The sequence below is a fragment of the Salmo salar genome, chromosome ssa01 (genome assembly GCF_905237065.1).
Source record: "Salmo salar chromosome ssa01, Ssal_v3.1, whole genome shotgun sequence".
In the NCBI taxonomy this organism is placed as follows: domain Eukaryota; kingdom Metazoa; phylum Chordata; class Actinopteri; order Salmoniformes; family Salmonidae; genus Salmo; species Salmo salar.
The window spans coordinates 84,289,131-84,361,219 of NC_059442.1; the positions used below are offsets into that span (position 1 = coordinate 84,289,131).

General features: G+C 42.2%; 3 protein-coding genes and 1 pseudogene across 16 annotated transcripts in view; all 4 read right to left on the reverse strand.

The window, feature by feature from the left end:
- Positions 1-2,511: 2,511 nt before the first annotated feature.
- exoc7 (exocyst complex component 7) lies at positions 2,512-20,325 on the reverse strand. 14 transcript variants are annotated; one of them, XM_014211510.2, is made up of 22 exons: positions 20,060-20,325; positions 19,625-19,690; positions 19,224-19,408; positions 18,658-18,763; positions 18,223-18,445; positions 15,109-15,276; positions 13,875-13,886; positions 9,775-9,867; positions 9,060-9,128; positions 8,408-8,553; positions 7,742-7,894; positions 7,481-7,579; positions 7,218-7,280; positions 7,019-7,085; positions 6,133-6,171; positions 5,556-5,615; positions 4,862-4,982; positions 4,433-4,528; positions 4,212-4,275; positions 3,564-3,605; positions 3,232-3,365; positions 2,512-2,995 (listed from the first exon to the last, which is right to left on the reverse strand). In XM_014211510.2, exons 1-22 carry the CDS (start codon positions 20,117-20,119, stop codon positions 2,893-2,895), a joined length of 2,169 nt encoding a protein of 722 aa, XP_014066985.1. In that variant the 5' UTR covers positions 20,120-20,325; the 3' UTR covers positions 2,512-2,892. The 14 variants fall into 14 exon arrangements, with proteins under 14 accessions (XP_014066985.1, XP_014066992.1, XP_014067031.1 ...); XM_014211517.2 differs by lacking the exon at positions 13,875-13,886; XM_014211556.2 differs by lacking the exon at positions 9,775-9,867 and having other exon boundaries at positions 20,060-20,324.
- A 5,793-nt stretch (positions 20,326-26,118) lies between these two features.
- Positions 26,119-27,943, reverse strand: LOC106611502 (Golgi apparatus membrane protein TVP23 homolog B-like; annotated as a pseudogene).
- A 14,463-nt stretch (positions 27,944-42,406) lies between these two features.
- On the reverse strand, positions 42,407-55,028 carry LOC106611867 (tripartite motif-containing protein 16-like protein). The gene is made up of 7 exons (XM_014212487.2): positions 54,016-55,028; positions 49,624-49,719; positions 45,499-45,579; positions 45,163-45,315; positions 44,253-44,424; positions 43,383-43,478; positions 42,407-43,191 (listed from the first exon to the last, which is right to left on the reverse strand). The coding sequence occupies exons 1-7, from the start codon at positions 54,829-54,831 to the stop codon at positions 42,551-42,553; spliced, it is 2,055 nt and encodes a 684-aa protein (XP_014067962.1). The 5' UTR covers positions 54,832-55,028; the 3' UTR covers positions 42,407-42,550.
- Positions 55,029-67,986: 12,958 nt separating this feature from the next.
- The window catches only part of LOC106611860 (fatty acid desaturase 6), a 24,791-nt gene continuing 20,688 nt past the window's right edge, over positions 67,987-72,089 (reverse strand). Inside the window, exon 6 of the mRNA XM_014212475.2 lies at positions 67,987-68,692. Within this exon, the coding sequence (XP_014067950.1) occupies positions 68,543-68,692 (150 nt within the window). The 3' untranslated portion in view covers positions 67,987-68,542. The remainder of the gene's footprint in view (positions 68,693-72,089) is intronic.

The window sequence follows — 72,089 nt, forward strand, 5'->3', positions numbered from 1 at the left end:
AGTACAGAGAGGTCCTTGATGAAAACATGCTCTAGAGTGCTCAGGACCTCAGACTGGGGCGAAGGTTTACCTTCCAACAGGACAACGACCCTAAGCACACAGCCAAGACAACGCAGGAGTGGCTTTGGAAATTAGAGGTTGACCGATTCTGATTTTTCAACGCCGATACCGATTATTGGAGGGCCAAAAAAAGCTGAATGTTTTATTTTTTTATTTATTTGTAATAATGACAATTACAACAATACTGAATGAACACTTATATTAACTTAATATAATACATCAATAAAATCAATTTAGCCTCAAATAAATAATGAAACATGTTCAATTTGGTTTAAATAATGTAAAAACAAAGTGTTGGACAAGAAAGTAAAAGTGCAATAGGTGCCATGTAAAAAAGCTATTGTTTAAGTTCCTTGCTCAGAACATGAGAACATATGAAAGCTGGTGGTTCCTTTTAACATGAGTCTTCAATAGTCCCAGGTAAGAAGTTTTAGGTTGTAGTTATTATAGGACTATTTCTCTCTATACCATTTGCATTTCATATACCTTTGACTATTGGATGTTCTAATAGGTACTTTAGTATTGACAGCCTGATCTCGGGAGTTGATAGGCTTGAAGTAATAAACAGCGCAATGCTTGAGGCACAGCGAAGAGCTGCTGGCAAACGCAGTAAAGTGCTTTTTGAGTGAATGCTTACGAGCTTGCTGCTGCCTACCACCGCTCAGTCAGACTGCTCTATCAAATTATAGACTTAATTATAATATAATAACACAGAAATACAAGCCTTAGGTCATTAATATGGTCAAATTCGGAAACTATCATTTCGAAAACAAAACTTTTATTCTTTCAGTGAAATACGGAACCGTTCCGTATTTTATCTAACGGTGGCATCCATAAGTCTAAATATTGCTGTTACATTGCACAACCTTCAATGTTATGTCATAATTATGTAAAATTCTGGCAAATTAATTACAGTCTTTGTTAGGAAGAAATGGTCTTCACACAGTTCGCAACGAGCCAGGCGGCCCAAACTGCTGCATACTCTTGCGTTCTGCTTGCACAGAACGCAAGAGAAGTGACACAATTTCCCTAGTTAAAAGAAATTCATGTTAGCAGACAATATTAACTAAATATGCAGGTTTTAAAATATATACTTGTGTATTGATTTTAAGAAAGGCATTGATGTTTATGGTTAGGTACACATTGGTTCAACAACAGTGCTTTTTTCGCAAATACGCTTGTTAAATCCCCCGTTTGGCGAAGTAGGCTGTGATTCAATGATAAATGAACAGGCACCGCATCGATTATATGCAACGCAGGACAAGCTAGATAAACTAGTAATATCATCAACCATGTGTAGCTAACTAGTGATTATGTTAAGATCGATTGTTTTTTTTATAAGATAAGTTTAATGCTAGCTAGCACCTTGCTGCACTCGCGTAACAGGTAGTCAGCCTGCCACGCAGTCTCCTCGTGGAGTGCAATGTAATCGGCCATAATCAGTGTCCAAAAATGCAGATTACCGATTATTATGAAACCTTGAAATCGGCCCTAATTAATCGGCCATTCCGATTAATCGGTCAACCTCTAGTCTGAATACTTCCCGAATGCACTGTATATCCAACCTCTCTCTGTTCTATCATTCATTAGGGAATCTATTAGACCTTGGCCTCTTGAACTGTCCATTGATATCGCCTACTCAGCTGTCACAAACTCCTCAAGAACTGACAGAAAAAAAATTAACAAGCCCTTTTCCCACTAACACTGACTTTGCTGATAAATTCTTTGCTGAGGGAAATGTACTTGATACGATTGTGTTGTGTTCTCTTACCTAGCTATCTTAAGATGAATGCACTAATTGTATGTCGCTCTGAATATATGACTAAAATGTAAATAGAAACACTTGCAAACAATGCTGGGTATTAGTATTAATGTAGAGGAGCTGAATAATAAGGCCAAGTGTCCAACAATAGTCCTACTCCTCTACCTTCCTATTGTTTCTACATTTCCAGCAATAATCCTACTACTCTACCTTCCTATTGCATCTCTCTCTCCAATGCCCATCTCCAAGGTCCTCTACAACTGATGTGTCTGTCGACTCAAATCCAAACATTAGCTAACTCTCGACATTATTAGTATTTTGATGATTTCAGGATTTAGTGTGGTCGGAAGGTAGTATCTTATAAAATGTACAGATCCGGCCACACAATCCTTGTCATGAATTATTGCTGTATTCATCCAATCTTAACATCTATTCTAGATTAAGCTAATACCTTGAAACAAATGGTTTCAAAGATGAAACTAATAGTTTCACCAGAATAACCATAATTTGGAATAAATGACAATGGGACAACAATAATTGACAACTGGTAATTCTATTCTATTAACATCTGATAACATTTAAATTAGATTAGTTGTTAGTACATAACACACTGACTGGACAATTATATGTAGCTACTGTTCTATTATGCAATTGCATTACCCACCACCAACAAAACAATAACAGCATCATCGCAAATCACAGACTTTGCTTTATTAGATTCAGATGCTCATTGATTGGAGAACAAGTAAATTACATATAAATACATTACTATATAAAAAAAGAGCATAAAGTATGAGACACCCATATGGCAATGGGTGTCTCAGGGGAGGCAGGAACTCTGGGGTTTATTCAGTAAAACTTTCCAAATGTTGCAGATATAAATAGAATGAATAGAGGTGACACAATTCCCTATTTTATCTGACAATCATATCTGTTCTACACAATGCATTTCTATGTGAACGTTACATCCTCCTGAACAGGCCCTAGGCGTAGGGGACCCAAGAGGTTGAGCTGAGTGTTATGAGGGTTGGGGGTATGGTTACTTTGCGGGTGTGGTCAATGGGCGTGGCTTAGGCTGAGGTATCAAAAAGCCTCTCGATCATCTCCTCCACCTGCTCTGGACGATACTTGTGGTATTTCTCAGGATTTTTGGTGAACGAAATGTTGGCGTATCTATGAAGGAATTCAACATTCATGAGTAACAATGTTTTGTGTAAACTTACAGCCGTCCTTCCTAACTGAGCTGCGTAGAGAAAGGAAACCCTTTTAGCGAGGTTCTGACTAACAGAAGATGACCCCAGAAAATAAATGCATTTCCTACAAGTTACAATGGTTACCATCCTTTACAATATGTGAGAGAGAGGAGGAATAACACCGATGTCACAGTAGTGGTGGTGCTTAAGACTCACCTCTGTAGGAAGGCCCTGTAGGCCTCCGACACCACTCTCCTCTGGGCGTGGCGGATGGCGTCTCTCTGCTCCTTGTCTGGGATGGCCCACACCTTCTGGATCTTACACAGCTCCTCCAGACCATCGTTGAATCCCTACAGAGAGCAAGGGATCAGTCCATAAGCATACGTTTAAACCATACGTTCATGGAGCTAGAGATTAAATTGAAGACATTTTAACTGATATGTTGGCACATTTAAAAAGTATCCAATTCATCACTCTTGAATCCTCAGTATATCCTTGGTAGGGATTGAATGTGTTTTGTGTTACCTGCATGCTGTTGGTTATCTTACCTTAAACTTGTCTTTGATCACCTGACGCTCTTTGTCTTTCAGCTGATGAGAGGGAACATATGGAAGGCCATTTACTTCACATGTACAGATAAAATAGCAAATGTGCACAGCAAGCTAATTATCGCAAACAAGGCTGTATGCTTTGTATATACACCGAGTGTACATCCTTCCTAATATTGAGTTGTCTTCAAAACAGCTTCAATTCGTCGGGGCATGGATTCTACAAGGTGTCAAAAGCATTCCACAGGAATGCTGGCCCATGTTGACTCCAATGCTTCCCAGAGTTGTGTCAAGTTGGCTGGATGTCCTTTGGGTGGTGGACCATTCTTGATACACATGGGAAACGGTTGAGCGTGGAAAAACCCAGCAGTGTTTCAGTTCTTGAAACAAACCGGTGTGCCTGGCAGCTACTACCATACCCCTGTGAATGGCACACATACACAATCCATGTCTCAATTGTTTTAAGGCTTAAAAATCATTCTTTAGCCTCTATCCTCCCCTTCATCTACACTGATCGAAGTGGATTTAACAAGTAACATCAATAAGGGCAATCGTAGCTTTCACCTGGATTCAGTCTATCATGGAAAGAGCAGCTGTTCATGTTTTGTACACTCAGTGTACATACGCATATCAAGTAAACAGTCTCACCTTGGTTCCTGGTTGGAAGGCAGGCATGTTCCGGTCCGTAATATGCTCTGTGACCTTGTACCAGCTAAAGAAAAGCAAGACAAACAACAGAACAGCATGTTATCTAAGATCACAGGAGATAGTTAACGTAGTGCAGGTACTAGCTAGTGATTCAGAAACATGCTGTAGCTACATCTAAATGAGAGCGTACCCAGATGCCCTTCAGCCCATTATGTATTTACCTGCGCTGGTATATCTGTATCTGCTGTTCTATCAGCTCTCTGTATGAACTCTCAGCCTTCTTCTGAGTCACTGTCACCAACTGGATCAGTTCAGACCTGAGGGAGGGACGGACACACACATGGACACACACACACACACACACACACACGGACACACAGGGTAATATGGTTAAAATAACATGTGACTTTGACTAAGTATATTCTTGCTTTATGGTATATCAATTCTCTGCCTGAGCATTTGCGTTAGAAAAGGTGTTTGGCTCCGTGGCAAAGTGTTTGTTGATTAATGTTTACTGTAGGCTATATATATGTTTGAGTAGCTGATATCAATAGGGGTACTAGTAGTTTCGAAATATATCAATTGAAATGGTTTGTGTGTGAGGTCGTGCTGGCACGTTGGTGGGATAATAAGGGGATATCGGGGCCTACTTCTCCAGGGACTTGAGGATGTAGTTGTAGTTGTTGTGGAGGAAGATGGCACTCAGAGCAGAGTCCTCGTACACCTTGGATTTACTGAGAAGATTCAGCTGCAAGTTCCCCAACACTTTACCTGAGAGAGAAGAAAACCAGATTCAGAATCAGCACCAAGGACATTCGTAAACTGTGCTTGGTTGGTTCCAACTGTTTGCACATTTTAAATAATCTAGTTATGGAGATATAAGATATATAGGATCAACTTTATTGTCATTGAGGGGACGTTTGTGTTGGAGAAAAGTTAAATAATGTGACCAAAACATTTCAAAGCGCTGTCCTTTATATAGCTACTGTACAAATTGATTACATACAGCATGTTTCTTTACTTAAAGGTAGACTCAGCGAGACGACGTAGACGCAATGTAAACAGCAGCAGTTCATTTCGCAACAACTATGAGCATTGAAGGGTGAAGGTTAAACTTCTCCGCTGTTTTGGTCCTGTAGCAACCACCCTGTAACAGCGTGACGCGAACCTTTGCACATGCGGAGATACTCTGTGTGACAGCAAAATCTTGCATCGCATTAATCGCAATATCAGCATTGCTGCTCGTGGCAACGTTAAAACGCTGAGTCTACCTTTAATTAAGCTCTTGATTTTCTTTATAACATGCAACGTTTTAACATGCACATCTTCACTTCCTAAACTTACATATGTAGGTGCTGAGAAGTCTCCTACTGAACTCAGAGCTGCTGGCTGACGAACTGGTCTCTGCAGATTGTAAAACAGTGTTAACATAAGATCTATCTATAACCGTTGAGTTACATAATCCACTGTGTCACTGCTAATCCCTCAACTGGGATATAATATCATATCATCTCCCATGATCTCTTTTGGGATTTCAATTATAGTCATTTTTCTTCCTGTTCAAATAACTTAATTCATTAGAGGCGAAAGCTCAATTAAAATTGAAATGTAAAATATATGGGAGAGTGTGACTTGCTGGAAAAACGCAATTTCCATAATACTGTAAGCACCTCAGTAGCATGATCCATGTTCCACAGTCTTCACAATCATATAAGGATGCAATACTACTACCCATACTTACTATCGATGTATTTCTGTTAATGGCTTTTGTGTAACATTACTCATCCATTAACTAAATCCTAAACAACATGTTGATAAAAACCTGAGACCATTCATAAAGTCAGAAACGTATTAATGGCTCTGTCCTTTCCTACTCCTCTGGTAGTGAAGCACCTGTGAAACCTGTCTTGTGTTGGCTTACCTCGGGGGTCTAAAGGGATATTGTACGTGTCCCCCAGTACTTTAGGGCAGAGGCAAGGCAAAAAAGAGAGAGACAGAAAAGATGAGAGAAGCAAAGTGCAAAAGGTTAGAAAAGATATGTTAGTGCAGAGTAAGCAAAGTACTGTTAACAGCCAGACAGCGATAGGTAGAGTATGGTGGTTTATGGGAAAGGGGCATGGGGTGAGGGTATAGGGTCACGGTACCAGGATGCAGGAGGGACAAACCCGGACAGTGGGGGCCCCTTTTCATCCTTATTGCTAGTATGATTGGTCTTGTTATGACGGTCCATATCTTACCCTCTCAAAGGGTTCAAATGCTGATATGTGTGGCCATTGAGGTTAGAAATGGTTACCCAGATAGTCCCTAGAAAGGGAACAGCCTGTCCATAGTACAGTATATGGAGTGTTTAGGGGCTCCCTCTAGAGGCAGAGAAAGGCAGTGCAGCAGCGATGGCGAGGAAGAGGTGAAGAAGAGATGAGTTCAAGTCAGCAACACATTAGAGGAAGTTACAGACACAGGGAGAGGAAGAAGGACCAGAAAGAACTCTGGAAGAGAGAAATGCTGATGTGACGTAACTGGAGATAAGGAGGACGTCTAGTTTCTATTACATATATCAGTTGGTGGATACATGGGGACTTCTCCGACAAAGATGGGATGGTCTACTACTACCGTTTCAGAACAGACAAACAATGGACAGACAGAAGCTGGTGGACACTAACAGCAGACCTGGAGCCCATCCCAAATGGCACCCTATTCCCTATATAGTGCGCTACTTTTGAACAGAGCCATATGGGCCCTGGTAAAAAGTAGTGGACCTTATAGGGAATAGGGTGCCTGGACAGGACAGTCCACTCAGCCCTCCCTACCTTGAGAGGCCAGCATAGCTCCGGCTGTCTCCTGGAAGTCCAGCAGCTGCTGAAGGAACAGGATGGCCTGGGGAAGAGAGAGAGACCAGGGTGAGGAATAATGTAAGGGATGATGGTATGTGACATGGAGAGGCTAACAGCAACATATGCCACTATATAAACTCCAGACTGTATGTCAAGAGGGAGGGTGTTGGTTTACATTGCTGGTGAGCTCATGGACAGTTCCATCCTTAGGCATGTTGTACTCCTTGTCAGGGTCATTCTGTCATAGAAAAGAGAGAGAGACAAATTTGTCTTCAATATTTTTTCTCTTACAAGAACACTAGGAGATGCTGGTCCTAATAAAATGTCCATACATATTATACTGTAAATAGTTTATGAATAGTTTGTTAATGGGTTCAAGCTGTGCATAATATGGTTGAAAGAACTAAGGAGTAATCGGTGGAGGGTAGTTGCTCTTACCTTGATGCTGTCTGCAAACTCCTCCAGGGCTTTGGCTCCGATAGTCTCCATGGACGTGATGAGGGTAGGAAGCTTGTTCTTGGTACTGGCAGCTGTGCCCTGTAGATACATACCATGAAGGGAAAAGGGAAATTAGATCATAATACAATTTAATTCAAAAAGCTTTTTTTCTCCAATGTAAAATTGGCTTTGGCATTACATTTCAGATTGTTTATTGTTAATTCATACATCTGCTTAAGTGAGGCCTGTAGGTTACATTACCTGGAGCGTGGAGTCAAAGTCTGGCTTGGTCTGTTTCAGGTGCCTGAGGATGGGGAAGATGGTGAGGACAGCAGAGTAGTCGTGTCTCATGATGGCCCGGCGTGCTGCCGCTACTATGTTGTCTCCCTCCAGCATCAGGTTGTCCAGGGCTTCCTAAGACACAGGAGATCAGACACAGAAACACGAGGAGTCAGCTTCACTGTACATATATCAGAGCCGGTACCTCACGCCTCTGTCAACATTCCTATTTTACTACTTTTTCTTATATATTTCTTTACATTTTTGATCATGTGTATTGTACAGTTGAGGAGAGCTTGCAAGTAAGTATTTCACCGTTCCATTTACACCCTGTATCCTGTGCATGAGACCAATAAACTTTGATTTGACAACATTCTCTTTGAAAACAATCTTGTTATTTGCACAGACACAGTAAACTCAGGAGACCATAAATCATGTTATATTAGTCTTCTTCTGGGTAAGAAATTCCTATTGTTTGCCTGTCTTTGGTTGAGACCTGACCATACAGTGAACTATGATATTACTGTCCACATCTGACATGAAAAAAAGAGGCAACCGAAATGATAAAGGTCTGTGGTTTGGCTGTCTGAGGCCTGACCTATATGAGGGAGTCATAAAGGCCTGTGGTTTGCCTGTCTGAGGCCTGACCTGTATGAGGGAGTCAAAGGTCTTCTTCTGGTGGTGTTCAGGGATGATCTCTGTGAGCAGGGCATATTCACTCTGGGCCAGCTTCACAAAGGCACTGATGCAGTGGATGTAAGAGTCGATCTCTATGTCCAGGACATCATCCTTCCCTGAGGGGCACACGGTGAGGTCAGTTAGGGGACAGGGTGGAGAGGAGATTTGGTGGACCAGGGGCATTGGGCAGGTTGCAATAATACCAACAATCCTGACTGAGAATTATGACTGTTTAGATATGTGTATTTACAGCATGCTTACTTGATGTGCTACTTCCATGAATGGTGTTTTTTCCCGCAAGGGAGATAAATATTGGGCATGTATTTGTTAAAAATTATATTCACTGTATTTCAAAAGCAAAATGGAGAATGCCAGTAGGGGAGAATTTACTTCACATTGATATAATGACAGTATATTAGCTGAAAGGAACCACTGACTACTATTTGATGAGGTTTTTTAAACAATAATAGCTAACTTTTTAATTGTCAGCACATATCCACTGGCTTCCATAGCGGTCAATGGATGTGTGCTGAACCTGGTATCACATCCTACGGGCTTGAATACTGGTGGGTGTCTTGTTCCCCATACTGGACATTTTGGAGCAAACTTCCCCCTTACTCACCTGCTGCTGCCCCATGCTTGTCGGTCAGGGCGTCTGACTGGTGTTTGACCCGCTGGTCATGATCGTGACCTGATGGGTGGGGGGAGGGGGGGGTATAGTGATGGAACCAGGCTCACTCCTATAGGCCGAGTGGTAAGCCTGGGACTCACCTAGAAACATATACTGACCACCAAGCACCCAGCGGGGAAAGCAGAGAACACCCTTGTTGGGGGGCAGGGTGAGGTCAGGGGGACCAGTGGGTTTGTGCGTTTGTTTGACCTGTGTCTGAGATAGTTAGTGGATGTTATAGCTTTTACAGGAGCCAAATTTACATGACTTTGAAAGCCAGAAGTCACACCAGTTCAGACCTGCTGCAGTTCTAACACGTTTTAAGTGTTGTAAGTAAACTTCTATTACCAAATAGTACATTTCAATGTGGTATATTTCAGGCTAGCTAAAAAGGAGTTATAACATTCACCTTACACTGAAGATGAAACATTTGAATTACAACTATATTTTGTATTCATTAAACAGCATAACTTAAATTATTTGCAGCGTCTAACAGCCAGTGACTCTGTAGAGGTTCCTGTGTGTCTGTTGTTTAACAAAAACAACAAGTTAACCTGGACAAGAGCAACAGACCAGTAACCCCAGTACACTGGTATAGTGATAGAGAGAGAGAGAGAGAGAGAGAGAGAGACACCGAAGACAAGACAACAAAGCCAGGGTGCGTTACCTTCCAAAGGAGTGAGGTTAGAGCCCCCCTTTTTCCCATCCAGACCATGCTGAGAGTACTGTTTGAGAAGGTTCTGAGCCTTGCGAATGGTCCCTGCTCCCATAGAGTGACACACAGACACAATCCAGGGGTCCACAGAGAAGAAAAGAAGATAGAGAAACGAAGTAGGAACGGGGGAAGAGAGATGAGAGGAAGAGAGCTAGGAAGTGTGATGAAGATACACCAACACCACATCCCTTCACCACCACCAATCATGAGTGAGAAGAGATGGGGGGCAATGGGAACCGTGGCCTCGCACCGCTACTACACAACACAGAAATACAACTACAAGGTAGAACTACAGCACAGCTAGATAAACACACTATGACGGGTGCGCCGAAGCACACTCCACCAGCAATGTCACAAAAAGAAAATGTAAAGGTTAGGTTCATTATACAAACACAAACAAAACAGCCATCAGAATTAACAATACATTCATTTCAGCATTGTTATTATGGACATTCACTCACACTACTACTGTTATAACATTAACGTAGCATTGGTAGGTAAAAGTGTTACATGGTTATATGTTTTACATCTTATAGATGTGTAGATTCATACAAAAGCCTGAGTTAATGCAAACAAATAGAGAGCAAGTAAAACAGTACACGATTACGACTTGGGTTTTTGTGTTAGTAAGCATGTGATGCATTATTAGTAATATCAATGAAGTGGGAGACAGAATAGAAATAATGATGCAGAAATATATCTATGTAGAAATGTCTGAAACAATCCTTATTCCTCAACCTATGCTTTGCCTATGATGTTTTCAATTCTAGCAACATAAGCTATTACTGAGCAAATGTTTTGATCAATTATAATAGAATTGAATATACAGTGAGGGAAAAAAGTATTTGATCCCCTGCTGATTTTGTACGTTTGCCCACTGACAAAGAAATGATCAGTCTATAATTTTAATGGTAGGTTTATTTGAACAATGAGAGACAGAATAACAACAACAAAAATCCTGAAAAACGCGTGTCAAAAATGTTATAAATTCATTTGCATTTTAATGAGGGAAATAAGTATTTGACCCCCTCTCAATCAGAAAGATTTCTGGCTCCCAGGTGTCTTTTATACAGGTAACGAGCTGAGATTAGGAGCACACTCTTAACCTGTTAGGGCTAGGGGGCAGTATTTTCACGGCTGGATAAAAAAATGTACCCGATTTAATCTGGTTACTAATCCTACCCAGTAACTAGAATATGCATATACTTATTATATATGGATAGAAAACACTCTAAAGTTTCTAAAACTGTTTGAATGGTGTCTGTGAGTATAACAGAACTCATTTGGCAGGCAAAACCCTGCTCAGATTATTGCAAAGTGTGATTTCCCAGTAAGGTTATTTTTAAATCTGGCAAGTTGATTGCGTTCAAGAGATGTAAATATATAATTCTTTAAATGACAATATAATATTTTACCAATGTTTTCTAATTTTAATTATTTAATTTGTGTTGCTGACTTGACTGCCGGTTATTGGAGGGAAACGATTTCCTCAACATCAATGCCATAGTAAAACGCTGTTTTTGGATATAAATATGAACTTGATAGAACTAAAAATGCATGCATTGTCTAACATAATGTCCTAGGAGTGTCATCTGATGGAGATTGTAAAAGGTTAGTGCATCATTTTAGCTGGTTTTATGGTTTTGGTGACCCTGTCTTTGAATTGACAAAACATTACACACAACTCTTGTAAATGTACTGTCCTAACATACTCTAAATGTATGCTTTCGCCGTAAAACCTTTTTGAAATCGTAAAACGTGGTTAGATTAAGGAGATGTTTATCTTTCAAAGGGTGTAAAATAGTTGTATGTTTGAAAAATTTGAATTTTGACATTTATTTGGATTCAAATTTGCCGCTCTTGAAATGCACCTGCTGTTGATGGAGTGCACCACGGGTGGGACGCTTGCGTCCCACCTAGCCCATAGAGGTTAAAGGGAGTGCTCCTAATCTCAAGTTTGTTACCTGTATAAAAGACACCTGTCCACAGAAGCAATCAATCAGATTCCAAACTCTTCACCATGGCCAAGACCAAAGAGCTCTCCAAGGATGTCAGGGACAAGATTGTAGACCTACACAAGGCTGGAATGAGCTACAAGACCATCGCCAAGCAGCTTGGTGAGAAGGTGACAACAGTTGGTGCGATTATTCGCAAATGGAAGAAACACAAAAGAACTGTCAATCTCCCTCGGCCTTGGGCTCCATGCAAGATCTCACCTCGTGGAGTTGCAATGATCATGAGAACGGTGAGGAATCAGCCCAGAACTACACGGAAGGATTTTATCAATGATCTCAAGGCAGCTGGGACCATAGTCACCAGGAAGACAATTGGTAACACACTACGCCGTGAAGGACTGAAATCCTGCAGCGCCCGCAAGGTCCCCCTGCTCAAGAAAGCACATATACATGCCTGTCTGAAGTTTGCCAATGAACATCTGAATGATTCAGAGGACAACTGGGTGAAAGTGTTGTGGTCAGATGAGACCAAAATGGAGCTCTTTGGCATCAACTCAACTCGCCGTGTTTGGAGGAGGAGGAATGCTGCCTATGACCCCAGAACACCATCCCCATTGTCAAACATGGAGGTGGAAACATTATGCTTTGGGGGTATTTTTCTGCTAAGGGGACAGGACAACTTCACCGCATGAAAGGACTGGGCCATGTACCGTCAAATCTTGGGTGAGAACCTCCTTCCCTCAGGCAGGGCATTGAAAATGGGTCGAGGAAGGGTATTCCAGCATGACAACGACCCAAAACACACGGCCAAGGCAACAAAGGAGTGGCTCAAGAAGAAGCACATTAAGGTCCTGGAGTGTCCTAGCCAGTCTCCAGACCTTAATCCCATAGAAAATCTGTGGAGGGAGCTGAAGGTTCAAGTTGCCAAACGTCAGCCTCGAAACCTTAATGACTTGGAGAAGATCTGCAAAGAGGAGTGGGACAAAATCCCTCCTGAGATGTGTGCAAACCTGGTGGCCAACTACAAGAAACGTCTGACCTCTGTGATTGCCAACAAGGGTTTTTCCACCAAGTACTAAGTCATGTTGTGCAGAGGGGTCAAATACTTATTTCCCTCATTAAAATGCAATTCAATTTATATATGCCTTCCCTGTGGCTCAGTTGGTAGAGCATGGTGTTTGCAACGTCAGCATGGTGTGTGCAACGCCAGGGTTGTGGGTTCGATTCCCACGGGGGGCCAGTACAAAAAATGCATGAAATGAAATGTATGAAATGTATGCATTCACTACTGTAAGTCGCTCTGGATAAGAGCGTCTGCTAAATGACTAAAATGTAAATGTAAAATGATAACATTTTTGACATGCGTTTTTCTGTTTTTTATTGTTGTTATTCTGTCTCTCACTGTTGAAATAAACCTACCACTAAAATTATAGACTGATCATTTCTTTGTCAGTGGGCAACGTACAAAATCAGCAGGGGATTAAATACTTTTTTCCCTCACTGTAAGCCATGTAGCAAATGCATTGTTATAGCATAGGAGCATTTAGTTATCGAATCTTGCAGGCCATGTGGTTAAATTACTTCTAAATCAAGCGGTATAAATATGTTCATGTTCTGTATTTCGCTGATTTTGATGGAGAAAATGTTATCTTTTCAGGACGGTCAATATAAACCATCTATAAACTACCTTAAAATACTTTATAACTTTTTATATTGGTTGCAGAGCAGTCACAATACACACAAAACCCAAACACTTCTGGCAAACACCAAAGAAACTGCAAAACTGGGAGGTCAAAATAAAGACATGCAAGATGCTTCTGTCAAGTCTGCCTCTTCCTCCTGTATCCAACTACATCAAGAAACCCCACTGGAGGTGACCAACTAACCTAAGTGACAAAAACAACAAACTATCAATCACGCTGAATAGGGGAGCGGTAGCATAACTCTTTCCACGTCAGATGGCATGTTTCTAGTTCACGGTGTTCTGGTCACTGACTACGGCACCCTCGTTTGTGGTGAAATGTGGCGTCCAGTTAACAGAAGCAAGCGATGGTAACGAGACGATAGAGAGAGACACACTAAAGCTTTTCTCTTTACCTGGGATGTAGACTGTCATCACCATCATCATCATCACAATACACATGAGGATTATAAAACAAGAGGAAAGCAGAGGGGTTAGTTGGGGTCATGACAAGGAGAAGGCAAAATCACAGGAACATATAGCCTACGTCCCAAATGGCACCCTATTCCTTACATACAGTAGTGCACTACTTTTGACCAGGGACCTATGGACCCTGGGCAAAAGCAGTGTACTATATAGGGAATAGGGTTCCATTTGGGATGTAATCATAGAAGGGGTGGTGAGGGACACTGTCGTCCATTAATAAGGCTGATGATGCTAGAGAAGCTCGGTAGTCGTGACGACAATGATGAATCATGCTCTCAGTGATTTGGAGGACACTTGAAACAGAACAGAATTACGCAAGAGGGGGAACTATAACCAATCATCTGATTCAGAATGTTCAGACCAGAGGGACATTCTTAAGTGTGTGAGCCGTCTGAAATTGTATTACAGTGTATGATAATAGATTATCTTGATATCTACACTGAGTGTACAAAACATTAGGAACACATTCCTAATATTGAGTTGCACTCCCTTTTGCCCTCAGAACAGCCTCAATTCGTTGTGGCATGGACTCTACAATGTATCAAAAGCGTTCCACAGGGATGCTGGCCCACGTTGACTCCATTGCTTCCCACAGTTGTGTCAAGTTGGCTAGATGACCTTTGGGTGGTGGACCATTCTTTAAATACACGGGAAACTGTTAAAGGAGAGAAAAACCCAGCAACGCTGCAGTTCTTGACACACTAAACCAGCGCCTGGAAACTACTTCCATACCCTGTTCAAAAGGCACTTCAATATTTTGTCTTGCCCATTCACCCTCTGAATGGCACACACACATTCCATGTCTCAATTGTCTCAAGGCTTAAAACTCCTTATTTCACCTGTCTCCCCTCCCCCATCTACACTTACTATGGTGGATTTAACAGGTGACATCAATAAGGGACCATAGCTTTCACCTGGATTCACCTGGTCAGTCTCATGGAAAGAGCAGGTGTTCAAAATGTTTTGTACACTCAGAGTGTATATTCCTGTTTGGTGACTGTGATGAAGTAATGCATTCTGTGAATTTGTGGTAGATATGAACCTGTTTGTGGTGGGTATGATTTTAGCATACGGATGAGTGTGATAGTGACACTATAGCTATAGTTGAATCGTCATGGAGCCACAGCAGAGTGTAACGTTACCAGGCCGCATCAGGGCACTGACCTGGTCTCTTGGGTGCCTTCTTAGTGGGCGTGTCCTTGCGTTTGGTCTGCACGGCGGGCGAGTAGAGGATGCCAGAAGAGGCAGAACTCTTCCGGAAGTGGTCTTTCAGACCCTTGATGGAGCGGTCCAACTGATTGGAGCGGATCTGGAAGTACACGTTCATAAAGTCTGCAGAGCAGAGAGGAGATGTGGTCAAGAGGAGAGGACAACTATCATACATAAATATGGTTATGAAATCTACAGCTATGTTAGGAGCAGGTTTTGAGTACAACTGTTGAACATAATCATGAAGTCTGCAGAGGTAGAGAAGAAGTGGTTTGGACGACAACCACCATAAAACCCATAATTATGGAACTGACAAGGGTGTGGTAGGTTCTGAGTACACCAATGCAAGGAAAAGGTTTTCAACTGATCATGTAGTGTGCTGAAGGGTATCCTTGGGACGTCCTAACTCTGACCTCACCCCATTGAAGTTGAAAACGGTTAGGGTTAAGATAGGTGTATGGTTAGGTTTATGGTAGGGGTGTCCCAAGGATCCCGGATAGCACTAACCCTGAGAGAAGGGGCAGCTAGTCTGTTTCTGCCACTTACGGTTCCTGAGGGTGAGATGGGTTGATGCTGGTAGGGATCTCATCTGACCCTATCCACCGTCCTGCTACTGCTCTTCCTGCTGGCTGACCGAATCCTCATCCTCCTCATTGACACTGGCTTCATCTGAGTGACCTGCACTGCAATCTCCTATTGCCCTGTTATCTCTCCTCAACACGTAATCCACATAACATCTACATAATAGTATTAAGTCTACACGTAGTGGAGCAGCTTGAGAGTTTCAAGTTCTTTGGTGTCCACATCACCAACAAACTGACATGGTCCAAGCACACCAAGACAGTACTGAAGAGGGCACGACAAAACCTATTCCCACTCAGGAGACTGAAAAGATTTGTCATGGGTCCTCAAAAGGTTCTACAGCTGCACCATCGAGAGGATCCTGATTGGTTGCATCACTGCCTGGTATGGCAAATGCTCAGCCTCCGACCGCAAGGCACTACAGAGGGTAGTGCGTACGGCCCAGTACATCACTGGGGCCAAGCTTCCTGCCATCCAGGACCTCTATACCAGGCGGTGTCAGAGGAAGGCCCTAAAAATTGTCAAAGACTCCAGCCACCCTAGTCATAGTCTGTTCTCTCTGCTGCTGCATGGCAAGCGGTAACGGAGAACCAAGTCTAGGTCCAAGAGGCTTCTAAACAGCTTCTACCCCAAAGCCATAAGACTCCTGAATAATCAAATCAAATGGCTACCCAGACTATTTGCATTGCCCCCCCCCCCCATAAATGTGTCATGACGTTGGCCTGTGGGTAAGGTTTATGACCCCCCCCCCATAAATACCTTTTACCACTTCCCCTCTCTGAATCTACTGAAGGACTTGAATAGCCTGTGTTAAATATAGAGAGTCTGGGAACATCAAACAAATGGGGAAAGGTACCAAATATTTTGTTCATAAAACCAGTTGGAAATATGCTTGGGAACGTAATGAGTATGTATGTCAGTTCGGTTGTCATCTGAGACATTATGACTGATGACAGGACGACATAAACTGTATCTGAGAAAGTATACACCCTCTAGTTATCAGAGTCACATGGAATTGTTATGCAATTGAAATGTTTGATATTGAAAATGTTTGTTAGGAGATGAAATGTAATTTTAGCTTCCGAATGAGAGATTTGGGTTTTCATAAGGAAAGTGCCCTGCTCGATCAGTGGCCCAACCCTTTGAAGAGACAGGGGTTATAAACGATGAAACACCTCCCTCCCCCTCTCCACTATATAATCCTTTGACGAAAAGATAACCAGTTGGTTCCAGTACAGGAGGTCTGCAGCCTCTACGTTAGAAGGACACACATGTCAAGTACAGAACTAAGCCAACCTCGGCGTGAGCTCTGGTATGAACTGGTATGAACTTTGAGCTTATTCACTACAGAAGTGCTACTTCCTAGCCGTTGAGTTAGCAGCGGCCGCTGCTAACGTGGGTTAGGAAAGGACGGACGACGGATCCAGTCTAACAACCAGACGAAGATACCACCACGTATCCAATGGACCACCATTGACATTCTTCCGAAAACAGGGAGATCTGTTGGCCAACCCGGCCAGCATCTACGACCAATCTACCGAAGCGCAGCTCAGAGTAAATATTTATTGCATTTTCCTTTTCCAAATGGGCGGTAATTTAGAATGCATAAGATAATGTATTTACGATAGCATAGCTGCTGTTTCTGTGTTCCTAAATCTTCCCGCTCTTTCATTCAAGCCCAACCCCCTTTCATACAGGTTCCGTCCACCAGGACGTTTTCTGTATGACATCATTGTATTCTGTGTATTTGTAATTCTGTGTGATTAGTTAGGTATTTAGTAAATAAATAATTAAACCCAATTTTGTATTGCTGATTCAACTTGTTAGCCAGGGTTCGTGAAGATAGCCAAGAATTTACAACTTTCATTATGAGACTGAAAATAAGACAAGGGTTAATATTGACTGCTATCGAGGTAAAATATTACAAAGTATTTTAAGAGTTTATTCGGAAGATAACAGCTCTATAAACGTTCTTCCGTGGTGCCCCGACTTTCTGGTTAATTACATTTACATGATTAGCTTAATCAGGTAATATTAATTACAGAGAAATAATTTTATAAGTTAGCATGTCATATCACTTAATCCAGCATAGCCAAAGACACGACACATGACTCTGTACCGGAACCCCCTGTATATAGCCTCGCTATTGTTATTTTACTGCTGCACTTTCATTATTTGTTACTTTTATTTCTTTCGGTATTTTTCTTAAAACTGCATTATTGGTTCAGGCCTTGTAAGTAAGCATTTCACTGTAAGGTCACCTGTTGTATTCGGCGCATGTGACAAATAAAATTTGATTTATGTACTATAAAAGAGAATCAGCATCCTTTGAAAAGAAACCGATGAAACGGACATCAATGGAAGAGTGAGTGCATTTCATGTACAGTACAAGTACCCTGGTTGAGTCCATACTCCAAGGGACTACGCTAAAGGAGAAATGACTGGGGACAGAGTTCAGTGACAATGTATAAAGTGTGGGTGATCTACCCTGGTTGCGTCCGTACTCCACCAGCCAACCAGAGATACAGATGATATCCTGTAGCACGGCCTCAGGGAGGTGTTCTAGAGTCACCTCCTCCTGAACCTCCAGCTCCTCATCTACAGTGATGGCATCCAGGATCAAGATGGGAGGAACAGGCTTACTGTAGCGGGTCAGCAGACCACGGAACTCAGCCTCCAGCAGCTCCTTACCCTTCTCAAACCGTGCTTTCTGTAGATAGCAAAAAGTACAGTGAGGTAAGTATTTAATGTTGAGAATGTATGGTTATTGATAACAGGATGTGAGGAATGAGATTAGAGGGAGTGAGAGAGAGAGACAGAGACAGGGGATGAGAGAGGGGGATGAAAGAGAGAAAGAAGAGAGAAAGAGAGAGAGCAAGAAAACAACAGCGAGTGAAAGAGACCGATATTTGAGTACTGTACCACTGTATTGAGCTCAGGGCTATCTGGGTTGTTGTCCTGAAAGTACTCAACAGCTTTCTGGATCTTGGCAATGCAGGCCAGGTACTCATCTAGTCTGCCCGTTGGCCTGGAACATAGAAACATAGCACCAGGTATCAGCTTTGGTCTGTTATCCCAAGCTAAGACATTTTGCCCGGACTGTTAGCTAGTAGTTAATAGCTAGTAGTTAACAGCACTGCTTACAGTACTCTCTACTCCAACACAGGAAGCAATAGGACAGCAATAGGACAGTGCTGAATAAAATATGATGACTGTCATATCATGGAATATTAAATCCAAGGATAATAGGATAATAGTTAAGTAGAGCGAGATAATGCAAAAATAGCCTTGCGCCGACTTTTGGGTCAAAACGTTACACTCAATGAAACTGTGTGAACATTTTATTTATTTTAATTAACCTTTATTTAACAGTGTGCATCTATCTAAATAGATGCCAGTCTCTCTCTCTCTCTCTCTCTCTCTCTCTCTGTCTGTCTGTCTGTCTGTCTGTCTGTCTGTCTGTCCCCGGAGCCCTGTCTGACTCTCACCCCTCTCTGATGATCTTGTCGGTGTCCTTGGCTACATGGTAATAACTGATGACATGGTCCATGCAGGACAGGGTCTTATCCACATTCTCCTGAAGCCTCTGTAGGTTCTCTGTCTGCTTGTGTACTGGGATGATGGAGTTCTCCAGCTGCATCAGACGACTCTCAAACGATGACAAGATGGACACCTGCATGGGAGCAGTGGTGGGTTGCAGAAAGAGTCAGCAGTAAAATAACAGTTTATGTGGAATTACTAGGCCTAGGTTTCAAGTGTACAGTACAGATTATGAAAATGTCAGAAAATAGTTGTCTGGAAAGGAACCATTGACTTTTGTATTCACCAACTATATGAAATATATTTCTAGGAGTATTGAGTGGGAAAAGAGTGTCAACCTGCAACATACCATTCCTTTAGTCAGCTGATCACTCTTCTCCATATTCTCTCGGATGAAGGACAGGGTTTCCTGTTCCTGTTACTCATAGAGGGAACGAACGAATTATGACAACAGCGGCCCGAGAGGCAGGATAGTGACAGGAATGTCTACAATAAAGCCTAGCTTGGTTATGTTGGAACATCTGCTTATCAACCATTCCTAGTGTAACGTTAAAGGTCTGAGAACGCTGATCACAGAGAAACGCCTCTGTGTGGCTGTGTTACGACAGGTCAAGTCTGGTATGACTGTGTAGTGTACACTTGTAAACTCATTTGAACAAATTACACTTATAACATCCATAGAGAGGACAACATGTAGTGGCCAAAGTCAAATGTCTCTTAGCTAGTAAATAATGCTAGTTAGCTAGCTAGAGATTTCCTTCCCTTCCCATTTCCTGAAACGGACCTGCTTTAGTTTCTCCTCTATCTCCCTCTTCCTCGCGGACGCATCCTCGGTCGGAATCATCCTGGGTGTTTTTGGCAAACGTAGATACAGAAGAAAGGCCACCAATATTGAAAATATAATAGCAAAAGCTATTCAACAAAATAATAACAATGACCCCCAGATTCTCATCAGCTGGGGCGGGGCAATCAAAACTGGATCGCTTCCGTATCCGTCTTCTTCACATCAGTCATGAACAGCGGCCATCTTTGTTGTGAAAGAAAACGTTGCAATAATGTTCCACAAGGTGTCGCTGTCGATCCTAACATTTGTTGCGCACTGAACCTAATTTATGACCAACATGCACGACTGACGTAAGTAGTCTTATGAGTTACTTTAAAATATTGATTCAATTATGCCACATCATTTAATTTAATGAAAATATCTTCTCATCAACTTCCCATAAGTAAAACTATAAAACAGAGAGGTGTAATCAAATCATATTTTATTTGTCACATGCGCCGAATACAACAGGTGTAAATCTTACCAGTAATGTTTACTTACAAGCCCTTAACCAACAATGCAGTTAAGAAAAAAGAGTTGAGAAAATATTTACTAAATAAACTAAATTAAAAATAAAATAAATAAGTAACACAATAAAATAATGAGATTTCAGATTCCTAAAAGTTTAGTAATGCACTTCATGAAGTAAATCCAGAATAACTCAAAAACACACAGCTCATTTTGGAAATGTTATAAATGTACACTGCTCAAAAAAATAAAGGGAACACTTAAACAACACAATGTAACTCCAAGTCAATCACACTTCTGTGAAATCAAACTGTCCACTTAGGAAGCAACACTGATTGACAATAAAAGTCACATGCTGTTGCGCAAATGGAATAGACAACAGGTGGAAATTATAGGCAATTAGCAAGACACCCCCAATAAAGGAGTGGTTCTGCAGGTGGGGACCACAGAACACTTTTCAATTCCTATGCTTCCTGGCTGATGTTTTGGTCACTTTTGAATGCTGGCGGTGCTTTCACTCTAGTGGTAGCATGAGACGGAGTCTACCACCCACACAAGTGGCTCAGGTAGTGCAGCTCATCCATGATGGCACATCAATGCGAGCTGTGGCAAGAAGGTTTGCTGTGTCTGTCAGCGTAGTGTCCAGAGCATGGAGGCGCTACCAGGAGACAGGCCAGTACATCAGGAGATGTGGAGGAGGTCGTAGGAGGGCAACAACCCAGCAACAGGACCGCTACCTCCGCCTTTGTGTAAGGAGGAGCAGGAGGAGCACTGCCAGAGCCCTGCAAAATGACCTCCAGCAGGCCACAAATGTGCATGTGTCTGCTCAAACGGTCAGAAACAGACTCCATGAGGGTGGTATGAGGGCCCGACGTCCACAGGTGGGGGTTGTGCTTACAGCCCAACACCGTGCAGGACGTTTGGCATTTGCCAGAGAACACCAAGATTGGCAAATTCGCCACTGGCGCCCTGTGCTCTTCACAGATGAAAGCAGGTTCACTCTGAGCACATGACAGACGTGACAGAGTCTGGAGACGCCGTGGAGAACGTTCTGCTGCCTGCAACATCCTCCAGCATGACCGGTTTGGCAGTGGGTCAGTCATGGTGTGGGGTGGCATTTCTTTGGGGGGCCGCACAGCCCTCCATGTGCTCGCCAGAGGTAGCCTGACTTCCATTAGGTACCGAGATGAGATCTTCAGACCCCTTGTGAGACCATATGCTGGTGCGGTTGGCCCTGGGTTCCTCCTAATGCAAGACAATGCTAGACCTCATGTGGCTGGAGTTTGTCAGCAGTTCCTGCAAGAGGAAGGCATTGATGCTATGGACTGGCCCGCCCGTTCCCCAGACCTGAATCCAATTGAGCACATCTGGGACATCATGTCTCGCTCCATCCACCAATGCCACGTTGCACCACAGACTGTCCAGGAGTTGGCGGATGCTTTAGTCCAGGTCTGGGAGGAGATCCCTCAGGAGACCATCCGCCACCTCATCAGGAGCATGCCCAGGCGTTTTGGGTAGGTCATACAGGCACGTGGAGGCCACACACACTACTGAGCCTCATTTTGACTTGTTTTAAGGACATTACATCAAAGTTGGATCAGCCTGTAGTGTGGTTTTCCACTTTAATTTTGAGTGTGACTCCAAATCCAGACCTCCATGGGTTGATAAATTGGATTTCCATTGATTATTTTTGTGTGATTTTGTTGTCAGCACATTCAACTATGTAAAGAAAAAAGTATTTAATAAGATTATTTATTTCATTCAGATCTAGGATGTGTTGTTTAAGTGTTCCCTTTATTTCTTTGAGCAGTATATTTGCCCAAAAATATGCCTCACATTTTTTTTACATAAATATACTATTTACACATGAACTTGATCTTCTATATTGCTTTACAACCATCAGATTTATACAGGCAACATGATTGTACAATACAAGTCAGAAACAACAATTCACTGTATTGTATAAAGTCTATGGATAATGTGCAAAACAACAAATTAAACAGATAAGGCTTTGAGTCAGTATAGCTACAGTGGAAAAGCACAGACTTATCTAGAAATGATCCTTTTTCTTACTTGAAATGGTATCATAATGTGAAAACTCTTCAAAGGTAAGCAATGTCACAAAATGTTCCTAATTTGCATTAGTTTCTAGTAAAACTCTAGGTATACTGTAGCATTCAAAATAATGCAAACATAAGTTCAAATCTGAGAGCAGTCACCCTCTATGACTCTTCTTGTTTAGTCATTGCCTGTCAGAGAGAACACACAAAACAAAAACACAACATTCGATACGCACACAAAATCCTTATTTAAATAAATGCAGACAATTCTTGTCCATTTCAGGAAGGCCTACACATTGCATCCCAATTTTCCATCCTTCTCCCGAAGTATGTCAGGGAGCCTTCAAGTGCACACTTCTGGAAATGGATGGAGAATCAGGACTTTATTATTTTTTTTATTTAATTTTATTTCACCTTTATTTAACCAGGTAGGCTAGTTGAGAACAAGTTCTCATTTGCATCTGCGACCTGGCCAAGATAAAGCAAAGCAGTTCGACACATACAACAACACAGAGTTACACATGGAATAAACAAACATACAATCAATAATACAGTAGAAAAATCTATATACAGCATGTGCAAATTACGTAGGATAAGAGAGGTAAGGCAATAAATAGGCCATGGTGGCGAAGTATTAAAAAATTTTTTTTTATAAAATGTATGCACTCTACTGTAAGTCGCTCTGGATAAGAGCGTCTGCTAAATGACTAAATTGTAAATGTAAAAATGAAGTAATTACAATATAGTAATTAAACACTGGAATGGTAGGATGTGCAGAAGATGAATGTGCAAGTAGAGATACTGGGGTGCAAAGGAGCAAGATAAATAAATAAATGAATACAGTAGGGGGATGAGGTAGGTTGGATGGGCTAATTTACAGATGAGCTATGTACAGGAGCAGTGATCTGTGAGCTGCTCTGACAGCTGGTGCTTAAAGCTAGTGAGGGAGATATGAGTCTCCAGCTTTAGCTATTTTTGCAGTTCGTTCCAGTCATTGGCAGCAGAGAACTGGAGACTCAAAGGAAGAAATGGCTTTGGGGGTGACCAGTGAGATATACTTGCTGGAGCGCGTGCTACGGGTGGGTGCTGCTATGGTGACCAGTGAGCTGAGATAAGGCGGGGCTTTACCTAGCAGAGACTTGTAGATGACCTGGAGCAAGTGGCTTTGGCGACGAGTATGAAGCGAGGACCAGCCAACGTGACAAAATGGATGGCACTGTGATAGACTTTTTCCAATTTGTTGAGTAGAGTGTTAGAGGCTGTTTTGTAAATGAAATCGCCGAAGTCGAGGATCGGTAGGATGGTCAGTTTTACGAGGGTATGTTTGGCAGCATGAGTGAAGGAGGCTTTGTTGCGAAATAGGAAGCCAATTCTAGATTTCATTTTGAATTGGAGATGTTTAATGTGAGTCTGGAAGGAAAGTTTACAGTCTAACCAGACACCTAGGTTTTTGTAGTTGTTCACATATTCTAAGTCAGAACCGTCCAGAGTAGTGATGCTGGACAGGCGGGCAGGTGCGGGCAGCGATCGGTTGAAGAGCATGCATTTGGTTTTACTTGCATTTAAGAGCAGTTGGGGGCCACGGAAGGAGAGTTGTATGGCATTGAAGCTCATCTGGAGGTTAGTTAACACAGTGTCGAAAGAAGGGCCAGAGGTATACAGAATGGTGTCGTCTGCGTAGAGGTGAATCAAAGAATCACCAGCAGCAAGAGCGACATCATTGATGTACACAGAGAAGAGAGTCGGCCCGAGAATTGAACCCTGTGGCACCCCCATAGAGACTGCCAGAGGTCCGGACAACAGGCCCTCCAATTTGACCCACTGAACTCTATCAGAGAAGTAGTTGGTTAACCAGGAGAGCAGTCATTTGAGAAACCAAGGCTGTTGAGTCTGCCAATAAGAATGTTGTGGTTGACGGAGTCGAAAGCCTTAGCCAGGTCGACGAATACGGCTGCACAGTAATGTCTCTTATGGCGGTTATGATATCGTTTAGGACCTTGAGTGTGGCTGAGGTCCACCCATGACCAGCTCTGAAACCAGATTGCATAGCGGAGAAGGAATGGTATGATTCGAAATGGTCGGTAATGTCATAGACGTCGATGAACGGTGACCAAAATGCTGTGGGTATAGTGCTCATCTTTCTACTTTATTTGAAAGAACACTCAAAACAAAATAAACAGATGACGAAACAGTTCCATAAGGCACACAGGCTATACAGAAAATAACCACCCACAAAGACACAGGAAAAACAGGCTGCCTAAGTATGGCTTCCAATCAGAGACAACGAAAGACACCTGTCCCTGATTGGAAGCCATACCTGGCCACACATAGAAAAAGAAACATAGAAATAGAAAACTAGAACCAAAATCCCCTAGAACTAAAAAAAACCAAAACACACAAAACAAACACCCCCTGCCACGCCCTGACCATACTACAATTACAAATGACCCCTTTACTGGTCAGGACGTGACAGGTAATCTGTTTGTTAACTTGGCTTTCGAAGACCTTAGAAAGGCAGGGTAGAATAGATAGAGGTCTGTAGCAGTTTGGGTCTACAGTGTCTCCCCCTTTGAAGAGGGGGATGACCGCGGCAGCTTTCCAATCTATGGGAATCTCAGACGATACGAAAGAGAGGTTGAACAGGCTAGTAATATGGGGTTGCAACAATTTTGGCAGATCATTTTAGAAAGAGAGGGTCCAGATTGTCTAGCCCGGCTGATTTGTAGGGGTCCAGATTTTGCAGCTCTTTCAGAACATCAGCTATCTGGATTTTGGTGAAGGAGAAGTGGAGGAGGTTTGGGTGAGTTGCTGTGGGGAGCGCAGGGCTGTTGACCGGTGTAGGGGTAGCCAGCTGGAAAGCATGGCCAGCCGTAGAAAAATGCTTATTGAAATTCTGAATTATAGTGGATTTATCAGTGGTAACAGTGTTTCCTAGCCTCAGTGCAGTGGGCAGCTGGGAGGAGGTGCTCTTATTCTCCATGGACTTTACAGTGTCCCAGAACATTTTTGAGTTTATACTACAGAATGCAAATTTCTGCTTGAAAAAAGCTAGCCTTAGCTTTCCTAACTGCCTGTGTATATTTGTTCCTAACTTCCCTGAAAAGTTGCATATCACCGGGGCTGTTCGATGCTAATGCAGAACGCCACAGGATGTTTTTTGTGCTGGTCAAGGGCAGTCAGGTCTGGAGAGAACCAAGGGCTATATCTGTTCCTGGTTCTACATTTTTTGAATGGGGCATGCTTATTTAAGATGGTGAGGAAGGCACTTTTAAAGAACAACCAGGCATCCTCTACTGACGGGATGAGGTCAATATCCTTCCAGAATACCAGGGCCAGGTCGATTAGAAAGGCCTGCTCGCTGAAGTGTTTTAGGGAGCGTTTGACAGTGATGAGAGGTGGTCGTTTGACCGCAGACCCATTACGGATACAGGCAATGAGGCAGTGAACACTGAGCTCTTGGTTGAAAACAGCAGAGGTGTATTTGGAGGGCAAGTTGGTTAGTATTATATCTATGAGGGTGCCCGTGTTTACATATTTGGGGTTGTACCTGGTGGGTTCATTGATAATTTGTGTGAGATTGAGGGCATCAAGCTTAGATTGTAGGATGGCCAGGGTGTTAAGCATGTCACAGTTGTCAGACTATGCATTCAAAAAGTTACCCATCCAGAATAGTTAGTAGCCATGTTCTTCAAACTGGTCCTACCACCCACTTTACCGCGAACATATCCAACAGGTTACCCCCCTGTAGCATCCCGCCCATGATGACCATGGTCTGGGTGGAGGAGAGAGGTACGAGATTATAAGAACTGGGCCTTTATGGCTGACATCGGAGCAACATCCTCATAGTGAGAGAGCGCTGGCAAAGCTAACAATTAACTAGCCCACTTCATCTTGAAAGAGATGATGGTGTTGATGAGTAATGTGAGTAGTGACGCCTTACACAGTATGTCTGACAATGAAGCAATCTCCACAAATTGAGAGAGCACTGGCAAAGCTAAGAACTAACAATTAACTCAAGCTGTGTTGACACCCATGTGATATTCACTTTAAAATATAATGGACTAGATTTGACTAACCAGCCATTTGATCTTGAAGGAGAAGAGTGTGCTGAAGACAAAGAAGACCCAGATGACTGGACACATGACCAGGCCCAACCAGAAGATCCTCGACTTGGATCTGACACCAGCTGCTTCGAATTCCCCCGAGGCTGATAGGAAAGAGAGGACATTCTCACATCTGTGGATGCCAACTAGCTTGTTGACCAAGTAAGTATTTGGCAATACAAAGTGCTGGGTAAATTCTAGAATTGAGGGTTATAATGCTTTGAGTGTATCCAAAAAAAGACCACATGTACATACAGTAATAGGCTTTGTTTTGACATCAAAATCCAGAGTCGATACAGGTTCTATAGAACTAGGTTTTACCCCTACAGAAGAAGGTATTTCAGTGGAGGTCAGTTAGTTACTATCTACCCCGAAAGGACTGGGATGTGTATGACCTACCGCTCTGGACTCAAACAACCCAGTGGCTTTTTCTATCGTCCATCCAGCTGGTTCCACCACCTCAGACCCACCATCAACCGCCCAGTGATGTTCTGAAATATGGTAGAGGAGTCAATACATCATTAGGCTACTTAGTTAAACAAAAGAGACAGAGGGTTGACAATATTTACACATGTTATATTGATATTTTATTGGTCTTCTATTGCGGTTCTATTGGGGTTTTATTACTATTCTATTACTATTCTATTGCTATTTTGTTCTACAGTATTACTGTTTAGGGCCTACCTTAATGGTCCAGAAGTCAGCTGACAGGAAGAGGATGACGGTGACCATGCAGACAATGAAGCTACTGCTGAGTAGCTCACAGAGTAGGTACACCAAGATAGCACTCTGAGGAACATGTGGAAGGAGGAGGCCATTGGATGCCTATAAAATATGATATGAATGGGTCTGTGGCTTGTATTAAGGCCAGTTCAGTTTTCTGGCTGAGCCACTGAGTGCAATGCTGAACCAAATTAATTGATTTTAGTCTTCTTTGACTGCATCAAACAGGGAGACGTCATCATCATTGTTGTCATCCTACAAACATAGGGAAGAAAAAATTAATGGAAACATTCAGAAAACATGTAATGTATGTCGATGTACTTACCTAGAGTGCCTGTGCTGTTACTAATTACCACAGGTACTTGCACTTGACCCATGGCATCTGATAAACATTGTTCTTTTACCCGCATCCCTGCCTCATTGTGCTAATATACTGCTCAAAAAAATAAAGGGAACACTTAAACAACACATCCTAGATCTGAATGAAATAAATAATCTTATTAAATACTTTTTTCTTTACATAGTTGAATGTGCTGACAACAAAATCACACAAAAATAATCAATGGAAATCCAATTTATCAACCCATGGCGGTCTGGATTTGGAGTCACACTCAAAATTAAAGTGGAAAACCACACTACAGGCTGATCCAACTTTGATGTAATGTCCTTAAAACAAGTCAAAATGAGGCTCAGTAGTGTGTGTGGCCTCCACGTGCCTGTATGACCTCCCTACAACACCTGGGCATGCTCCTGATGAGGTGGCGTATGGTCTCCTGAGGGATCTCCTCCCAGACCTGGACTAAAGCATCCGCCAACTCCTGGACAGTCTGTGGTGCAACGTGGCATTGGTGGATGGAGCGAGACATGATGTCCCAAATGTGCTCAATTGGATTCAGGTCTGGGGAACGGGCGGGCCAGTCCATAGCATCAATGCCTTCCTCTTGCAGGAACTGCTGACACACTCCAGCCACATGAGGTCTAGCATTGTCTTGCATTAGGAGGAACCCAGGGCCAACCGCACCAGCAATTGGTCTCACAAGGGGTCTGAGGATCTCATCTCGGTACCTAATGGCAGTCAGGCTACCTCTGGCGAGCACATGGAGGGCTGTGCGGCCCCCAAAGAAATGCCACCCCACACCATGACTGACCCACCGCCAAACCGGTCATGCTGGAGGATGTTGCAGGCAGCAGAACGTTCTCCACGGCATCTCCAGACTCTGTCACGTCTGTCACGTGCTCAGTGTGAACCTGCTTTCATCTGTGAAGAGCACAGGGCGCCAGTGGCGAATTTGCCAATCTTGGTGTTCTCTGGCAAATGCCAAACGTCCTGCACGGTGTTGGGCTGTAAGCACAACCCCCACCTGTGGACGTAGGGCCCTCATACCACCCTCATGGAGTCTGTTTCAGACCGTTTGAGCAGACACATGTACATTTGTGGCCTGCTGGAGGTCATTTTGCAGGGCTCTGGCAGTGCTTCTCCTGCTCCTCCTTGGACAAAGGCGGAGGTAGCGGTCCTGCTGCTGGGTTGTTGCCCTCCTACGGCCTCCTCCACGTCTCCTCATGTACTGGCCTGTCTCCTGGTAGCGCCTCCATGCTCTGGACACTACGCTGACAGACACTGCAAACCTTCTTGCCACAGCTCGCATTGATGTGCCATCCTGGATGAGCTGCACTACCTGAGCCACTTGTGTGGGTTGTAGACTCAGTTTCATGCTACCACTAGAGTGAAAGCACCGCCAGCATTCAAAAGTGACCAAAACATCAGCCAGGAAGCATAGGAACTGAGAAGTGGTCTGTGGTCCCTACCTGCAGAACCACTCCTTTATTGGTGGTGTCTTGCTAATTGCCTATAATTTCCACCTGTTGTCTATTCCATTTGCACAACAGCATGTGAAATTTATTGTCAATTAGTGTTGCTTCCTAAGTGGACAGTTTGATTTCACAGAAGTGTGATTGACTTGGAGTTACATTGGGTTGTTTAAGTGTTCCCTTTATTTTTTTGAGCAGTGTATATTACAATTACTCCAGACGTGTAAATGCTTTAATCTGCATATCTCATCCACTGATATTACAGTAACATCCGTTAGCCAGCTAGCTCGCTAGACATCCAACTTTTGTAAAAGAATGTTTACCCCTTTTTCTCCACAATTGGTAGTTACAGTCCTGTCCCATCGCTGCAACTCCCGTATGGACTCGGGAGAGGCGAAGGTCGAGAGTCGTGCGTCCTCCGAAACACAACCCAGCCAACCCGCACTGCTTCTTGACACAACGCCCACTTAACCCAGAAGCCAGCCGCACCAATGTGTCAATGGAAACACCATACACCTGGCGACCATGTCAGCGTGCATTGCGCCTGGCCCGCCACAGGAGTTGCTAGTGCGCAATGGAACAGGAACATCCCTGCCGGCCAAACCCTCCCCTAACCCGGACGATGCTGGGCCAATTGTGCGCCGCCCCATGGGTCTCCCGGTTGCGGCCGGCTGCAACAGAGCCTGGATTGAACCAGGTTCTCTAGTGGCACAGCTAGCACTGCGATAAAGTTCCTTAGACCACTGCGCCATTCAGGAGGCTAGACATCAAACTTACCTAGCTACCTACCAGTGTGTGCTAGCCACTAACCTCTTTAGCTAGATATTTATGTTTTAGTGTTAATGATTTGTTAGATGACTATTGTCATAAAATAACACATTTGTTAAATAGGCCTAACATCTAAACAAAACCTTCGTCTTCTATAAGTTTATTTGCGAATCACAACCAACTGACAGGTGCGTACAGATCCACCAACTGTACTGGAGTGTGAGGCAGGTCACGACTTTTGGTACCAGTCTGTCACGCCCTGGCCATAGAGAGGGTTTTGTTCTCTATTTGGGTTAGGCCAGGGTGTGACTGGGGTGGGCGTTCTATGTTCCTTTTTCTATGTTTTTGTATTTCTTTGTTTTGGGCCGAGTATGGTTCCTAATCAGAGGCAGCTGTCTATCGTTGTCTCTGATTAGGAATCATACTTAGGCAGCCTTTTCCCACCTGTGCTTTGTGGGATCTTGTGTTTGTGTAGCTGCCTGTGAGCAGCCCAGAATGTCACGCTTCGGTTTCGTCTGTATTGTTTTGGTGAGTTTCATATTTATTAAACATGTGGAACTCTAAGTACGCTGCGCCTTGGTCTACTCCTTTAGACGGTCGTGACACAGTCAAAAGTTTGTACACACCTACTCATTCAAGGGTTTTTCTTTGTAAATAACACATATGGAATAATGTAGTAACCAAAAAAGTGTTAAACAAATTCAAATATATTTTAGAATCTTCAAAGAAGCCACCGTTTGCCTTGATGACAGCTTTGCACACAGTTGGCATTCTCTCAACCAGCTTCACCTGGAATGCTTTTCCAACAGACTTTCAGCACGCATATAGGGAAGGACATTCAGCAAGCACAGCACTTAAAAAAATGACTGATGATTGGCAAAGAGAAATTAATGATAAAAAGATTGTGGGGGCTGTTGTGTTAGACTTCATTGTGGATTTTGACATTATCGATCATAGTCTGATGGAAAAATGTATGTGTTATGGCTTTACAGCCCCTGCTATATTGTGGATAAAGAGTTAACTGTGGACCCTGTGCAACTGGGTCCTGGACTTTCTGACGGGCTGCCCCCAGGTGGTGAAGGTAGGAAACAACACCTCCACTTCGCTGATCCTCAAGACAGGGGCCCCACAAGGGTACATTCTCAGCACCCTCCTGTGCTCCATGTTCACCCATGACTGTGTGGCCATGCACGCCTCCAACTCAATCATCAAGTTTGCAGACGACACAACAAAAGTAGGACTGATTACCAACAATGACGATACAGCCTACAGGGAGGAGGTGAGGGCCCTGGGAGTGTGGTGGCAGAAAAATAACCTCTCACTCAACATCAACAAAACAAAGGAGCTGATCACGGACTTCAGGAAACAGCAGTGGGAGCACCCCCCTATCCACATCGACGGGGCCGCAGTGGAGAAGGTGGAAAGCTTCAAGTTCCTCGGTGTACACATCACTGACAAACTGAAATGGTCCACCCACACAGACAGTGTGGTGAAGAATGTACAACAGTGCCTCTTCAACATTTACATTTTACATTTTAGTCATTTAGCAGACGCTCTTATCCAGAGCGACTTACAGTAGTGAATGCATACATTTCATACAATTTCATACATTTTTTTTTCTGTGCTCAGGAGGCTGAAGAAATGTGGATTGGCACCTAAAACACTCACAAACTTTTACAGATACCCAATCGAGAGCATCCTGTCGAGCTGTATCACCGCCTGGTATGGCAACTGCACCGCCCACAACCGCAGGGCTCTCCAGATGGTGGTGCGGTCTGCCCAACGCATCACCGGGGGCAAACTACTTGCCCTCAAGGACACCTACAGCACCCATTGTCACAGGAAGGCCAAAAGATCATCAAGGACAACAACCACCCAAGCCACTGCCTGTTCACCCTGCTATCATCATCCAGAAGAAGGTGAGGTCAGTACAGGTGCATCAAAGCTGGGACTAAGAGTCTGAAAAACAGCTTGTATCTCAAGGAAATCAGCCATCACTAGCACCTTAAAGGCTGCTACCTTGTATACATACCCCTGTAATCACTGGACACTTTAATAATGTTACATATCTTTCATTACTCTTCTCATGTATATACTGTATTCTATTCTACTGTATCTTAGTCTATGCCGCTCTGACATTGCTCGTTCATATACTTATATATTCTTAATTCCATTCCTTAGATTTGTGTCTATTAGGTATATGTTAAGAAATTGTTAGATATTACGTGTTAGATATTACTGCACTGTTGGAGCAAGAAACACAAGCATTTCGCTACACCCGCAATAACATCTGCTACAGTGGCTTGCGAAATTATTCACCCCCTTTGGCATTTTTCCTATTTTTTTTGCATTTCAACTTGGAATTAAAATGAATTTCGGGGGGGGGGTTGCATCATTTGATTTACACAACCTACCACTTTGAAGATGCAAAATATTTTTTATTGTGAAACAAACTGAAAGCATGCATAACTACCCCCCCCCCAAGGCAATACTTTGTAGAGCCACCTTTTTCAGCAATTACAGCTGCAAGTCTCTTGTGGTATGTCTCTATAAGCTTGGCACATCTAGCAACTGGGATTTCTGCCCATTCTTCAAGGCAAAATTGCTCCAGCTCCTTCAAGTTGGATGGGTTCCACTGGTGTACAGCAAACTTTAAGTCATACCATCACTAGCACCACAGATTCTCAATTGGATTGAGGTCTGGGCTTTGACTAGGCCATTCCAAGACATTTAAATGTTTCCCCTTAAACCACCCGAGTGTTGCATTAGCAGTATGCTTAGGGTCATTGTCCTGCTGGAAGGTGAACCTCTGTCCCAGTCTCAAATCTCTGGAGGACTGAAACAGGTTTCCCTCTGGAATTTCCCTATGTCTTGCGCCATCCATCATTCCTTCAATTCTGACCAGTTTCCCAGTCCCTACCGATGAAAAACATGGTGTTCTTGGGGTGATGAGAGGTGTTGGGTTTGCGCCAGACAAAGTGTTTTCCTTGATGGTCAAAAAGCTCAATTTTAGCCTCATCTGACCAGACTTCCTTCTTTCATATGTTTTGAGAGTCTCCCACATGCCTTTTGGTGAACACCAAACGTGTTTCTTTTTTTAAGCATTGGCACTCTTCCGTAAAGCCCAGCTCTGTGGAGTGTACGGCTTAAAGTGGTCCTATGGACAGATACTCAAATCTCCGCTGTGGAGCTTTGCAGCTCCGTCAGGATTATCTTTGGTCTCTTTGTTGCCTCTCTGATTAATGCCCTTCTTGCCTGGTCCGTGAGTTTTGGTGGGCGGCCCTCTTTTGGCAGGTTAGTTGTGGTGCCATATTCTTTCAATTTTTTTAATAATGGATTTAATGGTGTGCCGTGGGCTGTTCAAAGTTTATGATATTTTTTCCTTTGTTGTTGTTCTGGGATTGATTTGCACTTTTCGCACCAAAGTACGGTCATCTCCAGGAGACAGAACGCGTCTCCTTCCTGAGCGGTATGACGACTGCGTGGTCCCATGGTGTGTATACTTGTGTAATATTGTTTGTACAGATGAACGTGGTACCTTCAGGATTTGGAAATTGCTCCCAAGGATGAACCAGACTTGTGGAGGCCTACAATATTTTTTTCTGAAGTCTTGGCTGATTTCTTTTGATTTTCCTATGATGTCAAGCAAAGAGGCACTGAGTTTGAAGGTAGGCCTTGAAATACATCCACAGGTACACCTCTAAATGAGTCAAACCAGTTTTCCATTTTTTTTAATACATTTTTTAAGCAATTTATTTTTTTATTTCACTTCACCAATTTTGACTATTTTGTGTATGTCCATTAAATAAAATCCAAATAAAAATGAATTTAAATTACAGGGTGTAATGCAACAAAATAGGAAAAACACGAAGGGGAATTAATTATTTTGCAAGCCACTGTAAACATGTGTATGTGACCAATAACATTTGATTTGAAGACACATCTTTTATTTGTATACAGTGGTATCTGTCAAACACAGTGCATTTTAAAGTCACAGTACATAGTGAACAGTAAAAGCAGTCCCAAAGTTTACCAAAAAAGTCCACCATTTAAACAGAGTCATGGTATCACAACTCCTTAGCATTATATTTAAACAAAAAACTGAAATAAAAAGTCACCCATCACATTAGAAGTAACCTAAACATTGCCATTATACCAAGATTACTCATGCATAATAACACAGCAAGAATAAGAAAAAACAATATATAAAAAGTGGGATCCGAAATTGACACCCTTGATAAAGATGAGCAAGAATGACGATAAAATAAATAATTCAAATACTGAACTATATTGTATGCTCCCCAAAAAATCATACCCTCAAGACATAACCTCTGTTATTGGTAGTGGTGAGAGGTTAGCATGTCTTGGTGGTATGATCTTTGAACCTCTGTAACTTTCTCACTCATCATTATTCACGATTCATTCAGGAATATCCATAATCATGGTAGCATCCATATATTTGATTCTTATTTATAATAAAAGTGACAAAATAATTCACAATGCATTATTTAACATCCATTTCTGTTGGGCACAAAATAATCTGAAACACAATCAAAAGGAACTGCAAATGCATCCAAATTTGTAGAGTCACAAGCTTGATGTAGTCATTGCGTGCTAGGAGTATGGGACAAAATACTCAACTTTTAACAACTTTATTTATGAGAATCTTTAAGGGTGTCAATTTTTACCCCTATCTTTTTGAAAGGAAAATATATTACTTGTTAAACAAAAACTCATTCTCTAACCAATTGAATAGTAGAAAATCGAAAAATGTAGCGTACAATATAGCCCAGTATTAGAATTAATTATTGCTCATCTTTATCAAGGGTGTCAATAATTTCAGACCCCACTGTGCATATATATATATATATATATAAGTAGGGGTGTGTGTGTGTGTGTGTGTGTGTGTGTGTGTGTATATATACACTGCTCCAAAAAATAAAGGGAACACTTAAACAACACAATGTAACTCCAAGTCAATCACACTTCTGTGAAATCAAACTGTCCACTTAGGAAGCAGCACTGATTGACAATACATTTCACATGCTGTTGTGCAAATGGAATAGACAACAGGTGGAAATTATAGGCAATTAGCAAGACACCCCCAATAAAGGAGTGGTTCTGCAGGTGGTGACCACAGACCACTTCTCAGTTCCTATGCTTTTGGTCACTTTTGAATCCTAGCGGTGCTTTCACTCTAGTGGTAGCATGAGACGGAGTCTACAACCCACACAAGTGGCTCAGGTAGTGCAGCTCATCCAGGATGGCATCCATCAATGCGAGCTGTGGCAAGAAGGTTTGCTGTGTCTGTCAGCGTAGTGTCCAGAGCATGGAGGCGCTACCAGGAGACAGGCCAGTACATCAGGAGACGTGGAGGAGGCCGTAGGAGGGCAACAACCCAGCAGCAGGACCGCTACATCCGCCTTTGTGCAAGGAGGAGCAGGAGGGGCACTGCCAGAGCCCTGCAAAATGACCTCCAGCAGGCCACAAATGTGCATGTGTCTGCTCAAACGGTCAGAAACAGACTCCATGAGGGTGGTATGAGGGCCCGACGTCCACAGGTGGGGGTTTTGCTTACAGCCCAACACCGTGCAGGGAGTTTGGCATTTGCCACAGAACACCAAGATTGGCACATTCGCCACTGGCGCCCTGTGCTCTTCACAGATGAAAGCAGGTTCACACTGAGCACGTGACAGACGTGACAGAGTCTGGAGACGCCGTGGAGAACGTTCTGCTGCCTGCAACATCCTCCAGCATGACCGGTTTGGCGGTGGGTCAGTCATGGTGTGGGGTGGCATTTCTTTGGGGGGCCGCACAGCCCTCCATGTGCTCGCCAGAGGTAGCCTGACTGCCATTAGGTACCGAGATGAGATCCTCAGACCCCTTGTGAGACCAATTGCTGGTGCGGTTGGCCCTGGGTTCCTCCTAATGCAAGACAATGCTAGACCTCATGTGGCTGGAGTGTGTCAGCAGTTCCTGCAAGAGGAAGGCATTGATGCTATGGACTGGCCCGCCCGTTCCCCAGACCTGAATCCAATTGAGCACATCTGGGACATCATGTCTCGCTCTATCCACCAACGCCACGTTGCACCACAGACTGTCCAGGAGTTGGCGGATGCTTTAGTCCAGGTCTGGGAGGAGATCCCTCAGGAGACCATCCGCCACCTCATCAGGAGCATTCCCAGGCGTTGTAGGGAGGTCATACAGGCACGTGGAGGCCACACAGAAAACTGAGCCTCATCTTGACTTGTTTTAAGGACATTACATCAAAGTTGGATCAGCCTGTAGTGTGGTTTTCCACTTTAATTTTGATTGTGACTCCAAATCCAGACCTCGATGGGTTGATAAATTGGATTTCCATTGATTATTTTTGTGTGATTTTGTTGTCAGCACATTCAACTATGTAAAGAAAAAAGTATTTAATAAGATTATTTAATTCATTCAGATCTAGGATGTGTTATTTTAGTGTTCCCTTTATTTTTTTGAGCAGTGTATATACACACACACAGTACCAGTCAAAAGTTTGGACACACCTACTCATTCAAGTGTTTTTCTTTATTTTATATTTTCTACATTGTCTTGAAGGAGTTCCTGCATATGCTGAGCACTCGTTGGCTACTTTTCCTTCACTCTGCGGTCCAACTCACCCCAAACCCTCTCAATTGGGTTGAGGTTGGGTGATTGTGGTGGCCAGGTCATCTGATGCAGCGCTCCATCACTCTCCACTTAGTCATATAGCCCTTACCAGCCTGGAGGTGTGTTGGATCATTGTCCTGTTGAAAAACAAATGATAGTCCCACGAAGCGCAAACCAGATGGTATGGCGTATCGCTGCAGAATGCTGTGGTAGCCCTGCTGGTTAAGTGTGCCTTGAATTCTAAATGAATCACTGACATTGTCACCTGCAAAGCACCCCCACACCACCAGTCCAACCTTTCACCTACTCATTCCACAGTTGACAGTGCATGTCAGAGCAAAACCAAGCAATGAGGTCGAAGAATTGTCCGTAGAGCTCCGAGACAGGATTGTGTCAAGGCACATATCTGGGGAAGGGTACCAAAACATTTCTGCAGCATTGAAGGTCCCCAAGAACACAGTGGCCTCCACCATTCTTAAATGAAAGAATATTAGAACCACCAAGACTCTTCCCAGAGCTGGCTGCCCGGCCAAACTATGCAATTGGGGGAGAAGGGTCTTGGTCAGGGAGGAGACCAAGAACCCGATGGTCACTCTGTAAGAGCTCCAGAGTTCCTCTTTGGAAATGGGAGAACCTTCCAGAAGGACAACCATCTCTGCAGCACTCCACCAATAAGGCCTTTATGGTAGAGTGGCCAGACGGAAGCCACTCTTTAGTAAAAGGCACATGACAGCCCACTTGGAGTTTGCTAAAAGGCACCTAAAGGAATCTGACCACGAGAAACAAGATTCTCTGGTCTGATGAAACCAAGATTGAACTCAGTGACCTGAATGCCAAGCATCACGCCTGGAAAAAACCTGGCACCATTCCTACAGTGAAACATGGTGGTGGCAGCATCATCCTGTGGGGATGTTTTTCAGCAGCATGGACTAGTCAGGATCGAGGGAAAGATGGACGGAACAAAGTACAGAGATATCCTTGATGAAAACCCGCTCCAGAGTGCTCAGGACCTCCGACTGAGGCGACGGTCCACCTTCCAACAGTACAATGACCCTAAGCATACAGCCAAGACAACGCAGAAGTGGCTTCGGGGCAATTCTCTGAATATCCTTGAGTGGCCCAGCTAGAGCCCGGACTTGAACCCAATCAAACATCTCTGGAGAGACCTGAAAATAGCTATGCTGCGACGCTCCCCATCCAACCTCACAGAGCTTGAGAGGATCTGCACAGAAGAATGGGAGAAACTCCCCAGATACAGGTGTGCCAAGCTTGTAGCGTCATACCCAGGAAGACTTGAGGCTGTAATCGCTGCCAAAGGTGCTTCAACAAAGTGCAGAGTAAAGAATCTCAATATTTGTGTAAATGTGATATTTCCGTTTTTTTTTTTTAACTTCTTTGGGATAGGGGGCAGTATTTTCACGGCCGGATAAAAAACGTACCAGATTTAATCTGGTTACTACTCCTGCCCAGAAACTAGAATATGCATATAATTAGTAGATTTGGACAGAAAACACTGTAAAGTTTCTAAAACTGTTTGAATGGTGTCTGTGAGTATAACAGAACTCATATGGCAGGCCAAAACCTGAGAAGATTCCATACAGGAAGTGCCCTGTCTGACAATTTGTTGTCCTTCTGTTGCATCTCTATCAACATTACAGCATCTGTGCTGTAACGTGACACTTTCTAAGGCTTCCATTGGCTCTCTAAAGCCACCAGAAAGTGGAATGGGGTGTCTGCTGTCTCTGGGCAAGGTACAGCAGCAGAGTTTGAAAGTGGTCAGCCTGGGGACAGTGAGACTGAGATGCGCATTCACGAGACTTCTCCATTTTTTTTCTTTCAGCCTTTGAATGAATACAATGTTGCCCGGTTGGAATATTATCGCTATTTTACGAGAAAAATAGCATAAAAAATGATTTTAAACAGCGTTTGACATGATTCTAAGTACGGTAATGGAATATTTTGATTTTTTTTGTCACGAAATGCGCTTGCGCGTTACCCTTTGGATATTGACCTGAATGCACGAACAAAACGGAGCTATTTGAATATAACTATGGATCATTTGTAACCAAAACAACATTTGTTGTTGAAGTAGAAGTCTTGGGAGTGCGTTCTGACGAAGAACAGCAAAGGTAATCCAATTTTTCTAATAGTAATTCTGAGTTTAGGTTGTCCCAAACTTGGTGGGTGTCAAATTAGCTAGCCTGTGATGGCCGAGCTATGTACTCAGAATATTGCAGAATGTGCTTTCGCCGAAAAGCTATTTTAAAATCGGTCATAGCGATTGCATAAAGGAGTTCTGTATCTATAATTATTAAAATAATTGTTATGTATTTTGTGAACGTTTATCATGAGTAATTTAGTAAATTCACCGGAAGTTTTCGGTGGGTATGCTAGTTCTGAACATCACATGCTAATGTAAAAAGCTGGTTTTTGATATAAATATGAACTTGATTGAACAAAACATGCATGTCATCTGATGAAGATCATCAAAGGTTAGTGCTGCATTTAGCTGTGGTTTGGGTTTATGTGACATATATGCTTGCTTGGAAAATGGCTGTTTGATTATTTGTGTCTATGTACTCTCCTAACAATCTAATGTTTTGCTTTCGCTGTAAAGCCTTTTTGAAATCGGACAATGTGGTTAGATTAACGAGAGTCTTATCTTTAAAATGGTGTAAAATAGTTGATTGTTTGAGAAAATTGAATTGTGGTATTTTAGTTGGTTTTGTATTTCGCGCCGTGCGATGCCATTGGCTGTTGGCTAGGGGTTCCGCAGGCGGAACGGGGTTCCGCTAGCGGAACGTCTGTCCTCAATTAATGCATTTGCAAAAATGTGTAAAAACATGTTTTTGCTTTGTCATTGTGGGGTATTGTGTGTACTTTCCAAATGCAATGTGTATATACAGTTGAAGTCAGAAGTTTACATACACTTAGGTTGGAGTAATTAAAACTCGTTCTCAACCACTCCACAAATTTCTTGTTAACGAACTATAGTTTTGGCAAGTCGGTTAGGACATCTACTTTGTGCATGACACAAGTAATTTTTCCAACAGACAGATTATTTCACTTATAATTCACTGTATCACAATTCCAGTGGGTCAGAAGTTTACATACACTAAGTTGACTGTGCCTTTAAACAGCTTGGAAAATTCCCAATAATGATGTCATGGCTTTAGAAGCTTCTGATAGGCTAATTGACATCACTAGAGTCAATTGGAGGTGTACCTGAGGATGTATTTCAAGGCCTACCTTCAAAATCAGTGCCTCTTTGCTTGACATCATAGGAAAATCAAAAGAAATCAGCCAAGGCCTCAGAAAAAGTCTGGTTCATCCTTGGGAGCAATTTCCAAACGCCTGAAGGTACCACGTTCATCTGTACAAACAAAATTACGCAAGTATAAACACCATGGGACCACGCAACCGTCATACCGCTCAGGAAGGAGACGCATTCTGTCTCCTAGAGATGAATGTACTTTGGCGCGAAAAGTGCAAATCAATCCCAGAACAACAGCAAAGGACCTTGTGAAGATGCTGGAGGAAACAGGTACAAAAATATCTATATCCACAGTAAAACGAGTCCTATATCGACATAACCTGAAAGGCTGCTCAGCAAGGAAGAAGCCACTTCTCCGAAACCGCCATAAAAAAGCTTGACTACGGTTTGCAACTGCACATGGGGACAAAGATCATACTTTTTGGAGAAATGTCCTCTGGTCTGATGAAACAAAAATAGAACTGTTTGGCCATAATGACCATCGTTATATTTGGAGGAAAAAGGGGGAGGCTTGCAAGCCGAAGAACACCATCCCAACCATGAAGCACGGGGGTGGCAGCATCATGTTCTGGGGGTGCTTTGCTGCAGGAGGGACTGGTGCACTTCACAGAATAGATGGCATCATGAGGGAGGAAAATTATGGGGATAAATTGAAGCAACATCTCAAGACATCAGTCAGGAAGTTAAAGCTTAGTCGCAAATGGGTCTTCCAAATGGACAATGACCCCAAGCATACTTCCAAAGTTGTTGCAAAATGGCTTAAGGACAACAAAGTCAAAGTATTGGAGTGGCCATCACAAAGCCCTGACTTCAAGCCTATAGAAAATGTGTGGGCAGAACGGAAAAAGCGTATGTGAGCAAGGAGGCCTACAAACCTGGCTCAGTTACACCAGCTCTGTCAGGAGGAATGGGCCAAAATTCACCCAACTTATTGTGGGAAGCTTGTAGAAGGCTACCTGAAACGGTTGACCCAAGTTAAACAATTTAAAGGCAATGCTACCAAATACTAATTGAATGTATGTAAACTTCTGACCCACTGGGAATGTGATGAAAGAAATAAAATCTGAAATAAATCATTCTCTCTACTATTATTCTGACATTTCACATTCTTAAAATAAAGTGGTCATCCTAACTGACCTAAGACAGGGAATTTTTACTCGGATTAAATGTCAGGAATTGTGAAAAACTGAGTTTAAATGTATTTGGCTAAGGTGTATGTAAACTTCCTACTTCAACTGTGTGTATATATATACTGTACCAGTCAAAAGTTCGGACACATCTAATCATTCAAGGGTTTTGCTTTATTTTTTGTATTTTCTACATTGTATAATAATAGTGAGGACATCAAATCTAAATAACACATGGAATCATGTAGTAACCAAAGAAGTGTTAAACAAATAAAAATATATTTAATATTTTAGATTCTTCAATGTAGCCACCCTTTACCTTTGACAACTTTGCATGGTCTTGGCATTCTCTCAACCAGCTTCACCTGGAATGCTTTTACAACAGTCTTCAAGAAGTTCCCACATATGCTGAGCACTTGTTGTTGGTGTGCCTTGAATTCTAAATGAATCACTGACAGTGTTACCAGCAAAGCACCCACAAACCATCACACCTCCTCCGCCATGCTTCACGGTGGGAACCACACATGCTGAGATCATCCGTTCACCTACTCTGCATCTCACAAAGACAGCGGTTGGAACTAAAAATAAAAGATTTGTACTCATCAGACCAAAAGACAGATTTCCACCGGTTTAAAGTCCATTGCTCATGTTTTTTGGCCCAAGCAAGTCTCTTCTTCTTATTGGTGTCCTTTAGTAGTCATTTCTTTGCAGCAATTCGACCATGAATGCCTGATTCACGCAGTCTCCTCTGAACAGTTGATGTTGAGATGTATCTGTTACTGGAACTCTGTGAAGCATTTATTTGGGCTGCAATTTCTGAGGCTGGTAACTTTAATGAACTTATACTCTGCAGCAGAGGTAACTCAGGGTCTTCCTTTCCTGTGGCGGTCCTCATGAGAGCCAGTTTTATCATAGTGCTTGTTTGTTTTTGCGATTGCACTTGAAGAAACACTCAAAGTTCTTGAAATTGTCCATATTGTCTGACCTCCATGTCTTAAAGTATTGATGGACTGTCGTTTCTCTTTGCTTATTTGAGCTGTTCTTGCCATAATATGGACTTGGTCTTTTACCAAATAGGGCTATCTTCTGTATACAACCTCTACCTTGTCACAACACAACTGACTGGCTCAAACGCATTAAGAAGGAAAGCAATTCCACAAATGATTTTTTTTTAATTCACACCTGTTAATTGAAATGCATTCCAGGTGACTACCTCATGAAGCTGGTTGAGAGAATGCCAAGAGTGTGCAAAGCTGTCATCAAGGCAAAGGGTGGCTGCTTTGAAGAATCTAAAATATATTTCGTCTTGTTTAACACTTTTTGGTTACTATATGACTTTTTTTATTTCATTGTTTTGACGTCTTCACTATTATTCTGCAATGTAGAAAATAGTCAAAATAAAGAAAAAACTAACTTTTGACTGGTACTGTATATATAACAAATATTCTACTTGTATTTTGAAAATTTACCACTGACCAGATTGATCATTCATCATCAACAGAAGATACTGTGAAACGGCTGGGAGGTGCAACATCGGTGTTTGGGGGTGAGTTAGGAGGAGAGGGGCTTTTCAGTGTCAGCGACTCCCCAGGTCCAACAAGCTCTATCACGTTCTCCTTCTTCGACAGCCAGAAGGCTGGGTAGAGGGGCTCCAGAAAGTCAGCCTTGTATTTGTGAATGAGGGTCATGCCGACAGCATCATCCACCCCATAGAAGGCCAGTAGGCCACAGCTGAATTCCACATAGACCCCAATACGTGTGAACTTCTCCACTTTCAGAGGCGTCTCCACATCACTGTGCCAGGCAGAGAAGCTGCGGCCATTCCATTGTAGACACCATGAGAAGTCATTGCCGGTAATGCAGCTGTTGTTCTTTGGGCCCTTGCGATCGATGCTCTTGTAGGTGAGTCCGACGTGCGTGCCCTCACCGCTCATGTCCACCTCGAAGTAGTGTCGACCGACATAGAAGCTCTCTGTGGCCAGTACCTGGCGCCAGTTCTCAAAGCGCTCAGGGACATTGGGGTACGGGTGTTGCCAGGGTGTGGTGTTGGTCACCTTCCTGTTTTCCTCAGTCAGACGCAGGAACTTATGGGCCGTGTCTGCGTCAAAACTCACAGGCGCGGCATCTGCACAGCGTGAGAGAGATTAACAACAACATAACAGTAATGAGAGATAATAGCAAAACAGGATCAACAACTTAGGCAAGGCTAACTTTACACATCCAAAACAACAATACTGCAATAATATATGAGCGTTCAAGTGATTTGAAGCATTGTTTTGCTTCTGTAAGGACCTGAATGTAATAGAAGAGACTTACACTTTAGGAAGTCATCCCGCGTCTTTGGGTCTGGCACAGTCATGTTCTGTTTGGCTGCGATTATTTCATGGACTGTGGTTTTTATCCCCATCTTGTCTGAAGAGTAGAGAGAGAGAGAAAAATAACATGTTTTATTGTAAATAATCACATGGCCAACCTTCACTTTTTAACTCCCAGGCATGAATTTTCCATTTGAATGTAGCAATTTGTTCTGCAAGGACAAACATGACATTGTGCAAGAAAAAACACATTGCTACATAGTCACTGTAATACTAATCTCTTTCAGGCAACATTTTTTGTCCTTATGATGTCTCAAATGTGGTGACTCACACAGCTCACAGATGGGCTTCACTCTAGTGACTTCTGAGACTTCATTCTACCTGTTGTTACCAGAGCACTACATCTACTGTATGACACACTGTCTGAAGGATTCCTCAGGTCTGCAGAGAAGTATGAACACATATGATCTCCCTGGCTATCTGGAGCACAAAGCTGAAGTGTTATTCTTCCTCTTGTAACACAGTCACTTCCTGTTTACTTACTCCTTTCTGTATGACCAGGATGAGGGATGCTGTGGTGTGTTGACCACAGGAGGTTGGTGGTACCTTAATTGGGGAGAACGTGCTCGTAGTAATGACTGGAGCAGAATCAGTGGAATAGTAGCAAATACATCAAACACATGGTTTCCAGGTTTTTGATGCCATTCCATTCGCTCAGTTCTGGACATTATTATGAGCCGTTCTCCCCTCAGCAGCCTCCTGTGGTGCTGACCCTTCCCAGCAAACAATCATAGATCGGGACTTGCTGAGGCTTGCCACCAGCTGCTATGGCAGTTTTTTCCTTTGCTCACCAAACGGTGACTGCACTCACCATTTTTGCAGGTTTCTTTGAGTGTCTCTATGTAATTGGACAGCTGCTTCTCACACAGCTCCTGTGTGGAGGTAACAATCACTCTGCTGAAGGAGTTGAGCCGGTCCATGAGGCCGATGTAGACCCCAGGTAGGGTAATGTCAGGGCTGTCCTTCTTCCACTCAGAGTACTCCTGTAAAACACACACACACAGCTTCGTTCACTATTTTGTACCTTGTTGGCACTTAATGATGAACTGTCATTAATGTCGCCCTGTCCATGGGATGTACTTGTACATCAAGCTGTCTTGCACTACAGAAAGAGGAGATAGGCGCCTGCCCCTATGGGCCATTCTGGGTTGTCCAATGCTTACTTATTTACTTAACGTTAATGGCAGCCTTGAAAACAGAATGATGAAGCATGGCTTGCGTACAACTTTAGGTTAGTTCTACCTTAGTCATGCTTCATGATAAAGCTAATAAGTAAGATAGCAGCGCTTACGCAGCACATACAATAGTTCAAGTTTGTGAATGACTACTGAGTCATTTGGCATTGTCAACACAACAATCTCAGAATCCACCAGACCAGAGAAAACCATCTTACCTGTAGGAAGTCCACCTGAGTCATGTTCCATGATTAAAGTGAATACGTATGATAGCAGCGCTATGGCTTGAGTTAAGGTTAATGAATAACACTGCTGAGTCACAGCACTCCATCACTACATCACCACAACCTTCTCAGTGTTCATGATTAACCCCCAAAGAGCTCTTGGCCCCTGCAAGTAATTGTATGTGCAGCCACTACTTCAAAGCTAACCACCATGAGAACCATGAATGAGTGAATAACACTACCGACTCCCTTGGCACCACCTCCATGTCAGTATCCATCATAAACCATCATAAATCACCAGGCCATGTGAGAACCACCTTACTTGTAGGAAGTCCACGTGGTTCTTGTTCTTCGAGAGCTTTTTTAACTGCTCTTGTGTCTTCTTCAGCTCAGTACACTTCTGCTCCAGGTGTACCTTGATCCCCTCGGTCTGTCTGAGAGCCTGCTTCTCCTCTCCCTCCAGGATCTCCGTCACCTTTAAGTTTAGGTTCAGGTTTAGGTTTATTTGAAAATCTTGGTTTATATGAAAAAACATATATAATATGACATCATATTTTATGTATTTTTTTAAAAGCAGGTAAAAAGAATAGATCAGCCTTCATATACGCACATTGCATACAACATATAGGCATATCACTTAATCAATATATAGGGTTACCTCTCTCTTGGCCTGCTCCACCGCAGCCTGCAGCTCCATAAACTGGCTGTCAATCACCTCACGGACCTCCGTCACTGAATTCTAGATGGGGAGATGCCAAAGGTGTTTTCGGGTCAGTTTCACAATTGCGTATGTATTATCAGGTATATGGACATAGGGGATAAGGTGATGGCTGATTAGTGTTAGATAGATAGAGATAATAGATTCAATCATAGCCGCGGGAAGTAGGGGTACTGAGGGTGCTGCAGCACCCCCTGAAAAATCGGAATAATATATATATATATAGTACCAATCAAAGTTTGGACACACCTACTCCTTCAAGGGTTTTTCTTTATTTGTATTACTTTCTATGTTGTAGAATATTAGTGAAGACATCAAAACTATGAAATAACACATATGGAATCAAGTAGTAACCAAACAAGTGTTAAACAAATCAAAATATATTTTAGACTTTAGATTCTTCAAAGTAGCCACCCTTTGCCTTGATGAGAGCTTTAAATACTCTTCAAATTCTCTCAACCAGCTTCACCTGGAATGCTTTCCCAACAGTCTTGAAGGAGTTCACGCATGGCTGAGCACTTGTTGGCTGGTTTTCCTTCACTCTGCGGTCCAACTCATCCCAAACCATCTGAGTTGGGTTGAGGTCAGGTGATTGTGGAGGCCAGGTCATCTAATGCAGCACTCCATCACTCTCCATCTTGGTCAAATAGCCATTACACAGCCTGGAGGTGTGTTGGGTCATTGTCCTGTTAAAAAATAAATGATAGTCCCACTAAGCTCAAACCAGATGGGATGGCGTATCAACAGTGTCACCAGCAAAGCACCCCACACCATCACACCTCCTCCTTCATGCTTCACGGTGGGAACCGGTGAATGTCCATTGCTCGTGTTTCTTGGTCAAAGCAAGTCTCTTCTTCTTATTGCTGTCCTTTTAGTAGTGGTTTCTTTGCAGAAATTTGACCATGAAGGCCTGATTGACGCAGTCTTCTCTGAACAGATGATGTTGAGATGTGTCTGTTACTTGAACACTGTGAAGCATTTATTTGGGCTGCAATACGAGGTGCAGTTAACTCTAATAAACGTATCCTCTGCAGCAGAGGTAATTCTGGGTCTTCCTTTCCTGTGGCAGTCCTCATGAAAGCCAGATCCAGTTGCATTTGCAAAGTATTTCAAGAAACTGGAAAACATATATCAGTTGCATTTGCAAAGTATTTCAAGAAACTGGAAAACATATATCAAGCAAGTATTTTTATTTTCCACAAGTATTATCAGATTAACTGTTTATTACAGATAATTATCAGACTCAAGTTCCAAATGCTGGTAAACACTCAAATACAATTAGTTCAAATGTTTCATAAACGTGGTGCACTGGGCCTTCAATAGTCCTGTATTAGCGGACCAGTATAGACATCTTGAGCGTGGGCAAACATTTTTTTCTAGCAGCACCCCCACCCTCAAACTACTTCCCACGGCTATGGATTCAATTGGCTTTGTCCTTTCTTGTCATTCTATGCTTCAGGTACGTATGTACTGTCTGCTTACACAATCAATCCCTGGGGACAAGGAATGCTTCACTGCATGACTTGAGTTTCAAGTTTTATTACCGTAATTTCTGGACTATAAGCCGCAACTTTTTTCCCACGCTTTGAACCTCACGGCTTAAACAATGACGCGGCTAATATATGGATTTTTCCCGCTTTCAATTTAATTTTTTTTTTTTAAAACACATTCTGTGACGTGCTCAGTTTTTTGGCGGCATGAAGCTTTCATTAGACCAATGAAATTGCCGAACGGCTTAAGGTCAAACAACTTTTTTGTTTACTGTTTAGATTAAATCGAGCGCTCTCAAACTTCCCATCATTCTGATTACGGTAGTCATTTTGTCACCCTCATCATGGCAAAGACACGGAGAAATGCATATGATGCAGCTTTCAAGTTGAAGGCGATTGATCAGGCTGTTGGAAAAGGAAATAGAGCTGCTGCACGGGAGCTTCCCCTCACAGCTTGCCTACGGATATGTGAGGGGAACGGCACCTCCGTACCTTCAGGCTCTGATCAGTCCCTACACCCAAAGAAGGGCACTGCGTTCATCCACCTCTGGCCTGCTCGCCTCCCTACCTCTGCGGAAGCACAGTTCCTGCTCAGCCCAATCAAAACTGTTCGCTGCTCTGGCACCCCAATGGTGGAACAAGCTCCCTCACAACGCCAGGACAGCGGAGTCAATCACCACCTTCCGGAGACACCTGAAACCCCACCTCTTTAAGGAATACCTGGGATAGGATTAAGTAATCCTTCTAGATACGTATGGTATACATCGTCCAATGAAAGGTTTACTTGCAGGTTCCTTCTGGCCAATGCAACAACAATGAGAAATAAAGATAAGAACACGAACATAAAGTCAATGGCTCAGTAGAATATAATAAATATTTTAGCATAACTATAATACAGGAAGGCACAATTTATAGTCCAATATTTACACTTGTATTGGGTAAGGGGGGAATGGCGGGCTGTGTATAAACTGAGCAGTATAATGAGAGTCTGGTAGCAGCAGTTGTGATGTGTGTGTAGAATGAATGTGTGTGTGTGTGTGTGTGTGTGTGTGTGTGTGTGTGTGTGTGTGTGTGTGTGTGTGTGTGTGTGTGTGTGTGTGTGTGTGTGTGTGTGTGTGTGTGTGTGTGTGTGTGTGTGTGTGTGTGTGTGTGGTTTTGTGCATAAGTGGGTGCATGTCTGCTAAGGTGTGGAGAATCAGAGAAGGTGGTCAGTCCAGTTCAAGAGTCTGATGGCTTGTAGATAGAAACTGTCTGAGCATGTTGGTATCAGACCTGATGCTCCGTACCGTCTGCCCGACAGTAAGGGAGAGAACAGTCCTCAGAGACTGTTTTGAGTAGATGTCCTGGATGGGTGGGACCACAGTCCCAGTGATGTACTGGGCAATCTTCACCCCCCACTGGAGGGCCTTGCGGTCATGGACAGAGCAATTCCCGTACGATGCAACCGATCAGGACGCTCTCGATGGTGCTGAGGTAGTATTTGGAGAGGACACAGGGCGGCTTACCAAATTTCTTCAGCCACCTTAGGAAGTAGAGACTCTGTTTCACCCTCTTGACAAGAGTGGTGGTGTTGGTCCATGACAAGTCCTCAGTGATGTGGACACAGAGGAACTGTGACTCTCTCTACTGCAGTCCCATTGATGTTGATCGGGGCATGTTCCCTCCTCTGCTTCCTGAAGTCAACAATCAACTCCTTTGTTTTGCTGATGTTGAGGGAGAGGTTGATGTCATGACACCACAATGCCAGTTCACTTACCTCCTCCCTATACAGTAGTCTGACTCTTCATTGTTGGTTATCAGGCCTACAACCTTGGTGTCATCAGCAAACTTGATGATGGAGTTGGTGTCGTGCAAAGCCATGCAGTCGTGGGTGAACAGGGAGTACAGCAGAGGACTGAGGACACACCCCTGGGGGCCCCTGTGTTAAGAGTCAATGTGGAGGAGGTGTTGTTGCCAATCCTTACAGCCTGTGGTCTGCCCGTCAGGAAGTCCAGGATCCAGTTGCAGAGGGTGGTGTCCAGACTCAGAGCTCTGCGCTTGGTGTCGAGGTTGGAGGGAACAGTGTTGAATTCTGAACTGTAGTCAATGAACAGCATTCTGACATAGGTATTCCTCTTGTCCAGATCTGTTCTGGTTGTGTGAATAGCGATGGAAATGGCATCGTCCGTGAATCTGTTGGAGTGGTAGGCAAATTGGAGTGGGTCCAGTGTACCTAGCTTGCTGGCCTTGATGTGGGCCACACAAACCAGTAGATTCCATTTACCACACCTGGGTAAACCTGTTGGGGTGGGTGGATCCTATAACTGGGGACTTATAGATCAGAGGTTTCAGTAGTGTTTACTGCCTGTGAAGACAGCCTGTGAGAAATTGTGACATGCCTCTGTTTTTGTGTCACTGTCTGTGTGGGTTACCTGGAATCCGCAAACACGTTGATGAAGCAATGCTACATAGCACTTTGTTGACAAGACAACAGTCAACAGACACATCTATCAGCAGGATTGTCAGGGGTTGTCATAGCCTTAGCCTTTGACATCATCCTTTAAACAGGTAACAAGGACACTGCAGCATACTGTACCTCAAAGGAAACAGTGTTGAGTTGGAGTTGGTTGATGGCATTCTCTGCTGCCGCCACTGTCTTCACCATCTCTGTTTGTTTATCTTGTAGTTCCCTCTGGCAGGAAAAGGGAGAGGAAGACAAAGAGAGGAAAATTCAGTGACTGCACACACAGCCACAGCAGTGTTATCACACTGCAAATATGTCCAATTGTTATGTGACTCTTATCAGCACCTCACAATCCTTTCAAGTTGCACCCACCACTCAACGTTATACGATCTGTTTATCATGTTATGTAAATAAGTGACAAGAGAAATTATGAAGAACGACAACAGCTTTTAATTTCATCTGGTTTCTTTATTTACTTTCAACATCAGAAAACATTCCAAAATGTGTCATTCAAGAGTGTTTACTCATTAGAAGAAGAAGAAAATGTAAAAAATGATGAAATATACTTTGTGATGATACTGAAGATTATACCATGGGCCTCAGACTCGGAGGCCTAACACAGCTTAATATGACTTACTGTGTTTGACCTCTGAGACGCAGAGGCCTATAGTCTGCCCTGTAGATAATCTTGGCATTCTGCAATGAATAAACTGCAGACAGGGTATAGGCCAGGATCATCCAACAAGCAAACAGGCTGTTCTGGTCTTGCATCTTCTAGTGACCTATTGAAAAGAGTACAATAATGATATACCAAATTAAGATGTGTGATATACGCCTTTTGTTTTGATGACAAAACAAAAGTAACCTACACACCTGTGGAAGTTTGTTGCTTTCAGGGTCCAGCCCCAGCTGACAGGTTGAATACCATGTGCCTTTGTTGTTGTTTTTTAAGGGATAATGGGCTGGGCTCTAGATGATTCTAACAGGCAATCGGGGCTTTATGTAAATATATAAACATTTGTATCTCCGCCCACACAGTCGGGCTGAGCATTTCAGTGGCTCAAGACAGCTCAGGGAAATATATGATCTTTTAAAAATATTGTGATTTATTAGAGAAAATTGATGATTTTAAAATGAAATTAAAAAGACTGCATGGAGGCAGTTTAATAAAAAAGAAGAAAAAAGTTTAATGAAAAAAGTTTAATAGCTTTGTTGCTCTATTTGTGCTAGTAGTTATTGTATTGTGTACAGTCTATTCATTACCTCTGTTTCTGTCCATTACAAAACCACCACCATTCTACATCCCCATGCATCCTTTCATGTGTGAATAAAGATTCCCTGACCAACAAAACATGTCAAGCCAGGTCTCTCTCTCTCATGTGTGTGACTTCAATGTTGCATTTTGTCATTCTAGCATGGTGCCAGATCTGATTGTGCTGTCTTGCCAACAACCTATGGTCCTTGTCAAGGATGGAGTTAGCAAAACAGCACAAACAGATCTGGGACCAGGTTACTCAACATCTGCACTTGTGTCTTTCCCTCTCCCTTCCCCTCAGTAGATTCCTGTTCAAGTCGGAACATGCTCTCATTGCTCTGAAAAGACCCATATCTTGTTCTAAAGACAGGAACAGCAAAGCCACTCGACCTCTTTGGGCTTAAACTATTTGTAGATGATGTGTGGATTAGAATTATGTCAAAGACAGGGCCATTGTTCAGTCCAGAATGTCGACACCTCCTCCTGAAGGGAATTCTATTGTCCTACATTATCTCATAATTTGGCACAGAGACGCATATCTCACGTCACAAAACATTACTTACAGATATTCACCTGTTGTGTCTTGTTATGTTGCGAGACAACAGTTAGAACCCTTGAAGGGAAAGTCCAAAATCATGTGTCTCAAATGCTACCGAAATATCTTTTTTTGATGTTCCCTGAGCCAGCATTAAACAGTAACTCAACAAAGATAATCAGATACATCTAGATAAATGGCACAAACTGTTGTAGAATGTTATGGGTCAGCACAGACAGAAGTCTCTGCCTCCTGTTCAATCCCACCCTTATTCCATTGAGTTATGTAATTCCTCAAAAGAGGTATTTGCTCAGGATGACACAAGAAGAACATGAGGAATGAGCTGTAGATGAAGAGGAGCTTTCCCTTCTCAGTCATACTTTGAGTTTAGTTCGGAATATGAGCTTATTGCAGCTACATTGCATGTAAATTACCAAGGATTCAGCTAGTAATTGAGTTGTTGCGTGACTATTGTCAAATATTGACTTTTTGGATTTTCATACATTCCTTTGTTTACTTAAGGAATGGCATTATTCCAAGTTTTGCAACAACTCACTGTGCAAATAACAGGTGTGAGCTACACTGTAAAGCCCAATGTGTTGTCATTACTCAAAACCTTTGAGGAAATCCATTGCACTTACTATGCATTATCTGAGTACAGTTAATTAAAGTGATTTTGTATTTTTACTCAAACCCATAGAGTAACTGTTTTGAGTTGAATTTTTGATTAACGCACCCACTTGCAGGTAGGGTTGCAAAATTCCCAGGTTTTCCAGATATCCTGGTTGGAAATTTGCTGGAAAAGGAAGCAGAAAATATTGGAATTTTGTGAAAGTCACTGGAATTTTGCAACCCTACTTCCATGCCTGATGTGGCCTGAGGTATGAACTGCACTTATAACTAAAGGTACAAAGGATGACCTTACAGGGTACCACTACAGGGATGACCAACCAGTGCTCCCGCAAATTGGCTAACCGGGCTATCTGCATTGTGTCCCGCCACCCACCACTCGCTGTTCATCATATATGCATAGTCACTTTAACCATATCTACATGTGCATACTACCTCAATCAGCCTGACTAACTGGTGTCTGTATGTAGCCTCGCTACTTTTATAGCCTCGCTACTGTATATAGCCTGTCTTTTTACTGTTGTTTTATTTCTTTACCTACCTATTGTTCACCTAATACCTTTTTTGCACTATTGGTTAGAGTCTGTAAGTAAGCATTTCACTGTAAGGTCTTCACCTGTTGTATTCGGCGCACGTAACAAATAAACTTTGATTTGAAGTGTTTGTACCCCTTTAGGAACAAATCTAAACCTTTTTGTCTGCGAGTGTAATATAATGGCCTGAAACACATGGTTTACAGGCCACATCAGGCCTGCAAGTCACATTATGCTGGCTTGTAAGGTGATGTGTAATTCCTATTGGAATCCAGCCTTTGTGGTGAAATTGTCTGATGTGGCTTGTAAACCAGGAGTTTCAGGCCGCAGTGTTAGGGTAAAACTAGGCCCTCAAAATAAGGCAATATGAAATATGTATCCTATTGACTTAAATATATACATTTTAATGATAATATATATTTGCTTTGGATCTCACTTGGTGAAGGCTATAGGACAAAAAATGTATGAATGCAACAACCATGTCTCTGTCATTAATCAATACAGCCATGGGTGGTAACTCTACAATCCACTCGAAAGGCAAGACAACCTGGGAAATATACAATGAAGGCTTTACACTAAGCAATGTTTTAATTTAATTCTGAAAAGTGTAGACCCGTATAGACATTAGAACAGTGTTATATTTAACACTCAGTGTTGATGTAACACTGGATAATTTGCTGTGTTGTACCAGCAGGGGTTGAAGCTCTCTCTGTGACAGAATGCACTAAGAATGTCAGTCAACATATTATTTCGGTCAGATTTTCCATTCTGTTTTCTTGATTTGCTGTCTCCTTGTGTTAGCTTGTGATGTTGCGTGTTGTTTTTGTTTCAGTCCTAAACTGTATATGTTAGTCCAGAGTTTCCAGAATGTACTACTGTACTGTAACTTAGACAATAATCACACAGTGATATAGGACAACCTTTATATGGGAATATCCCTGTAATTGAATTAAAAGTAATCCTGTCTTCATTGCAGTCGATATGAAAAGTCAACTTCATTAAAAAGGCAATGTGTCCTTACAGTGACTGTAGACTGAGACCAAAATGACAGAGTTGGACTCCATCCATCTCCCTGTCCTGGCTGACAGAAGTGCTAACATAACCCCCACTGTTAAGACCTACAACCAGTCAGACACTACTATATATAGACTAGCTGTTGTCAAATGTGTGAAGGCTCTAGTTGATACAAGTTCATTATTACTTTAAATAAGAGCAGCTGCCTTTGATGCAAGCCAAATTCATTATGGCATAAGACTTGGGTAAGATAATGCGGACTGAAGAAGGACATCTTCTTTATATACCATGGACAAATTATGAAGTTTGCCATATTATCATTAAGGATACTAATACAAGCTCAGTGCAGGCTACCATGACAATAGCCAATTTATTACTACACGTGCTCATGCTGGTGAAATGTTCCTGGATGTTTTAGACTTCCACACCTGTTGTAAGGCTTTGGATGAGTTTGTGAACAAAACATCCTGTTTAGAGAGAAGTGAGTTTTTATTCCACTCTAAACTGAGAATAAGAGAGAGGGTGAAAGTATGCATGCAGAAGAGAAAGTGCAATACCTCTATGGTTCTGCGCGCCTCTAACACAGGAACAGTGTTATGTTCCCTATGGTCTTCCGCCACACAGTCCTGACAGACACACACAGCATCAGAACAGCAAAACATCTCCAGGGGCCATTTGTGAATCTCACAGGTCTGTCTCTCGATGTCCCTCAGCGGCTCCACCAGACGGTGGTTCTGGAACTTGGGGTTCTCCAGGTGGGGCCTGAGGTGGGCCTCGCAGTAGGACACAAGGCAGGTGTGGCATGACTTTAGGGCCATGCACGGACTCGTCTCAATACACGAGTCACACGCAACATCATCGAGCCCCAACGACTCTACTTTCACCTCTTCCTTGACCTCTTCTTCGTTTGCCTTCTCTTCCTTTGCGTTCTCTTCTTTTAATTTCTCGTTCACCCCATCCTTTTTCACTTCCTCTGCAGGCTGTGGAGGGTCACTCTCTTTCTCTTTCCTTTTCTCTTCCTCTGTTTTTTTAGGGTCCTCTGCTTCCTTCAGGTCTTCCTGTATCATTGTTTCCTCTGCGGTCTTTGAATCCTGGGCTTCTATGTCCTTTTCATATTTTTCTTTGATTTTGATCACCGGTGGAGACTCGGCCACCATTCCATTCAACGTTCCATTCTGTTCCACATGTGCAGTTTCAGGCTTGCCAGAGCTCTGTAGACACTGGGTACAGCCTTTACCTTTCTTCCCCAAGCAGGAGGCACAGACTGAGTGGCCACAGGTATCGGGCTTATCCTTATTGAGAGCACTGGAACACACAGTGCAGCAGAGTTTCGGGTCTGGTTTGGATTTTGACTCGGTTTCTGTGTCTGCCATGTCTCTCTCTCTCTACAGTAGTTTCCTCAGCTCTCTTACTCTCTCTCAGACGAACTTCCTCAGCCGCTCCTGTTCCGTTCTGCATCTGCCTCTGGCTAACCCGAGTTAGTTTCTCCTGGATCCCTCTGGAGTCTCCCAAGCCACACCTCAACTATGTGAATTCTATAGTAAGTAGGATAGTATTCTATAGTAAACTGAAGTCTTTTTTTCATGTGGGAGCCCTCCCCTTTTACTTCCTTGTGTGTCAGATCCCAGAGAAAAAGAAGCAACATGGGTGGAACTCATGTTACAGATTGGACACAGAGGTGTAGTACTGCTCTCGTCTATGTGTAATGTTTTTAATGCTGGAGTTGATCATGACTTGATAATTGACGATAACACTATAAGATGATTATACAAAGGTGTCTATCAAGCCTTTAATTATTCATTCATTCCCCATATTTTCTGATAAGAAAAACTAGGGTATCCTACAAGAGGAATAGGCTTGTCCTTCATATTTTCAAGCGGTTGGTCAATTTCAAAATTCCGAAATGCAGGGAAGTTCAATTCAAATGCAAGTATTGATTGAATCTTTGAGATTTAATAGAGGCCAGGGCCCGTATCCACAAAGCGTCTCAGAGTAGAAAAATTGTTCGTAAGTGCTGAGAATAGAGACTTTTTACTCCTACTCTTATGTGCAAAAAATAAAAGCTATGCATGAAGCCTCTTTAGTCATAGTCGACATATATTATGGAGACCGCAAGGCCTGTCCCAAGCAGTTACCAGCAGGTGTCTTGATAATAGAAAAGGGCAGTGAGTCAGTGGTTCCTGCACCATAGACAGGCAATTGGTTTGGAGTTGTTGAAAGAATGTTTTGATATTTCTACATTATCAACCCATAAATTATAGACCTATATTCGACAAAATATTTTGCTCTTTTCACAATGATTAGGCCAAATTCACATGATATGCCTAAATACTTATAACAACTAGGCTAATAAATAATTTTATTTAGATTATTTAATTAACCTACATCATGTTATTTCAAGTTATCCCTTCTGAGCGCAAAATCATGTTGTTCAAAAATATGCCTAAGCTTATAAGGTGGGAAATTGAAAACAGCTATGTTAACTTTGATTGTGTTCAGTAAAAATGATAGACCTTTCAAACGTTTTATGCAACATTATCGGCAAGTGACTTGATGCCTACTGTGCCAAAGATATTTAAAGTTGTTGAACAGGAGTGACGAGCGTGTCGATACAATGGTAATATTATCAAAATTCAGCTTTTAACAACCATCATAGGGGAGAGTGGTGTAAGTTGAGCCATTCAGCATCACTCCGTCAAGGGACATATAGTGTTCTTTCTAACAAAGATATCTACATATATTTCCAGATGTTGTGTATCCCTGGAAATATATCAGCATTCATGTAAACATTACAGTTTTTAAAATATAGCTTGTCCAAAAAAAGTGGTCTCTTGGCACAACTTATGGGGTAAGTTGAGCTGCGGGACAGGCTAAGTTAACCCGCCTACCAATTTCTGTACTGAATATAATATTATACTACCTTTTTAAAACCATGTCTATATTTATTTCCATAACAAAATCACAATCGCTTGTTTATGTTTTAATCATTTTAAACATCTTTTAACACAGACTTACAGTAACACCTAACAAACACTTTGTACTTTTTTAAACACTTTAAACATAGGCCAGGCCCTGTTGTTACCTCATATCCCAGTGATAATGCCTTGCATTGCACCTGGGAAGAAAACTATTTGCTCAACTTGCCATTGCCTCAACTTACCCCAAGGCAAACGTTTTTTTCTGCAACAAGGATGTACTTTCATGCTAGGACTAGGACCTCATATTGCAGCCAACTGATGTATAGAGAAATCTTTAAAATACACTCCTCAAAAAAATAAAGGGAACACTAAAATAACACATCCTAGATCTGAATGAATGAAATAATCTTATTAAATACTTTTTTCTTTACATAGTTGAATGTGCTGACAACAAAATCACACAAAAATAATCAATGGAAATCCAATTTATCAACCCAGGGAGGTCTGGATTTGGAGTAACACTCAAAATTAAAGTGAAAAACCACACTACAGGCTGATCCAACTTTGATGTAATGTCCTTAAAACAAGTCAAAATGAGGCTCAGTAGTGTGTGTGGCCTCCACGTGCCTGTATGACCTCCCTACAATGCCTGGGCATGCTCCTGATGAGGTGGCGGATGGTCTCCTGAGGGATCTCCTCCCAGACCTGGACTAAAGCATCCGCCAACTCCTGGACAGGCTGTGGTGCAACGTGGCATTGGTGGATGGAGCGAGACATGATGTCCCAGATGTGCTCAATTGGATTCAGGTCTGGGGAACGGGCGGGCCAGTCCATAGCATCAATGCCTTCCTCTTGCAGGAACTGCTGACACACTCCAGCCACATGAAGTCTAGCATTGTCTTGCATTAGGAGGAACCCAGGGCCAACCGCACCAGCATATGGTCTCACAAGGGGTCTAAGGATCTCATCTCGGTACCTAATGGCAGTCAGGCTACCTCTGGCGAGCACATGGAGGGCTGTGCGGCCCCCCAAAGAAATGCCACCGCACACCATGACTGACCCACCGCAAAACCGGTCATGCTGGAGGATGTTGCAGGCAGCAGAACGTTCTCCATGGCGTCTCCAGACGCTGTCACGTCTGTCACATGTGCTCAGTGTGAACCTGCTTTTATCTGTGAAGAGCACAGGGCGCCAGTGGCGAATTTCTCTGGCAAATGCCAAACCTCCTGTACGGTGTTGGGCTGTAAGCACAACCCCCACCTGTGGACGTCGGGCCCTCATACCACCCTCATGGAGTCTGTTTCTGACCGTTTGAGCAGACACATGCACATTTGTGGCCTGCTGGAGGTCATTTTGCAGGGCTCTGGCAGTGATCCTCCTGCTCCTCCTTGCACAAAGGCGGAGGTAGCGGTCCTGCTGCTGGGTTGTTGCCCTCCTACGGCCTCCTCCACATCTCCTGATGTACTGGCCTGTCTCCTGGTAGCGCCTCCATGCTCTGGACACTACGCTGACAGACACAGCAAACCTTCTTGCCACAGCTCGCATTGATGTGCCATCCTGGATGAGCTGCACTACCTGAGCCACTTGTGTGGGTTGTAGACTCCGTCTCATGCTACCACTAGAGTAAAGCACCGCCAGCATTCAAAAGTGACCAAAACGTCAGCCAGGAAGCATAGGAACTGAGAAGTGGTCTGTGGTCACCACCTGCAGAACCACTCCTTTATTGGGGGTGTCTTGGTAATTGCCTTTAATTTCCACCTGTTGTCTATTCCATTTGCACAACAGCATGTGAAATTTATTGTCAATCAGTGTTGCTTCCTAAGTGGACAGTTTGATTTCACGGAAGTGTGATTGACTTGGAGTTACATTGTGTTGTTTAAGTGTTCCCTTTATTTTTTTGAGCAGTGTAATTTACTATGGTTTTGATAAAAGCATCATAAAACAATTAATTATTTTGACTTTGTCAAAATCCTTTTCTTCCGAGAACAGAAGTGAACATTTCAACCTGTTCTAGGAATAGTAATTCTTTGCTTTACTGTGTTTCCCTGAACGTTTTCCTGGGAGATTTTATTAACGCTCTGAGAATGGAAACTATAGGTTATTTGAAGGTAATTAAATAACATTCAGAGAACATTATCTAAATGTGAATGTTTGATGGTTATTATTGAATGTTTTCTTAATACTCTAAGAACAAAATGTAAAGGTTATTTAGAAGTTTTTGAATAACTTCTTGAAAAGGTTTCAATAAGAATGTTGAAAACACTGCTAGCTTAATTTGGGTTAACTTTTTGAACAACAAGCACAGATAAAAAATATATATATATTTCACCAGATACAGTAGGACACATGGAAATTAATTTGCTTAGGCATTAATCATGCAAACATTTATTTATTTATTATTGTGATACAGCATCAGTGAGATTTAAACCTATGATGTTCTGTTCCCCAGAATGAATCCACTGCGCCACCAGGATGGAGCAAAAATGTCATGTTTTTTGGTATGCATACAAAGCTGTTCAATTTAGTCTATTTAAACAAACCCCATTTTACATTCATCATCACTAAATGTAAAATCCTACCTGTTTGGCCCTGTCCGGGGGTTTCATCGGATGGGGCCACAGTGTCTCCTGACCCATCCTGTCTCAGCCTCTAGTATTTATGCTGCAGTAGTTTATGTGTCGGGGGGCTGTCACATCTGGAGTATTTCTCTTGTCTTTTCCGGTGTCCTGTGTGAATTTAAATATGCTCTCCCTAATTCTCTCTTTCTCTTTCTTTCTTTCTCTCTCTCGGAGGACCTGAGCCCTAGAACCATGCCTCAGGACTATCTGGCTTGATGACTCCTTGCTGTCCCCAGTTCACCTGGCCGTGCTGCTGCTCCAGTTCCAACTGTTCTGCCTGCAGCTATGGAACCCTGACCTGTTCACCGGACGTGCTACCTGTCCCAGACCTGTTGTCCCAGACCTGCTGGAACCCTGACCTATTCACCGGACGTGCTACCTGTCCCAGACCTGCTGTTTTCAACTCTCTAGAGACAGCAGGAGAGGTAGAGATACTCTCAAAGATCGGCTATGAAAAAGCCAACTGACACTTACTCTTGTGTTACTGACTTGCTGCACCCTCGACAACTACTATGATTATTATTATTTGACAATGCTGGTCATTTATGAACATTTGAACATCTAGGCCATGTGCTGTTATAATCTCCACCCGGCACAGCCAGAAGAGGACTGGCCACCCCTCATAGCCTGGTTCCTCTCTCGGTTTCTTCCTAGGTTTTGGCCTTTCTAGGGAGTTTTTCCTAGCCACCGTGCTTCTACACCTGCATTGCTTGCTGTTTGGGGTTTTAGGCTGGGTTTCTGTACAGCACTTTGAGATATAAACTGATGTAAGAAGGGCTATATAAATACATTTGATTTGATTTGATTTGACTACGTCAAGAGAAATATAGTATCCTTTCTAACAAAGATATCTACATACAGTTGAAGTCGGAAGTTTATATACACCTTAGCCAAATACTTTTAAACTCAGCTTTTCACAATTCCTTACATTTAATCCTAGTATAAATTCTCTGATTGCAACGCCAGGGTTGTGGGTTCGATTCCCACAGGGGGCCAGCACAGAAAATAAATGTATGAAATGTATGCATTCACTACTTACTGTAAGTCGCTCTGGATAAGAGCGTCTGCTAAATGACTAAAATGTCAAATATAAATAAATTCCCTGTTTTAGGTCAGTTAGGATCACCACTTTATTTTAAGAATGTGAAATGTCAGAATAATAGTAGAGAGAATGATTTTTTTCAGCTTTTATTTCTTTCATCACATTCCCAGTGGGTCAGAAGTTTACATAAACTCAATTAGTATTTGGTAGCATTGCCTTTAAATTATTCAACTTGGGTCAAATGTTTCAGATAGCCTTCCACAAGCTTCCCACAATAAGTTGGGTGAATATTGGCCCATTCCTCCTGACAGAGCTGGTGTAACTGAGTCAGGTTTGTAGACCTCTGAGTCAGGTTTGTAGTTCTGCCCACAAATGTTCAATAGGATTGAGGTCAGGGCTTTGTGATGCCCACTGCAATACCTTGACTTTGTTTGTCCTTAAGCCATTTTGCCACAACTTTGGAAGTATGCTTGGGGTCATTGTCCATTTGGAAGACCCATTTGCGACCAAGCTTTAACTTCCTGACTGATGTCTTGAGATGTTGCTTCAATATATCCACATAATTTTCTTTCCTCATGATGCCATCTATATTGTGAAGGGCACCGTTCCCTCCTGCAGCAAAGCACCCCCACAACATGATGTTGCCACCCCCGTGCTTCACGGTTGGGATGCTGTTCTTCGGCTTGCAAGCCTCCCCATTTTTCCTCCAAACATAACGATGCTCATTATGGCCAAACAGTTCTATTTTTGTTTCATCAGACCAGAGGACATTTCTCCAAAAAGTACAATCTTTGTCCCCATGTGCAGTTGCAAAATGTAGTCTGTCTTTTTTATGGCGGTTTTGGAGCAGTGGCTTCTTCCTTGCTGAGTGGCCTAACGGGTTATGTTGATATTGGACTCGTTTTACTGTGGATATAGATATTTTTGTACCTGTTTCCTCCAGCATCTTCACAAGGTCCTTCACAAGGCTGTTCTGGGATTGATTTGTATTTTTCGCACCAAAGTACGTTAATCTCTAGGAGACAGAACGCGTCTCCTTCCTGAGCGGTATGACGGCTGCGTGGTTCCATGGTGTTTATACTTGCGTACTATTGTTTGTACAGATGAACGTGGTACCTTCAGGCATTTGGAAATTGCTCCCAGGAATGAACCAGAATTGTGGAGGTCTACAATTATCTTTCTGAGGTCTTGGCTGATTTCTTTTGATTTTCCCATGACGTCAAGCAAAGAGGCACTGAGTTTGAAGGTAGGCCATGGAATACATCCACTGGTACACCTCCAATTGACTCAAATTATGTCAATTAGCCTATCAGAAGCTTCTAAAGCCATGACATCATTTTCTGGAATTTTCCAAGCTGTTTAAAGGCACAGTCCCCTTGGTGTATGTAAACTTCTGACCCACTGGAATTGTGATACAGTGAATTATAATGAAATATTCTGTCTGTAAACAATTGTTGAAAAAATGTCTTGTGTCATGCACAAAGTAGATGTCCTAACCGACTTGCCAAAACTATAGTTTGTTAACAAGAAATTTGTGGAGTGGTTGAAAAACGAGTTTTAATGACTCCAACCTAAGTTTATGTAAACTTCCGACTTCAACTGTATACTGTCTTTCCAGATGTTGTGAATCCCTGGAACTAATCAGAATTCATGTACAGTACATTCAGAAAGTATTCAGACCCCTTGACTTTTCCCACATTTTGTAACTTTACAGCCTTATTCTAAAATTGATTAAAGTGTTTTTTTCCTCATCAATCTACCCCATACCCTATAAAAACAAAGCAAAAACATTTTTTTTTAGAAGTTTTTGCAAATGTATAATTTAAAAATCCTGGAAATATTACATTTACATAAGTATTCAGACCTTTTACTCAGTACTTTGTTGAAGCATCTTTGGCAGCGATTACAGCCTTGTCCTCTTGGGTTATACACTACAAGCTTGACACACCTGTATTTGGGGAGTTTCTCCCATTCTTCTCTGCAGATCTTCTCAAGCTCTGTGAGGTTGGATGGAGAGCATCACTGTACAGCTATTTTCAGGTCTCTCCAGAGATGTTTGGTCGAGTTCAAGTCCGGGCTCTAGCTGGACCACTCAAGGACATTCAGAGACTTATCCCGAAGCCACTCCTGCGTTGTCTTGGTTGTGTGCTTGTCCTGTTGGAAGATAAACCTTTGCCCCAGTCTGAGTTCCTGAGCCCTCTGGAGCAGGTTTTCATCAAGGACCTCTCCGTACTTTGCTCTGTTCATCTTTCCTTCAATCCTGACTAGTCTCCCAGTCCCTGCCGCTGAAAAACATCTCCACAGCATGATGCTGCCACCACCATGCTTCACCGTAGGGATGGTGCCAGGTTTCCTCCAGACGTGACATTTGGCATTCAGACCAAAGAGTTCAATCTTGGTTTTATCAGACCAGAGAATCTTGTTTCTCATGATCAGAGACTTTAGGTGCCTTTTGGCAAACTCCAAGCAGGCTGTCATGGGCCTTAAACTGAGGAGTGGCTTCCGTCTGCCCACTTTACCATAAAGGCCTGATTGGTGGAGTGCTGCAGAGATGGTTGCCCTTCTGGAAGGTTCTCCCATCTCCACAGAAGAACTCTGGAGCTCTGTCACCTCCTTGACCAAGGCCCTTCTCCGTCGATTACTCAGTTTGGCCGGGCAGCCAGCACTACGAAGTGTCTTGGTGGTTCTAAACTTCTTCCATTCAAGAATGATGGAGGCTACTGTGTTCTTCGGGACCTTCAACGCTGCAGACATTTTTTGGTACCCTTCCCCAAATCTGTGCCTCAACACAATGTCTCAGAGCTCTACGGACAATTCCTTCGGCCTCATGGCTTGGTCTTGTGGGACCTTATATAGACAGGTGTGTACCTTTCCAAATCATTTCCAAATAATTGAATGTACCGCAGGTGGACTCTAATCAAGTTGTAGATACCTCTCAAGGATGAGCAATGGCAACAGGATGCACCTGAGCTCAATTTCAAGTCTCATAGCAAAGGGTCTGAATACTTAGGTAAATAAGGGATTTCTGTTTTTTACTTTTAATACATTTGCAAACATTTCTAAAAACCTGTTTCGCTTTGTCATTATGGGTATTGTGTGTAGATTGATGAGGGACATTTCTATTTCATCCATTTTAGAATAAAGCTGTAACGTAAAAAAAACTATGGAAAAAGTCAAGTGGTCTGAATGCTTCCGAATGCACTGTCAATGTAGCAGTTTTGAAAACATAGCTTGTCCATAGCAAGTGGTCCCTTGGCACAACTTACACTGGGTATGGCGTAAGTTGCGCATAGGGACAGGGTAAGTTAAGCAGACTTGGGGTAAGTGGGTGATGGTGCTGGTAAGTCAAAGTTTAATTAATGGAATGTGGGTGTGGTATATTGTATCTCTTAAAGTTATGCCTACATTCAGATCGCTCTGTTCAAATCACTTACCCTTCCATTTCTTGACCACCTGTCTGGGACAGGGATGAGGTTTTGATGTGCCAATTCGTAGGCAAGTTCCCTACATTTAAGGCTATTAAGCCTATGAAACTGGTCTTGATATAGATTCTTAATATATTTAGCAAGCTCAGACTATGACTCCAGCCACCCTAGTCATAGACTGTTCTCTCTGCTGCCGCATGGCAAGCGGTACTGGAGCATCAAGTCTAGGTCAAAAAGGATTCTTAACAGCTTCTACCCCTAAGCCATAAGACTCCTGAACAGCTAATCAAATGGCTATGGATTATTTGCATTCCCACCCCCATTTTTACGCTGCTGCTACTCTCTGTTTATTATCCATGCATAGTCACTTTACCTCTACCTGCACATATTACCTCAATTACCTCGACTAACCTGTGCCCCCCGCATATTGAGTCTGTACCGGTACCCCCTGTGTATAGCCTTGGTTCTGTTATTTTATTGTTGCTTCTTAATTATTAGCTATTTTTCTTATTTAAAAAAAATTTCAGTTTATTTTAGTAAATACTTTCTTAACTTGTTTTTCTTAAAACGACATTGTTGGTTAAGGGCTTGTAAGTAAGCATTTCACTCTAAGGTCTACACCTGTTGTATTCGGCATTTGATGTCATCAGATAAGAACTTGTGTGCCTCTGCTACTCTATCGTTTCCTCTCTTTAGCACAGGAACCCCAGCTAGCATGTGTTTCTTAGAGCTTGGTGAGAGCATGGTTGTCCTATGGTTATTTTGCATACAACCTTCCCACAACATTCTGGGAATGGTACAAGATACCCAGCTAGCACATAACATTCTGAGAACCATATGTTTCTTAGGTGGGAATTTCAGTACGTAAGTATAATGTTTCCTACAGGATTTCTCATGGTTCTATATAAAGTCATGTTCTCAGAACATTAAGACAACTTTCCATGAAAACCACAAGAAAACATTACCAATGTTCTAAGAATGTGATTTAAAAACATATACATTCCGTTCTCAGTGTCAACAAAACTCTATCAATCCTCTATCTTGTGTGTTCAGGTATGTTGGCCATGCCCACTAATTGGCCACACCTGATCTTAATAAGTGCTTGTTTCCTTTGAAATGGGGTCTGTTTGAAGAGACTGAAAGTATCTGCTTTGTATGATGGCGCAGTGGACTAATTCCATGGATAGAAAACAGAAGATCATACGTAGGATCAAATCTCACTGATGCTGTGCCACAATAAAATAAAGAAATGTATTTGCATGATTAATGTATAAGCAAATTCATTTCCATGTGTCCTATCTGTGCTTGAATTTTTAACCTACGCTAGCAGTGTTTTTTAAAGTCTTATTGAAACATGTACTAGGAAACGCTATTTAATTTCCTTCAAACAACCTATAATTTTCAGGGAACCATAGTAAAACGTTCTCAGAACCTCCCTGCAACCTACAAAGGAACATTTCCAGAACAGGCTACATTTTCACTTCTGATCTCAGAACGTTTAAAAAACATTTTAGTTTTACCGGTCAGGAAACTTATGGCTTCATTACCAGATCAATGGGAAACCAAAAATGTATTGTTCCCACAACTTCCAATGAACCAAATATGTTAGCTGGGACATGTACATTGACAAAAAAGAAAACAAACCTCTTCAGTGTCATTCAGTCATTTTTTTTTATCCCTTACTGCTTCTCGAATGTACTTCTATGTTTGTATACACGCTGCATGATGATGTCTGCTCTGTAACAAGAAAAATTATTTATTTTTATTTCATATGCATGACACATTGCAAAAATACTATGCATATTATGCATTAAACTGACAAAATAACATCATTTGTTTGGTGGCCATTGGCTCAACTTACCCCATGGCCATTGGCTCAACTTAAGGCGAACATTTTTACTATATTAGCCCACACAGCTACAAGGATGCACTTTCATGCTAGGTTTAGGTCCTCATATTGTAGCTTATAGAGACCCCAACGGATATATAAAACAATCTACTTTGGTTTAGATACACGCATAATACAACCTATAACACAATACATTAATCTGACTTTGTGAAAATCCTTTTTTTTTTTTTACTTAACTTGCATACCAGACTGACTCCATGAAATGATGACCTCTTCCTAAATATTTGGTCACATGATTCATTTTGTGTTTCCTAGAAACAACTAACCATTGGGTCAATATACCCCACTATCCCCTACCGGTATTTAGCATTTCTAATCTAAACCCCATGTGGTATTTACTTGCAATAAAAACTGGTATTTTATGTAGCAACTACAATGTCTCAGCTGGTAGGCTAGATCTTGTTTTGCCATGTCATTTCTTTAAAAGTAAACATGGCACACGTGAATGGACATTATTACATTATTTATTTCATATAGAATGTACTTAGTGCAAACAAGGATGTGCTTTTGAATTAAAGACACTGCAAAATAAACGGCACTCATAACTCAACATCTGTCTATGGTAAAAAGGGGTCAATTCAGAGGTCTTGACTAATCTCCTTATAGTCAGTTAAAGCAGCATTTAGGTTACGTCCTAAATGGCAACTTATTCCCTATATCGTGCACTACTTTTGACCAGAGCCTTATTGGCTATAGAGTGGTGAATAGGGTGCCATTTGTGACACAATCTCAGTCATTTAGTTTATTCAAGTCACAGCTCTTGGCAGAGTAATCATCAAACACAAACTGTCTATAATTCCATGAAGTTCGAAAGAAATCTGTATACAGTTAATTCCATTCCCCACCTCCAAGAACCCCCCAAAGCACCAACAACCAAGAGAATGAACTAAAGAGAAAAAAGAAAAAGACAGAAGAAAACAGCAAACAACAATGCAAAACATAAAAATAACATCAATAACATCAAGGACAACTAAAATCATAACCGCAATGCCAACTGTATATGTTTGTGTGCATGTCTGGCACTATTACATGTATGTGTGTGTTCTTGTATGTGTTTATTTGAAAGAGAGTGAGTGTATATGCACGTGTACAAACACCTGCATGGCATCAGCCTCAGGCAAACCGGCATTAGTTGTAAAAACACTGCCCCTCAGTGTCATTCAAAATTCTTCATGCGGAAGAATTACCTGACACATAAAAAAGTCACGACAGGGTTTATAGAAACAGGAAATGTCCATACAATTTCATAAATGTCAACAGACGTTCGTTCGACATTGTGGGATCTTTTTGTGTCTGTAAAATTAATTATGCTAAAAATGGCAATGGAAACACCTTTATGCAGAAAATATTGATATAATAACCATCATATTGAAGTAAACTTGGAGTCACGCGATATGGGCCTACCACCACGTAGTGGAAAAGCATTAAAGGTTTATAGGCAGATAAAATAAGTAATGATGAACATCACATGGTGGTTAAGTGCACGGTGATCATGCAAATGTCCAATTGGCTAAATATTGAGGGAAGGCTATTATTTGAATGCTCGTGACATGATGATCGGTTCTTGGCTGCCAATTATTCAATTAAATTACATTCTATCCATGTCTCATCACAGAACCCCCTATCCAGTTTATCGGTGAAGTCTTGTCTAGAGAGTATGCGCCAAAATCAGATTGTGCAAGAGTTTTTGTAACAAAACCAAAGGTAGAGTTGAAATTGCGATGGAAACTCATTTGACTTGTGTTTTTTATTTGGTACATGGGAACTTAACCACAAAAGTAATTTTTATGTGCACTATGTGATCACGCACAGCCTTTTTTATCCGCAACTAGTCTGTTTGACGGAAACACACCTCTGGTGGTAAACCTAGTTTATGTTATGTTTTATTGCTATGTTAGATCATAAACTGGCCTGTATTATAGTGTGAAGAGCTGGTCCCATGTGGTAGAGTTGGTAGAGCATGGCGCTTGCAACGGGTTCAATTCCCACGGGGCACCAGTATGAAAATGTATACACTCACTACTGTAAGTCGCTCTGCGCGTTGAGACTGGTGTTTTGCGGGTAATATTTAATGTTGAGGACTTGTGAGGCTTCTGTTTCTCAAACTAGACACTCTAATGTAATTGTCCTCTTGCTTAGTTGTGCACCAGTTTGCGCTGTTCTATGAAGGGAGTAGTACACAGTGTTGTACGAGATCTTCAGTTTCTTGGCAGTTTCTCGCATGGAATGGCCTTCATTTATTAGAACAAGAATAGACTGACGAGTTTCAGAAACAAGGTCTTTGTTTCTGGCCATTTTGAGCCTGTAATAAAACCCACAAATGCTGATGCTCCAGATACTCAACTAGTCTAAAGAAGACCAGTTTTATTGCTTCTCTAATCAGAACAACAGTTTTCAGCGGTGATAACATAATTGCAAAAGGGTTTTCTAATGATCAATTAGCCTTTTAAAATGATCAAATCAGATTAGCTAACACAACGTGCCATTGGAACACAGGAGTGATGGTTGCTGATAATGGGCCTCTGTACGCCTATGTAGATATTCCATAAAGAAATATGCCATTTCCAGCTACAATAGTCATTTACAACATTAACAATGTCTACACTGTATTTCTGATCAATTTGATGTTATTTTAATGGACAAAAAATGTGCTTTCTTTCAAGAACAAGGACATTTCTAAGTGACCCCAAACTTTTGAATGGTAGTGTATGTATGCCATAAAGTGCCTTATTATTGTTCCCAATGGGCACAGACATCAATTAGTCTATTCCAATTTGGTTCAACATAATTTCATTAAAATGACGTGTAATCAACATTGATTCAACCGGTATGTGCCCAGTGGGTTGTTGTTTAACTACACACATTGTCTTGAGTAAAGATCATTGGTATAGCTATCATGTTATAGTGTTAGATCATGCAGATACATTTACAATGTGTTTGTTTCATGTAATTGTTTTTCGACAGAAATAATTTATTAATATTGCAGTATATATATATTGCTATGTTAATGTCAGTTAGTTGGAGTTTGTGCACTTAAAGAATGATCCTCCTAGATACAGTAGGACAGTGATAGTAATCTCTTAATTCACTGACTGCACACAGCAGCGTGGGTTAGTAGATGGTATATTCCCTGTTTCCTGCCCTCCGCCTCATCCTCCACCTCTCTGCTCCATCACTGCACCCCCACCAGCTCTGTGATGGGTGGGGCGAAAACCATGAGCTCCTGGTACTTGTGAAAGAAGAGCTGCAGACGGGAGAGGTAGCTATCCTCCTGGTATGGGAGCTCCTTCTCCTTCAGATACTGGGACACGATGGGCTTTACCTGAGAGGAGAGGAGGGAGGAAAGGGTTCATATTAATCAACAACATTTATTTTATAAAGCCATTTTCTACATCAACAGTTCTCACAAAGATCCACATAATTTAGAGGTGAAAGTGAATGTCATTTTCTTGAAAGAAGCTTCTTTAACCAGGTTTCCATCCAACCTTGTTATGCAAGTAAAGTATATGTCAGATAAACTTTCCGAATGTTGACAAAACAAAATACTTTAGACAAGGTGGGATCTTTTTCTTTCGGTAAAATGAATTATGCGAGAAATGTCAGTGGAAATGCTAAAATATTGATATAACCATAATATTGAAGTAAACTTGGAGTCACGCAATGACATGTTGTGTGGTCCTCACACTACGACTCATAGGGAGAGCATACAGTTTATTAGGCTACAGATTAAATAGGTTATGATGAACTTCACAGGGTGGTCAATGTGCAAGGTGACGTGCTTGATGCTCCATTCCAATAAATACCACAGGTCTTATTCTGGTGACGTGATCGTAGATTTGATTTATTGGGATCCCCATTAGCCAACGCCAATTGCGACAGCTAGTCTTACTGGGGTCCGACACATAACGAAAAAGACATTACAGACAAAAATACTTTACAATTTACTTACATTAACATGTAGTGTGTGTGTGTGAGTGTGTGTGGATCTATCAGTTACACTTACATCCAGTTGAAATCAGAGGTTTACATACAACTTAGCCAACTACATTTAAACTCAGTTTTTCACAATTCTTGACATTTAATCCGAGTATAAATTCCCTGTTTTAGGTCAGAGAATGATTTATTTATTTCAGCTTTTATTTCTTTCATCACATTCCCAGTGGGTCAGAAGTTTACATACACTTAATATGTATTTGGTAGCATTGCCTTTAAATTGTTTAACTTGGGTCAAACGTTTCTGGTAGCCTTCCACAAGCTTCCCACAATGAGTTGGGTGAATGTTGGTCCATTCCTACCGACAGAGCTGGTGTAACGGAGTCAGGTTTGTAGGCCTCCTTGCTCGCACACGCTTTTTCTGTGCTGCCCACACATTTCTATAGGATTGAGGTCAGGGCTTTGTGATGGCCACTCCAATACCTTAACTTTGTTGTCCTTAAGCCATTTTGCCACAACTTTGGAAGTATGCTTGGGGTCACTGTCCATTTGGAAGACCCATTTGCGACCAAGCTTTAACTTCCTGACTGATGTCTTGAGATGTTGCTTCAATATATCCACATAATTTTCCTCCCTCATGATGCTATCTATTTTGTGAAGTGCACCAGTCCCTCCTGCAACAAAGCACCCACACAACATGATATTGCCACCCCTTTGCTTCACGGTTGGGATGGCGTTCTTCAGCTTGCAAGCCTCCCCCTTTTTCATCCAAACATAAAGATGGTCATTATGGCCAAACAGTTCTATTTTTGTTTCATCAGACCAGAGGACATTTCTCCAAAAAGTACGATCTTTGTCCCCATGCGCAGTTGCAAACCGTAGTCTGTCTTTTTTATGGCGGTTTTGGAGCAGTGGCTTCTTCCTTGCTGAGTGGCCTTTCAGGTTATGTCGATATAGGACTCGTTTTACTGTGGATATAGATACTTTTGTACCTGTTTCCTCCGGCATCTTCACAAAGTCCTTTGGTGTTGTTTTGGGATTGATTTGCACTTTTCGCACCAAAGTACGTTAATCTCTAGGAGACAGAATGCGTCTCCTTCCTGAGCGGTATGACGGCAGCGCGGTCCTATGGTGTTTATACTTGCGTACTATTATTTGTACAGATGAACGTGATACCTTCAGAAGTTTGGAAATTGCTCCCGAAGATGAACCACACTTGTGGAGGTCTACAATTATCTTTCTGAGGACTTGGCTGAGTAATTTAGATTTTCCCATGATGTCAAGCTTCTAAAGCAATTACATAATTTTCTGACATTTTAAGCTGTTTAAAGGCACAGTCAACTTAGTGTATGTAAACTTCTGACCCACTGGAATTGTGATACAGTGAATTATAAGTGAAATAATCTGTCTGTAAACAATTGTTGGAAAAATGACTTTTTTCATGCACAAAGTAGATGCCCTAACCAACTTGCCAAAACTATAGTTTGTTAACAACAAATTTGTGGAGTGGTTGAAAAACGAGTTTTAATGACTCCAACCTAAGTGTATGTCAATTTCCGACTTCAACTGTACATACAAGTAGGTCACATGGGGGAGAGGCGTTGTGCCGTGAGGTGTTGCTTTATTAGTTATTTTTAAACCAGGTTTGTTGTTCACTTGTGCTATAAAAGATGGAATGGAGTTCCATGCACTCATGGCTCTGTATAATAGTGTACGTTTCCTTGAAATTGGTCAAGACGTGCTGCTCTGTTCTGGGCCAGCTGCAGCTTAACTTAGTCTTTCTTTGCAGCACTTGACCATATGACTGGACAATAATCAAGATAAGATAAAACTAGAGCATGCAGGACATGCTTTGTCGTGTCAAATCTCTTTATTATGGACAGACCTCCCCCTATTTTTACAACCATTGAATCTATATGTTTTGACTATGACAGTTTACAATGTAAGGCAACACCAAGTAATTTAGTCTCCTCAACTTGTTCAACAGCCACACCATTCATTGCCCGATTCAGCTGAATTCTAGAACTTAGGGAATGATTTGTATCAAATATAATGCTTAGTTTTAGAAATTTTCAGGACCAGTTTATTACTGGCCACCCATTCCAAAACAGACTGCAACTCTTTGTTAAGGGTTTCAGGGACTTCATTAGCTGTGGTTGCTGATGTGTATATGGTTGAATCATCAGCATACATGGACACACATGCTTTGTTTAATGCCAGGTGCAGGTCATTGGTAAAAATAGAAAAGAGTAGAAGGCCTAGGGAGCTACCCTGCTGTACACCACACTTTACATGTTTGACATTAGAGAAGCTTTCATTAAAGAAAACCCTCTGAGTTCTATTAGATAGAGTGCCATTTTGTAGATTCAGAGCTGAGGTTAATGTATACTTATTTCCCTCATTAAAATGCAAATCAATTTATAACATTTTTGACATGCGTTTTTCTGGATTTTTTTGTTGTTGTTATTCTGTCTCTCACTGTTCAAATAAACCTACCATTAAAATTATAGACTGATCATTTCTTTGTCAGTGGGCAAACGTACAAAATCAGCAGGGGATCAAATACTTTTTTCCCTCACTGTATATTGCCAGCTTTGTAAACTTTAACATTTATTTATCCTGCAATAGATGTCATTCAATTGGTAACATACATTTTTGTCTTCTTCTATTGCCTCTTATTAAGGGGAAAGTAATCTAAAAGTAACGGAATAATGTCTGTCCTAGCTCGGTCATTAATGTCTTAATCGATATTACGGATTGCCTCTTATCCGCTCGTCGTCCACTTA

Excerpts from the sequence above, each read along its gene's own strand:
- exoc7 (XM_014211510.2), bottom strand. The coding sequence starts at position 20,119 with ATGATTCCGACCGAGGATGCGTCCGCGAGGAAGAGGGAGATAGAGGAG. Across the intron at positions 19,409-19,624 it reads ATCAGCTGACTAAAGGAATG|GTGTCCATCTTGTCATCGTT; the intron begins GTATGTTGCAGG and ends GCTCCCATGCAG. Across the intron at positions 7,281-7,480 it reads AGTTTGCAGACAGCATCAAG|AATGACCCTGACAAGGAGTA; the intron begins GTAAGAGCAACT and ends TTTCTATGACAG.
- LOC106611867 (XM_014212487.2), bottom strand. The coding sequence starts at position 54,831 with ATGGCAGACACAGAAACCGAGTCAAAATCCAAACCAGACCCGAAACTC. Across the intron at positions 45,580-49,623 it reads TCAACACTGTTTCCTTTGAG|AATTCAGTGACGGAGGTCCG; the intron begins GTACAGTATGCT and ends CTCCCCATCTAG. Across the intron at positions 43,479-44,252 it reads CAAAGAAACCTGCAAAAATG|ACAAGATGGGGATAAAAACC; the intron begins GTGAGTGCAGTC and ends TCTACTCTTCAG.